Source organism: Homarus americanus, unplaced genomic scaffold (genome assembly GCF_018991925.1).
Source record: "Homarus americanus isolate GMGI-L3 unplaced genomic scaffold, GMGI_Hamer_2.0 scaffold51476, whole genome shotgun sequence".
Lineage (NCBI taxonomy): Eukaryota > Metazoa > Arthropoda > Malacostraca > Decapoda > Nephropidae > Homarus > Homarus americanus.
This window is the reverse complement of record NW_024736148.1, coordinates 4054978-4127066: the sequence shown is the minus strand read 5'-3', so window position 1 is coordinate 4127066 and position 72089 is coordinate 4054978. Positions and strand designations below refer to the sequence as shown.

At 38.9% G+C, this 72089-nt stretch overlaps 2 protein-coding genes across 5 annotated transcripts; one reads left to right on the top strand and one right to left on the bottom strand.

The window, feature by feature from the left end:
• Positions 1 to 6345: 6345 nt before the first annotated feature.
• On the top strand, positions 6346 to 23424 carry LOC121872067 (the record flags this gene model as incomplete). The annotated part of the gene is given in 6 exon segments (XM_042374748.1): positions 6346 to 6431; positions 10984 to 11095; positions 11857 to 11928; positions 15430 to 15549; positions 18793 to 18959; positions 23112 to 23424. Coding segments are annotated over 6 exon segments (658 nt in total), but the record flags the coding sequence as incomplete, so codon positions are not given.
• A 5318-nt stretch (positions 23425 to 28742) lies between these two features.
• LOC121872065 (RNA-binding protein 5-like) lies at positions 28743 to 65764 on the bottom strand. Of its 4 annotated transcripts, none has more exons than XM_042374744.1 (19): positions 65628 to 65764; positions 59989 to 60018; positions 59611 to 59745; positions 58451 to 58546; positions 53008 to 53375; positions 52546 to 52636; positions 51375 to 51444; positions 50344 to 50417; positions 48990 to 49097; positions 48750 to 48864; positions 46320 to 46543; positions 44587 to 44644; positions 43658 to 43836; positions 42713 to 43010; positions 39118 to 39350; positions 38735 to 38983; positions 37857 to 38050; positions 37473 to 37644; positions 28743 to 29766 (listed from the first exon to the last, which is right to left on the bottom strand). In XM_042374744.1, exons 2-19 carry the CDS (start codon positions 59992 to 59994, stop codon positions 29452 to 29454), a joined length of 2985 nt encoding a protein of 994 aa, XP_042230678.1. In that variant the 5' UTR covers positions 59995 to 60018; positions 65628 to 65764; the 3' UTR covers positions 28743 to 29451. The 4 variants fall into 4 exon arrangements, with proteins under 4 accessions (XP_042230678.1, XP_042230679.1, XP_042230681.1 ...); XM_042374747.1 differs by having other exon boundaries at positions 29592 to 29766; positions 37513 to 37644; XM_042374746.1 differs by having other exon boundaries at positions 29632 to 29766; positions 37401 to 37644.
• Between the last annotated feature and the right edge of the window lie 6325 nt (positions 65765 to 72089).

Below are 72089 nucleotides of genomic sequence, written 5' to 3'. Positions count from 1 at the left end.
GGAATGTGGGCCGCCACAGGCACCGCATTTTTTTACTGTGTTGGGGCAGACCGTGTAGCTGTGTCCGGGGCTGCCGCACAGGGAGCAGATGTCCCCCTGCGCGTGATGCGCGGATATATCCCTGAGTTGCCAGCGATCGCTACTCGCGCAATGACAGAGATTACAAACAACTCAACTGTTACTCAATCAAAGATGACCCTCAGTTGACAAAGGTCTGGCGAATTACTTGAGTTGATTATACACCGACTAATTCAAGATTGAGCTTCCCAGGAGAAAGTGGAATAACAACTGATTGATAACTGTCTTCACAAAGGCGGGGCAAACTAGGAGGGAAACACAAGTGTAGCGTCTACGGGGAAAAACACGTCTTCTTCTCGGGGGTTGCTAACCCACTCATGTTTTGCTGTCGTGGAGTTTAATAAGAATTATTAGTTAAATAGACTAGCAGTCAACGTGACCATGACATATGCGTACAAGTATCATGTACACCCACTAAATATTATTCGGCACCCTTACGGCGTTACAATGACACGAGTGCCGAATAATTTTTTAGTGGGTGTACAATGATAGTTCCTAAGGACAGGTACTCCCTGGCTTTTCACTCGTTTTCACAAGGTCCTACGATATCAGTATCCTTACCATCACAAGTTCCACACTTCCCCTTGCTTATTCCAAAAAGCTGTCTTGCCAAGTGACTGATCTTGGGGTTTGGATCCATTTACAATGGACAACACATATTCATTGGCAGAACATTGCTGCCTGATTGAATGCTTCACAACCACTGTACTGAGAAATGAGTTGCAGTCAAAACAAACATGACAAAAGAGTGTAAAAAAAATAAAAATTTGTGGTCACTGATTTTGTTTCAACCACAAATTATTTTTACCTCTAATCTGCCACATTTGCTTTGACTGCGACTTGTCTTAGTGAAATTGGCCAATCAGGTACCATTGTAATCTCATTGGATTCCTTTTATTTTGTCAGAAGAAAGGGGACCAGTTTAGGGTGGAGGTTGTCACTGTGGTAGTGATTACTAGGGAGATAGTTGCTGTGAGACGGTCAACACTCCCCAGCCCCGCACAGGTCAATACTCATCGTCTACAGTGACTCACTCTACACAGTACATAACCTCCACACACTTCTACATACGTTGAACTCCACATACCTACACATATATCTAAACACCTTGACACACTACTGTAGTCACCTAACGTGTCCATCACTACGCAAACGCACCTGTAACAACAATCAATGTGTGTACCAGTGGGATTTCGCCTATTGCGAGAAATGGGCAACGGTTTGGCGGCGAGCTTTGCTGGCCGGATTAGTGCCAAAAGAGCGTCATATTAGGTGTTGAATATTTAAGTAAAAACTGAAATAAATCATGAAACAATAATAATTTAAAATAGAACACTTAACACGGTGACATATTTCTATTTATTCGTCACTTTAAAATTCTTTAGTGTTAAATCATTGGTGTATTATCCAGGTTGGATGTAAGTCGCATAGACCGGACGGAGTACCTCCTCGTGTTCTGAGGGAGTGTGCTGAAGTTCTGGCCCCTGTGCCTTTGCCTCATAACCCAAACTTTTCCTTCTTCTTGGAAGCATGCCTTGGTTCAGCCCATCCCAAAGAAGGGTGACCATTCTAATCCCTCTAACTATCGCCCCATGGCCCTAACTTCATCCCTCTCTAAGATTTTCGAAACTATCTTGAACTCCCATTTTCTCCGTCACCTTGAACGCCATTACCAATCACATTTCGGGACGCTATCATTCTCCCAAATTCTAAAATAGATATGCTAGGCCTCACCATTTCCTCTAATATGTCATGGAAGCCACACATCCTCAACATTTCTAAAGCTGCCTCCCGAAAGCTGGGATTGCTGTACAGATGACGTGGCTACTTCACTCCTGAGCAGTTGCTTCGAGTATATAAGGGATGCATTCGTCCTAACTTGGAGTACTGCTCTCATAACCCCGGCTCTTCTGTCCAGCTGTTAGATAGGGTGGAATCAAAGGCAATCTCTCTTCCCTTTCTCTTCACCGCAATGTTGCTTCACTCTCTCTCTTTTACAGGTACTTTAACGGCCAACGTTCGGTGGATTTGGCATCCTGTGTACCGCCGGCAAGGCCGTGGGCTCGTAACTCACGTCTTGCCCGCAGTGCCAAGTGCCCACCGTTTCTCTGTGGATGTCGGTCACACTAGAATAACCGTTGTAGTACACCTTTCTTTCCTCACACAGCCAAACTGTGGAATGCTCTGCCTTCTTCTGTGTTTCCACACTCATATAATGTCTTACTTTAAAAAGCTGATTTTCCGGCATCTTCGTGGTGTAGATTAATATAACCTTTTCCTTTTTTATTTATTTTTATTATTTTGTTTTCGCCCCCTAGGGCCCGATGTGGGTCGATGACCTGTGGATGGGCTATTCATAAAAAAAATATATATATATATATATATATATATATATATATATATACATATATATATATATACATATATATATATATATATATATATATATATATATATATGTATATATATATATATATATATACATATATACATATATATATACATACATATATATATATATATATATATATATATATATATATATATATATATATATATATATATATATATATATATATATATATATTTTTATATATATATATATATCCTACTTTCAGCTTACACCAACCGTTCGGGCGGTTATCCGGTAAATTATCCGGTATATTTGCACTTCCACCTCCCCATCTGTTAGAAAGTTAAAAATATATTTTTCTATTGTATTTTGTGTGTTTCGACCGAATATGACCTTTATTTCAGTCGGAAATTGGCCAGGTTTTTTTTATTGAATTTTTTTCGAGAGACGTTTTTCGAAAAAAATTAATCGCTAGTCGAATAAAAAATACACCAAAACACACTACAAAAACCTAACCTAACCTAACTGACTCTCACCATATGATGGAATCACCTATTTCTTACCTTAGTTGGCCTGGAGACCTGGTTCTTGTTCGTCGTTGGATTCTGAGATTCTTACACAACGCCACATATGTTGGTCTTGGCGATATTTATATTCTGTCTTGCTCTTAGTACACTTTACTGAGGTTGGAAGAAGACCATGCGATCGAAAAAATGCTATAGTTTCTTCCGTTTTTTTCCAAAAAACTCGCAATCAGTTCCATATAATTTAAGTGACACCCATCGCAGACTTCCATGGTCGCTGAACTTGAATTTCGAAATATGAGACCCAAAATAAAAATCGTTTTTGATTGGTCCAAAAATACCGCGAATTAAACCCAAAATCATTTTAATTGGTTGCAAAAAAAAGGCTTTTGATTGATCGTGTGACGTGTACGGGAACGCATGCGAGTGATGATTTATGAAGGAGACGCAGGAGACTCGCAGTGTTGGAGGGGAGGCAGGCGGTAATGGTCTTCATTAATGAAAGAAAATAGAGAAAATTTTGGATTTGCTATCTCCGTTAATATACATTTCCGACGGTAATGTAATAGATGAAAATGATCTTATAATTAGACGTCTTATTAGAATATGATAATAGATTAGTGGTATGAAGTGGGAATGTTTAAACGCAATAATACCGTTTATCCAGTGTCAGTACAGGAGAAAATCAGGGACCGGGAAACATGTAATGTTTGGTAGGGCCACACTGGATAACACCCTTCTCACGTATGTCCGGGCCAAGGCTTGAACCCTAGACATATTAGTGAGAGTTACACGCGTTACCACTGTACCACCGGTGATACTGCATTGACTAATGTCTGGTCAAATTTGTTATCACGTATACCAATATAGTAATTCGCAGGGCCGGATTCAGGAGTGGGCAAAGTGGGCAGCTGCCCAGGGACCTCCACATGTGCGGTAGTAGCTATATCAGGGCTGGTCGACTTGAAACCACATGAATGACTCCAGTCATGTCTCACTTTTGTGCGCGTGTGTGTGTGTGTTGGGAATTTGTACACTATCAATAAAACTACAGTTAATTAAAAATTTCTCAATGTTCTAATTTCCTCAATATAACTGCATATGGCTTCAAAATTCTCCAAAGAAGTGGTCAAATTTCAAAATTTTCCTGGGGGGCTTACAGTGCCCCCCGGAGCTCCCAGATGTTTAGGCTCGCTTCACTCGCCACCCCACCCTCTTGGGTAGTTATAATGAGGGGGGCCTCCACAAAGAGGCTGCCCATGGGCCTCCACAGGTCTACATCCGGCACTGGTAATTCGTATCTTGTTCTAGCAGGGATGGTTGGTCATGCCTCTTATGCACTATTGGCAAATTCACTTTCTCTAAAATGGGTAAATATTTTTCCATTGGCTGCCCTCAAATTTTGAGACAAAAATAATTTTTTGGGGTGTGTTATGGTGTGTTTTACTCAAATCTGACCCCCATTTCTTGCGCAAATTAGCGGTTTCTGAAAAAAAAAATCATTTGTAACAGAAACCACCAATTTGCACCAAAATGGCGGTCAGGTTCGAGTAAAACACACTATAAAACATTAAAAACAAAAACAAACCTAACCTGACCTCGCTTAACCTAACCCAACCTAACCATTTTTTGGAGCTTACCTGCTACTGTGGTGGGGGATACAGCTGGGCGATCTCATATGCTTAGAAAAAATAATTCGTCTTTTCTTAAAAATAAAAAAAATCCACACGTAGGGCACAGTCTTCATGTTGGTAGGACGCCGTGATCTTGCAATATTTGGATTACTTCACTATTGTTCTGATGAACTCGCTGATTAAAGGTTAGATAATTCAAAATGGCTACTTCATAAGTTCAGCCTTCATAATGGCTGCTTCAAAATGATTGGCCAGCCAAGTCACATGACACGATACTTGAAGATCATTGGTTGTCATGTCGCAAAGAGGAGGAGAGGAGAAAAGTGAGGAGAGTAGGAGAGAAATGACTTGGGCAACATGGCGGATACAGAAATTTACGCCTAGAATTTTTTGAAATACTCCGTTAATATTGATTTGCAATATAAATGATATTGAAGCTTTATGCTTGTTATTTTAACCCCAAAATGTACCAAAACGTGTGCCAGTGTTGATCGAGTCCATCTTTGAGCTTAGACACAGTTCAATCACAGTACTTTCCAAGAGTAAGTTATGACAATTTCCTGTAGTTGTGGCTTTAGCTTGAGGCTGTGAGCTCTTGTGGAGCGGGCATCTGCTAGTTCCAGGTATGAACACTTCACTAAGTGATGTTTATTGAGGTGTTATAAACTTCAATTACATAACCCCTTGCCTGTTTATAGTATAAACTAGGCAGTTGAAGACATCCTAACCTCCCTTGGTACCCCTGTACAAGAAGTCCTTAAGTGCAGGCAGCAGTTTGGTGGTTCTCCTTTACATGTAATCAGTCAACTGGCAGTCTTTAATATATCTCGGGGACAAAACAGAATGACCAGGGCTGGATTCAGGAGTGGGCAGCTGCCCAGGGACCTCCACATTCTGGGGGCCTCCACATATTACATCTGACCTTGGACTTAAAGAAGCCTATACATGCATTCTTGGACAGAACCATTATTTGAGTAGAGGTTTATCTGATTAATAATGCAAAGAATCATCTCTCTGTAATAACTAATAATATATTCTTTTCTGTGAAGTCTCTTGAAAATTTTTGACATGTGCGGTAGTAGCTATATCAGGGCTGGTCGACTTGAAACCACATGAATGACTCCAGTCATGTCTCACTTTTGTGTGTGTGTGTGTGTGTTGGGAATTTGTACACTATCAATAAATATACAGTTAATTAAAAATTTCTCAATGGTCTAATTTCCTCAATATAACTGCATATGGCTTCAAAATTCTCCAAAGAAGTGTTCAAATTTCAAAATTTTCCCGGGGGGCTTACAGCGTCCCCCGGAACTCCCAGATGTTTAGGCTCGCTTCACTCACCACCCCACCCTCTTGGGTAGTTATAATGAGGGGGGCCTCCACAAAGAGGCTGCCCATGGGCCTCCACAGGTCTAAATCCGGCACTGAGAATGACTGTACTCTAAGTGGGAGAGCACCACACTATCGAATAGCCTTTTGAGGGAAAGACCGTCTAGGTATGTTTATGATCTTCGTTTAAACCCTACTAATTTATTTGCCTGATTTACCATTTTCTCACAATGATCCAAGAATTTCACTTTGTTGTCAACATAAACACTCAGGCCCCTTTTACACTTGGTGTCAGCAAATGATATTTTCTTATTCCGTCGGGACATGTGATATGCTTCTTTGTTTTATTGATAAGACTTAGAAGTATCATGTATCCTCATGCCACTGACATGATTTGGCACATGATCTCTCTTCCCCCCAGGTTGAGCATGTCGGGAGACAGAGCAGTGTCAGTGTGTGACCATGAGACTTTAACCTGGACTGCACTGCCTGCTGACCTCACCTGCATGGAAGGTATAGTATGGTACCATTGTCACTGGAGTCACTTTTATGCAGTACCTGGTTACTATAACCTCATACTGGGTCACACCTTGTTACAGCCCTGTTGTGCTTAGTTTCATAAAAACATAAGAATGGAGGAAACTGCAGTGGGCCTATTGGTCCATACTGGGCAGTCCCACTTACACCCAACCCCTATTGCTCATATATCCATCCAACCTATGTTTGAAGTTATCCAGCGTATTCGAGTTAATGATGATGTTTGGTAACTTGTTCCATTCATCCACTACTCTATTTCTAAACCAATGTTTACCTATTTCGCGCCTAAATCTAAATTTGTCTAATTTAAAACCATTGTTATGAGTTCGCTCCTGGTTGTTCAGGTTGTTCAGGAACATCAGTACAGTATAAGTACCCTGTACTGTACTGTACAAGTTTAGGTATGGAGTACAGGTGCAGGTATATTAATTTCTTGGTGGTGACAGTGACCATGTGTTAGGTCTTACCTTTGTATCCAGGGCACAGGGCACTATTTTTATATATGAATAGGCTTCTAACCCCTTGTGTATGGGGTCCCATCTGTGTTGAATAAAATCATCTGGCGCTAATTAAGTAAAATATTAAAAGTGGTGTATCTGTAGTGAAGGGGTTAATGACTTTAAAAAGTTATATTACAGATATCAAAGTGTATATTATTTACATTAATACCACTTTACAGATGTTATACTATATATTATATGTAGCTTCCATTTCATTATAATCATTACCAAAATATTGCAAATGATAAGGGTCATTTTTGTACAAATACTGCACAGTACTGTACATTGCTTGCATGGTCGATAGGTAAGGATGGTTCAATATAAGTGTGCAGGAAATATTTTGTCCATTGTCCAGCTGGGCTCCTAATTGCCACACTTATATATGCAGTAGTCAAGTGTTTCTTGCACATCATATGATTTTTATTTGGGTGAAAATTGGCAAATGTATTCAAAAGTTAAATTTAGAAGGAGAAAGTATCATGACAGTCATTTTGTAAAATGGAATTTTATGGTGGCAAAGTTATTGCAAAAACTAGAGTAAAAAAAATGCAAAAATTTCACTGGGATTGAAAAGTTGTTCCCCATGGAAAATAGGGGAACTTTTTATAATAACAAAATTATTAGTTTGTCTGCATGTATTTATGAAACTTGAAATTATAAGACATTTTTGCCGTTTTTAGCACTAAACTTTAACTGTAAAGTTAGGCGTCTATTTTGCATCTAAGTTGACTTGGTAGCCCACTTAATAACTGGCTGAGAAACTTGAACCAGTAACTTTTTTACTTTTTACTTTTATCCTCTTCACAACTGATCAGCTCCTTAGCCGCTTGGGCAGTCAGTCACGTCTCTGTTATGCACTGTTGGCAAATACTGGGCATACACTGGCTCCTGAATGTATCTGAACCTGCTCCAGCATTGATAAGTCTGGCCTTGAGAGAGCTCACACTCGGTACTGTTACAACACTCTGGCAGGTTGTTCCACGAGGTCACAACTCTCACCCCGAAAAAGTTTGCCCTCAAAGTTTTCTGGGCTTGCGGTTTCTTCAACCTTGAGCTGTGACCCCTTGCCGGGCAAGCATCCGCCAGCTTCAGGTAAGGACACTCGACTGAGTAGTGCCCTTGCCTGTCTGTAATATAAGATCGGCAATTGCAGGCACTCTAATGTCTCAGGGTAGCAGAGGTGCCGAAGTGCAAGCACCAGTCCGGTGACCCTCCTTTGGACATCTTCAATCTACTGACAATCCCTAGCATACCTCAGGGACCAGACTGGGTGACAGTACTCCAGGCGGGGTACTTACTTACAAGGTGCTTACCTTGCTATTGAAGATTGTTACAAGGGATGAACCGTCTAGATATCTGAACAACCTTCTTATAAGACCTAATAATTTAGTTGCGTGGTTCACTTTCTCACCTTGGCCCGAGAACTTCAGTTCATTGTCAACATACACAATTAGGTCCTTATCACATTCAGTCTCAATTAATGCAGTTTCTTCGTCCCGTTGGGATATATGATAAACTTCCTTTCTGTTGGTACGTCCCAGATGCATCCTCTTACACTTCGTGACATTGAATCTTAGCAGCCATTTCTTTGACCATTCTTGAAGCTCACAGAGATCCTTTTGCAGCTCTTCACAGTCTGATTCTTAATTTCCATAAATGACTTGGCATCATCCACAAACATTTGTATGGTGGAGTGTACAGCTTCTGGCATGTAATTTATGAAGCAAACAAACAACAGCGGGCCCAATACACGGCCCTGTGGTACCCCGCTTGTCACGGGTACACGTGACGATTTTGTGCCATTAATCACCACACACTGCTTGCGATTATTGAGAAAGTCTTTGATCCATGCTTGGACACTTCCCTGAATACCGTACCCTTCCAGTTTAATTTTCAGCCTTTCATGGCGTACACTGTTGCAGAATTTGGGTCCAAACATCCAGTACCTTGAGTACTGTAGTTGTGTTAAGCAGGAGCATCCCGGCATAAAGCCGTGTTGGCAATCCTTTACAAGGTTGTTTTGTAGTAGATGTTCCATCATGACATCTCTTATAATGCTCTCAAGTACTTTATATACTATGCTGATCAGGCTCACCGGTCTATAATTATTCATGGAGTGACGATCGCCCTTCTTAAAAATAGGACTCACATAAGCCATTTTGCAATTACTGGGGACCTTTTGATCATCCAGGCATTTACAAAACAGGATCTTCAGGGGATCAGCAAGCTCGTTGCACAACTCTCTTAGCACTCTTATAACCTCTTCTGTGAACACAATGTGGGTCAGCTCTGTGTCTAACCATCTGTCCTCAAACACAGGAAGATTGCTCACATCCCTTCTTGTGAACACGGAGGAAAAGAAACTGCTCAATGCCTCCGTTTTGTCCTGGTCAGAATCTGCGTAACTACCACCTTCAAGCCTCAGGTCCGATACTCCTACTCGCGTTTTTAATTTTGACTTTTCGTAGCGGTAAAACGCCTTTGGGTTTGACTTGCCCTCACTTACAATCAGCCTCTGGAACTCCTTTTCAGCCCTTCTTCACTCTGACTTTGCTTGGTTCCTGGATCTTACATACATCCTCCTGTCCTGCTCATCGATTGACCTAACCCACTCCTTGAAAATCTGGGTTTTCTTCTTAACTTTGTTCATGTGGAGCGGTCTCCTTGTATTCCAAGAGACACTGGTTTTGATCTTGGGTATATATTTTTCGATCAAATGATTCACTCTACTGGCTATGATAGTCAGCGTAGTGTCTGCGTTCTTATGCCTTAGTGACTCAGGCTAGTGGATACCCCTCATCTCCTCCCTCATCCCGTTAAATCTGAAGGATATTACGTGGTGGCTGGTGTGAAGGATATTACGTGGTGGCTGGTGTGAAGGATATTACGTGGTGGCTGGTGTGAAGGATATTACGTGGTGGCTGGTGTCAAGGATATTACGTTTGTTATGATGAGGTCCAGTGGCTTGGTGGGTTGCTCCTCTCTGTAATGCATCGGGCTTTTAACATGTTGGAACCATTGGGTCAGGAAGAGAGTGCTGTATTCACCCAACAGCTTCCTCCCTCTTTACATGTAACGATTTACTTCTTAATAACAACGTAACACAGTAATGGGGAGAATATAATATCTCTTCCTTTACCAACACTGTATCTGCTGAGGTGACTGTTACTGTGAATATAACAGCTACTTGTGAAACTGTCAAATATGTAACAACCTTCCTGGGTTGTCACCACTTGTAACAATCACTTGTGAAGCACTTTACCTTATATTTTAGACTTACTAAAATATAGATCAAAGTTTATTGGATCTTCTGTAGTGAAATCTAATATGTTCCTTTGTTGGTATTTATTATAAAAGGTTTCTATGTATACTTTCAAAAACGATTATCACTGTAGCTAAGAGTGTTAAATGAGGACGGAGGCTATTTTAAATAGCTCTGCTAAGTAAGTTCTGTCGATGTGAGAGTTTGAGTGAGTAGGAATAGGGACCCGTCGAAGGAGAAAGGAAATATATCCGACGTCCTCCCTCAAGGGAAGACGGAACCATTCACGATGGCTCTAATTAATGTCTTCCTCTTGTGAGTGATATCAAACTACTGCCAGCAATAGGTGGCCAGAGAGCCAGTTACTTAATCCTTAGCTCAGCACCAAGTGACACGACTTCCCGTGTCACACCTTATCACGTGCTCTGAACATGAGCCTCATAGCCAGTGGAAAGTTACAGGGGGTGATAGAGTATATAAGTCTAATGTAATTAACCCATTTATATAAATACTTCTGCCTATAAGACAGGGGCTAACACATACATACAGGTATACCTATGCAGTATACAGTACTATATTATTCAAACAGTGTTCTATAAACTTTAATGTTTGTTGCTGGCATATAAAAGGTTTGGTTTGGGCCCTGTGAATAGAAATATGGGATGTTATGAAGACTAGGGTGTTTAATCATTAGGTGTAATAAACGAGGTTCCTAATCTTCATTATATCCAAAATTATTAACAATGACTGAATTTGGTTTTGCCAGACAGGAGATGCCACTCTGATCCACCAGTCCATGTTCACACATCCAGTAATTGGGATAAATCGGAGAGGAGCGATGGAACAGTGTTGACTTATACATGTTTGTCAGGATACAAGTAAGTGTGTTATAGAAAAAGGAAGAGAAGGAGGGGGTAGGGATGGAGATAATTTGGGAGGGATGAATATAGATAAATGAGATACAGTAAACAAGCAATACCAGTCATTTAACGCATTAACAAATTATCACATTCTTTAGACACTTGCAGGCAGAAGATAACACTTCAATGCCATAACATAAACTGTAAAGAGAAAGACGAAATTCCATTGTTATCTTTTTTCATCCTTATTGCCAAAGTGTTTCTCTATTGTATTGTTACTAGGTAATGGCAGGGGATATATTGAAACATTATCAGTTTGGAGGATGCCTGACCTAACCTAACATATCTTTAATATCCAAGATGATAACATTTCAATACAGTATTACAAAGTTAACTAATTCAATCATAAAGTACTTTATATGTGATGTGATCCAAAAAATGGGCCACAAATATCAATACTGTACTTATATCTTAGGTTGAGATCCTACTTGATACTTGGAAAGAAATACAGGTAATAGAGTGCTGTATAATGAGTTATAAATTTATTTGAAGCCCAGGAGTATTGCACAAGAATAAAAAAAAATATCTTATGATTGTCTTAGCAATCAAGGATTTTGACTTAGTTTGGGCAATAGCTTAGTTACAAATGAAACATTTTTGTAATTATTTTCTAACTTTAAGTGATATAGTATTAATAAACTTTATATTATGTGTGATACAGTATCTAATACTTGCCAAATAAAATACCCGGTATTCTGAATAATTTATTCCTCCCTCAGGCCCACAGGGGAAACGAGTGCAGTGTCTACATGTAAGAGTAAGGCATGGACTAGTATCCCTGACACCTTCAAGTAAGGATGATTACCAAATTTTGGGTTAACTAATTCAAACCCTGTGTCAGGACTTGATTCCAGAAGAGTCAGGATGCAAATCCCAGGGGTAACCAATCAGCCCCCAGCAGATTAAGTCATGTTTAGCCTGTGGAAACCTTCAATATTGTCATACTACAACTGTTGTTGTCTTTTGTGGTCCGGGCCTGGAACATACATGAGAAGGGTGTTATCCAGAGTGACCCTACCTAACATCGTGGGTTTCCCCCTGTATTAACATTGGGCAATAAAGTTCACAACAGAGTAACAAAGAACAGACCAACTGCCCAAATAGCTACAGTAGTAAGCTGATAAGTGGTGAAAAACAATGTACTGTACAATATTATGCCATCATTCCTCTATCTAGAATTTGCCACTCGTCAAATAAGAGGTGAGGCTTGACCGTGAAAGCATAGAGAAATAAACCCCTGCCACTAGTGGTCACAACAACAAGCAGGGTAAACATTATAATGACTAATATTATTGCCACCAGGTCTTAATAAGCCTCATATTAACTCAAGATATATGTATCATATTGAGGAGGAATCATACACTATAATTTCTTTACATACTAAAATTATAGAACATATATACAAAGGACAAGTTAAAGAACAAATGAAAAACTGTACAGACAACCACAGCCTAAACTAACCTAAACCCTAACCTCAGCCTTATCATACATTTGAACAATACAAAAGTGTAAACCACTTATCTCCATGTAAATATATCCAGACCAACTGTACCACACTTGGACTACACCCTCACACCAGCCAGGCTCATCTGCCTCTCCCCACTTACTGGCTGAGCTGGTGGACCAGTGACCCACACAGTGCTGATACCACATCACCAATCATTGTACTATTATACCTAACTAATACACAACATAAGGCTGATTTATTTAATACACATATTATAAATTAATATGTATAATACAGTCATATTAAACAATGATTACATACAGGAACAAAGTAATATAAAATATAGCCATATCTACTGAACAAGCAGGGTAATTACACAATGGTAGTTGTCGCAGGGTTACAGTGGAGGTTTCACGGGCAAGCCGTAACTGTTAACCTGCTGTTAACTGGGTGGTTGTCTCCTAGGATTTGCATCCTATCAGTTCAGGGATGAAGTCCTAGCAAGGCATTGTTTTGTTTGCATTGATATATGCAGAAAATTTATATCTGTGGAATATTGGGTAATTATAGTGTAATTATCCCCCCTCAGCAAATAATTTAACCAAGTGATTTTTTGTAGATACGTATAACCCATGTTCATGTTTGGAAGAGTAATTCCTGAAGAAATTTCCAGCTTGCACATTACCTATAGGTTTGGTAAATATTCCAGTAGTATCAATTACCCTTACAGTATAACAAAGACAGCAATGGAACACATTACATGAGCAGTAAGTTGCATTAACATAAATAAATACAGGTTGAGTCTGCAGAGCAGCTGGCCTAATGACCTGACTGATGCTATCTTCATTATGTTAACCTATAACCCACAAACTTCTGTGTTCACACTAATCACTGGTAACTTTTTAGCTACCTGTACAATATTAATGTATACACAGACAAAATCATGTTTAGTGTTAAAATATCCTAAGACAGCAACAACTGGATGTGGCTAGATGTGTTAGTATATCATAGGTGAAATATGGTACAGTACACACTACTTAATGTTTTACCTACAGTGTTACAAGAGTAGATCAAATCAAACGTTATTGAAACCTAGCGCAAAATCATGTTTATTGTGAAAGAATTTTAGATGCAAGAGATCTGGATCTGAGCCTGTATTGACTAGCCTAGACACAGGCATGTATTGTACTAATAAGTAGGCTAGGCATCCAAACCTGAATATACAGCATCTAAATACCAAAACACAATTAGCCCCAAGGTTTTTAGATAAAGGATCCTTGACCTGTTGTACAGTACAGTATATGTATTAATAGTTCTTCAGTCACATACAGTACTGTACTATGAGGGCCTGAGCTGCCACCATTTTATGAGGGCCTGGGCTGCCACCATTTTATAAGGGCCTGTGTGTCAGTAACAATTCCTTTTACTCTCATACTTATTACCATTGGTAGCGTGACGAGAGGAGGCTCGTGGGTTTATGTAATGATAGTATCAAGTAATAGGGAAGAAATAACGGTAAATACTGTAGGTAAATAATAGACACAATATACAAATACAAAATTTATTTAAACATTAACATGGCAGTAGGAGAAAGAATATATATGTACCAACAGACGAAATCTGGTACTATGCCCTCAGGCTCAACATACTCACACCACTACTGGGTGGACATACTCAATAACACACAACTCTTATAGTCACTTATCACCATAAAGACCAGGGGCAACTGCCACTACAACACTCAGTCGTCAGGAGTGCTACTCAAGCATCCGCCATGGGGTCCTGCCACCATGGGGTACTTCCGACGAACTCTGAAGATCCCAGTGGATTAACCCCACCATACAAATAGCCCTACGGAGTTAGACACTCATCCACCAATGATGGGGGCTGGTAGTGGTGTGTGGCTTGGTGATCCGGGGTCACCTCGCAGGCCAAGCGTTAGGGCCAGACGAGCCAGCTATGGGGGCCATAGGTAGTCTGAAGTGTCTGACGGCCGGGTCTCACGAAGGTAACTGATCCTACTGGACCTCGGACATCTCCCCAGACATAAGTGGATACAACATCCACGCTACAGACACGGCCTAGGCTGCGTTAGGGACCTGTATGGGTGAAGGGCGAGCACTTACTAACAGTGACGACATCACATTTCAGGGGACGTTAAAGACGTAAATATGACTTCACTCAGAGCATATTAACTACGTTACTGTAACAATCAACTATTAATTGGGTCAAATCACTTAAAGAAGGGCGAATTACAACACAGAGTGGAATGGCCTACCTGTATGGGTGAAGGGCGAGCACTTACTAACCGTTGAAATGCCCGCGGCACCCTCACTCAAAATAGGCCAGGGAGTCCACCTACTTTTATTTCGATGAATTAATTTACTGTACACTCTGACGTTGAAACTGAGACTATGAACTCAGTTTCATTCCCTACTATTATCCTCACTAACAATGCTCTGACTGAGCTATCAAAAGCAAAATTTAACTGATTACAAAGGGTTGGATGGCAACAGGTCCCAACATACAGCGTCTTGCTACAAAATCCGCGGATTATATTCAAAGTTCCCTTAAGACAAAGACGGCCTATCGATGACGTCATCAAGGAAACAGAGAAAACGGGGGACGTTTCCACTGGGGGACTCGGAAGGTTTTGTGGACGTTTGAGCGTAATATGAATCCTTAAGGTTTTCAGGTTAGCCGTCATCACGATCATGACAGTACGTCCCTGAAGATTTATTGTATTATTTTATATGTACTATAGCTACCAAGTTTCTCAAGTGTTAGACCATATGATTCCATTTTTAGGAACACACTATGTACTCTAAAGATTTTCTTTTTTCAGGTGTGAATATAATGGGTGTTCAGAGAACCCGCCACAGGTTTCAGACTATGTTACTTTGACATGGAACTCTGAACTTCATGAAAACACCCAGGCCATCTACAGCTGCAGTGATGGCTATATGTAAGGCTTTTTATCATATTCCAATGACTACTGTATACAGTACAGTACTGTACATATACAGTACACAGCACCTGTTTTTCCATGTACAGGGTGTCTCATTGGTCATGCACCATAGGAAAATTAATGTAATTTTTTTCTTTTTCAGGTGAGGGAATCCTAACAAATCAATGAAAATTGGGTGATGACCAACTGAATGGCCACTGAGGTCTTTGGGTCTCACAGCTCAATTTTTTCTCTGAGGTCATATAAATGGTTCTTGAGGTGATCTTGAAAGATGACGTTTTTTACTTTTACTTTTATCCTCTTCACCACTGATTGGCTCGTTAGCCGCTTGGGCGGTCGGTCACATCTCTGTTATGCACTGTTGGCAAGTACTGGTCTCCTGAATGTATCAGAACCTGCTCCAGTGTTGATCAAGTCTGGCCTTGAAAGAGCTCACACTCGGTACCATCACAGCACTAGCAAATTATTCTAAGAGTTCACAATTCTCACTCCGAAAAAGTTTGCCCCAGAGGAAGAAATTAAGAAGTGTGAGTCCCGAGACCTTGGTGGCCATTTGATTGGTGCTCATCACCCAATAATTGTTGATTTGTTATGATTCTCTCACCTGAAAGAGAAAAGACCGTAAAACATTAATCTCCCTGTGGTGCATGGTTTATGAGACACCCAATACATGACAACACTGTGGCTGCAATACAATAAATATTCTGTCATGATCTGACAAAAAATTAAGACTTTGTGAACATACAGGTACTGCACTGTATAGAGTTCTTTGAAATTGCTAAGGTGGCTATTTGGAGAACAGCAGTGTGAAAGTAATTGTAGTGGGTAAAGAAATTTGACATTTTGTTTGTACACATAGGGATCTTTACAATGTACAAAAAAAAACCACTAAATGTTCTATTTACTGTACATAATTGTCATGTTTATATCACCAACTCTACTATACAATTGACAAAGTATAAGAAAATTGAATTAAATGTTTATTTTGTTCTAGTTTACAACAGTTTACAGGTACTGTAGTCTTCTCTCTTGACCCTTAAACTATCGCCATGGAAAAGTTGGGTGATTTGTGTATACAGTACATAAAAAATTGGTCTGGTGGACATTTATCTCCATGTGCAATTTTTTGGTTTTTCCAATTCTTAAGAAAGGGTAAGTTTTCTTATTAAATTATAGACAAGTACAGTGTGCAGACTAACAGAATATGAGAAACAAAACCTTTTCTTACCATACAACTTGTCTGGTGAATGTTTTTCTCCAAGCACACTTCCCTTCCTATTATCACCCCCGTAATTGTGAGATGTAGAAGTTCCACTCTCCATGCTGATAAAAGCCTACTGGATGCTGCTTACATATCCACTCTCTTAAACCTTAAACAAAACATGAGAACACCATAAGCATTTAAATGTCTCAGTGGGAAATAAGTGTGTGTTGACATTGGCCACAGTTGCCTACATCCATGTCAAGCTGCTTTCTTTCTACACTACACTGTGATAGAGCTGAACACTGTCATAGAGCTGATTAACACTGTGTCATTATGTACTGTAAGATATTGGAACTCTCTTTGTCTTAAGTTTTCTGCAGGAGCATCGAGGTGACTCGTTGCGCTGCGGTAGAGGCTCCTAAGCTAGCCACCATCTGCTTACCGCGAAGTCGAAATTGCGAATCACAAACCCGCAAATAGCAAGGGTTTATTGTATTGCTTATTCTGCATGCAAAGATACTGAATACTGACTGTATTGGTGTGTGATGAAAAACATTTATTATATTATTTGTATCATAAAATTTTTGTGTGGATAATGATCCTCATCAACAACTGTTGTTTGTAGTATATTGACAGTTATTTAATTTTTTGTCAATGCCATGTGGTATGGTCCCTTTGATCTGTAATGCCTAACTTGGGGTAGATCCACTTTGTTCTCATTTAGTGAACCAATATGTCAAGGGTTCGAGTCTCAGCTTGGACACACATGAGAAGGGCGTTATCCAGTGTGACTCTACCAATTATCACAGATTTCTCGGTCCTTGGTTCCTCCTGTACTAACACTGGATAGATCACCCAAATGGCTAGTATGCTGATAAGTGGTGAAAATTAAATTAAAAATGTATATCCAATATACACTGTACATTTATTGTAAGAAAGCAATACAATTAAAACAAATAAATGCATTTGGGTAACTCCAGTTATAATTAGGCACTTTATGAGTTACTTTTTCATGATACTGAAATTACATTACAGTACTGTACAGTATTGCGATTTATTGTAATTGGACTATCCATAGAAGTGTTAGCATGCAATTTAAGTACAGTACAGTTCACCTGGCTCATGAAAACAACATTATAGACAGTATACAGTATTTTGATTTTAACCTTCGTCATTGTTTGTCCAGAGTTGTCACTTTTATTTCCAATAAAAATGTGCTATGTGCTATTGTGACACCATTTTATTTTATTAAACTGTAAAATTCAATTATTATATTGAATACAGTACAGGATATACAGTAGTAGTTAAAAAAATCCTATTGGGATTCTTGCATATAGTACAGTACAATATATTGACTTCTACCCTCACTAAAGAGAATCTTCCCAAATTTCAACAAGCTTTTAAACTTGTGAAAGGTGGTGGTGAAATTACTGCTATCTTATCATTTGTACTATAGATCAAGAATACACTGTCACACTGACTTGGTGCCATTCAACAGATGATTATTACATTCTTTCCTCAAGTTCAGAACAAAATGCTGTGCCACTGTGCCATAGTATATTTCTGAACATTGCTCTCTATGAGCACCATACAGAAAGACTTATTCTAGTCTAGGGGTCCTCATGTTATTGCTGAAGGTTGATTGGCTATGGAGGTCCCATGTTAACTGAGGCAAAGGAATAAGGTGATGTGTAGCACATTCATGGTACAAGTTAACTGACTTGCATTCATTTACAGTGGCTGTTTCTGAGAGACTCAATTTAGGGATATGGTTGCATGGAGTAACGAATTATTCTTGGAAATCTTATGGGTTCTGATCCCATAGATCTGACTGATTGTACAGTAGCTATAACATGAATTACTCAGGACAATCTTAAAGCTATAAAATATCCAACAACTTCAACCTATTTTTCTAAAGCTGATCCCTAAACACATATTTTTGTTCTGTTGGAGACCTTAATGTGTTTGGTTAAATTTATGCACTTACTCTGTTTTTTGCTGTGATTAATGTTACTGATTTTTCACTTTTCTTTTAGGGCTGTGGGACTTATAACTGAAGCAAAGCTTGTATGCCAAAACAAGACATGGGGCTCAGTACCAAGTGATTTTAAGTGCGTCACGAATGATGGTTCTTACGTAGATGAGAAAGAAATCTTTTATGAGAGTAGCTTCTTGTTGACAGTCACCATCCCCTCAGTTGCAGGTACTGTATGTTAATGTCTTATATTCATACTAACTCCTTTATTTATCTGACTTTTTAAAACATACTGTACATTTCTAACCACACCCTGCAAAATACAGTGTACTTAGCAAATGCTGCAGCTTCTGAGAATGGGGGGGGGGCGGGTTTATTACTAAGAGTAGAGACGTTACCGAGAAAAAATTCTGGCTTGAATGTCATGTACACTAATACTGATACGTTCCTTGATAAGAGAGAGGAGTTTGAAACACTACTAAGAGTACACCAACCAGATATTGTAGGAGTTGTAGAACTGTTGTACAAGAACAGGAGAATCGACCTAGAGTAATGTGAGTTCAGTATTGTTGGATATGACTCATTTACGAACCTTTCTCAAGAAACTTACAAGAGGGGTGTGGTTATCTATGCTAGGCAAGACCTTAGAGCCAGCCAGGCGAGGGTACAGGGAGAGGATGTTTTTGAAGAGTCCAGTGGTGTAAAATAAAAATTAAAGGGAGGGGACTTACTTATTGTTGGGTGTATCTACAGATCCCCAAACTGTGGCCCACTAAATCAAAGGAACTTAAGAACCTTAATAAACAACGCGGCAATGCTCAACCCTAGCCACCTCCTTATCGTGGGGGACTTTATGGCGACATCGACTGGAGAAACGAGTCCACCCCGAATGATTTGAATAACCCTGCTACTCTTTTTGTAGAAACTCTGAGAGATAATTCTCTGTTCCAACATGTGAGAGACCCGACACATTACAGAGGGGAGCAAACACCCAAGCCACTAGACCTCATCATAACAAACGAGGAGGGTATGGTGACCAAACTGGAACACCTTACCCCAGTTGGCACCAGTCACCATATAGCGTTGTCATTCAGATTTAACTGTTACCTAGTTCAGGATAAGGCCAGGACAAGGTGCAAATAATACAAGGGAAATTACAATGGGATAAGGGAAGAGATGAGGGGTATCAACTGGCCTGACTCATTAAAGTACAAGAACGCAGACACTACGCTGACAAAATTAAGAAGAAAACCCAGAAATTGAAGACTTGGGTTGGGTCAAACGATGAGCAAGACAGGAGGATGTATGCAAGAGCCAGAAACCAAGCAAAGATAGAGTGTAGAAGGGCTGAAAAGGAGTTCCAGAGGCTGGTTGCAAGCGAGGTCAAGTCAAACCCAAAGGCGTTTTACCGCTATGCAAAGTCGAAATTGAAAACGCGAGTAGGAGTATCAGACCTGGGGCTTGTGGATGGTAGTTACGCAGATTCTGATCAGGATAAAGCTGAGGCATTGAACAGCTTCTTTTCCTCGGTGTTCACAAGAGGATGCAACTAACCTTCCTGCGTTTTAGGACAGACGGTTCGGCACAGCACTGACCCACATTGTGTTCACAGAAGACTGTCCAGGTTAAAGGTCCATAAGAGTCCCGGCCCTGACATGGTGCATCCTAGAGTGCTAAGAGAGTTGTGCAACGAGCTTGCAGAGCCCCTGAAGATCCTGTTTTGTAAATGCCTGGATGAACAAATGGTCCCCAGTGAATGGAAAGTGGCTTATGTGAGTCCTATCTTCAAGAAGGGCGATCGGCACTCCACAAACAACTATAGACCGGTGAGCCTGACCAGCATAATATGTAAAGTACTTGAGAGTATTATCAGAGATGCAGCAATGGAACATCTAATACGAAACAATCTTGTAAAGGATTGCCAACACGGTTTCATGCCGGGGCGCTCCTGTTTAACACAATTGCTCAAGGTATTGGATATTTGGACCCATATTCTGGAACAGGGTGGTAATATCGACAATATTTACCTAGATTTTGCCAAGGCTTTCGACAGTGTACCCCATGAAAGGCTGAAAATCAAACTGGAAGGGTACGGAATTCGGGGAAATGTCCTAGCATGGATAGAAGACTTTCTACATGACCGCAAGCAGTGTGTGGTGATTAATGGCACGAAATCGTCATCCGTACCTGTCACAAGTGGGGTACCAGAGGGCAGTGTATTGGGCCCACTGTTGTTTGTTTGTTTCATAAATGACATGCATGACGTTGTACACTCCTCCATACAAATGTTTGCCGATGACGCTAAGTTATTTCTGGAAATTAAGAACCAAGCGGACTGTGAAGAGCTGCAGAAGGACTTCTGTGGGCTCCAAGAATGGTCAAAGAAATGGTTGCTGAGATTCAATGTCACGAAGTGTAAGAGGATGCACCTGGGGCATACCAACGGTAAGGAGGCGTATCATATGTCCCAACGGGATGAAGAAACTGCACTAGTTGAGTGGCTGAATGCGAGAAGGACCTAGGTGTGTATGTTGACAATGAGCTGAAGTTCTCGGGCCATTGCGAGAAGAAGGTAAACCAGGCAAATAAATTATTGGGTCTTATAAGAAGGTCGTTCAGATATCTAGACGGTCTGTCCCTCGTAACGATCTTCAAGAGTGAAGTGCTTCCCCATCTGGAGTACTGTCACCCCGTCTGGTCCCCGAGATATGCTAGGGACTGTCAGTTGGTTGAAAATGTTCAAAGGAGGGCCACCAGACTGGTGCCTGCACTTCGGCACCTCAGCTACCCTGAGAGATTGGAGCGCCTGAACTTGCCTAGCTTATATTACAGACGGGCAAGGGGTGACCTAGTTGAGGTGTATAAGCATCTCAGGGGGCACTACTCAGTCGAGTGTCCTTACTTAGAGCTGGCGGACGCTCGCCCCACAAGGGGTCACAGTTCAAGATTGAAGAAGCCGCAAGTCCAGAAAACCGTGAGGGCAAACTTTTTCGGAGTGAGGGTTGTAAACTCTTGGAACAATCTACCAGAGAGTGTTGTGACAGCACCGAGTGCGAGCTCTTTCAAGACAAGACTTGACCAACACTGGAGCGGGTTCAGGTACATTCAGGAGACGGTGCATGCCCAGTATTTGCCAATAGTGCCCGGGCGGCTAGTGAGCTGATCTTTTGGTGAAGAGGATAAATAAAAAGGAAAAGTAATCAGAGACGTGACCGATCGCCCAAGCGGCTATCGAGCCGATCAGTGGCAAAGAGGATAAAAGTAAAGTAAGGTAAGAACTAAGGAGTAATGTAGATCTTTTATTATTTCTAAAAGCTGTTGTTCTGTGCAGAAACTGACTTAGTGAGTATTGTATTATACTTTAAGATTGGCTGCTGGTGCACCTAATACTGTACATTGAAATAACACTAAATCGTAAGGTCTTCCTGTACAAACCAGTCAAAAATTTTTGGCAGTCAATCAGAATTGCTCATCATATGAGTTCCATCATATATAAACCTACAAGAAGAATGAATACCTCATATAGATCTCAACATGTTAGGCCATGCTATGTGTGCAGATTATGTATTAAGACAGAGCTTTTAAGTTTTAGTTAAAATTTTGGATGTACCCTGTATATGTTCCAGATTGTATCAATGTAAGCATCCCTAATTCAGTTGACCAATGATCTGTGTTGCATAATTTAGAGAGAAGATTCACATGAAAGCTACAACTGGGTTCAACCTTTCCACCTCTCAAAGATTGAATGTATGTCTTGATTCTGTGTCAGTATCCTTCCCAGTGTGAGGGGAATATATTCAGTCATTAGTTTCTGGCACAAGATAATACCATGGTTGAGTCAAAATCATTCCCTGCAATATCTAAATTTACCTTTTTGTCCAGTTTGAATGTACAGTACTGTATATGCGTGCATGATTTTCGCTTGTTCAGGAACGTAAACCCAACGTTAAGCGAAGACTTACTGTATTTATGGTAACTATTCATTTACTGTAATTATATAGTTAGTGATGATCTATATTGAATTCATTATAGGTTGTGTAAGGCGTCTGAAAATCAGCCCCCAGGAATGCATCCTCCACTATTGGAAAATTGCTTTTTCTATACATTATGAGTTTCCACATTGTGCACCACTTCCCTTTTGTACCCTGTGGATCATGTTTATCTATTAAATTTCTTTCCTTAACCACACACTAGTCAACATGTTTACTTGGACTATGACTTAAATTTCACACCAGTACCATAGGTCATGATTTCTGTGATTTTTTTTATTTTTACTTACGAATCATTTGCCTTGGATACATAAATTACTTTGTATGTCCAGGAAAACAATCAAACAAACCTGATTTTTACAAACAGAATTATCATCTTTTCCTCTTGCAGGGCTCATCTTCGCCATCATCTGCTGTTTGTGTTGTACTCGCACTGACTCCCCACTCTGCTGTATTTGCAGTTCCAAGAGCAGACAGAGTGACTATCCTTAGCACAAGTGATCGTCAGGCAGGAGACTCTACTTGGCATAGAGATACAGCAAAGTATCTGTCAACTGAAAACCTACCGTACAAAATAAATTATTTTAGGGAAAATTTTAACATTCTAAATACAGCTCCTCCCCGACTTACGACCTACTCGACTTACGTCCACCCGCACTTACGATCTGCCTCAGTCGAACCAAAATTTGGTCAAATTACGTATTTTCGAGTCCCAAAGTCAGTACACACACAAAATTTTCATCTGTAATTCACTTTAAAATGGCTAGAAAGCTTAAAAGTGAGTGTTTTGTGGTGCTGAGAAGAGAAAGAGACACCCGTTTTCGATTTTCTATGTGTTATTTAAGCATTTCCGACTTACAACCATTTCGACTTACGACCTGGATGTCGGTCCCTAACCCCGTCGTAAGTCGGGGAGCAGCTGTATAGTACAGTACTTATAGGATAATTTTCTTTAATTTAATTTTTCACACATTGTATGGAAGTAAATGAGGAGAAATTGGATAATCAGGCAACTGGCCGAGTGATGTGTGCGTATTGGTGTGTGATGAGTATACAGCTCCTCCTTGACTTACGATGGGGTTAGGGACCCAAATCCAGGTCGTAAGTCGAATTGGTCGTAAGTCGAAAATGCTTAAATAATACATAGAAAATCTAAAATGGGTGTCTCTTTTTCTTCTCAGCATGACAAAACTCTCACTTATAAGCTTGCCAGCCATTTTAAAGTGAATTACAAACGAAAATTTTGTCAGTACACAGCGTTGGGACTCGAAAATACGTAATTTGACAAAATTTTGGGACGACTGGGGTGGTCGTAGGTCGAGGAGTAGCTGTACTTGTCTTCACATGAGTTTGAAGAATAAGTTATTTGGTGATTGTAGGAGAATGACGACACATTGAAAGCTTATCTCTAGCTTAATAAGACCGAGTGTTAGAGAATCTAATATTATAACCAAACTGACACAATCACAGTACTGTACGTACTGTGGTTTATTACATGCTTTCCTTGGAAACATGTTCTTGATGGTATCTATGTAATATCCAGGGGTGCATCTGGACCCCCCCCCCCTCTTTTCATCAGAAAATTAAAATACAGTCCGGATATTTGGATTTTCCGGATTCTCAGGCAGTACTTTTAAAATTCAAATTTAAGGAGGAATAAAGAAGAGATGAAGAGGTACATTTTGATAGTTTATTCATAAGCAAATATAGCATGCTTCATTTATCAAAACGAGCAGTTTTAAGGAAAAAGCTGTGAATTCTAGAATTTTATTCTTTTGCCTCTTTTATATCATAAATTGTAGACTTTCCAATGTCGTATGTTTCCATTAGAACAGTATTGCTCACACCATGTTCTAGTTTCTTAATTATTTCAAGTTTGTCACTCAATTTCAACGTGTTCTTCTTTCTCTTCACACAACGAAGTTTATCTACTTTAGGAGCCATTATTATGGGCTTGTACAGTACAGTACTCTGTAAATGAAAAGAGTAGGACTCAAAATTACATATATTGTCACAGTTTGATTGCTCTTTTTAAAGTGAACGACCACGTGGTCGCTTGTCGTCGCTGTGCAGCTGTGGCACTCACGCATGCGCATACACACAAAAGCCCGCTAAAAAAAAAAAAAAAATTGAATTTCCTAAAAGTCCGGATTCTCGGGTGGTCCGGATTTTTGGACTTTTACTGTATAGTTAAAAGTAATTACTATTGACCTCAGAATATCTCCCATTATCATGTGCATATGGCTTCAAAATGACCATGATATTGGTCAGATTTAAAAAAAAATTCTGCAGGGCTTACAGCGTCCCCCCAAGTGGTTGGGCTCGCTATGCTCGCCATGTTCCCCCACCCACAACTTGCCTCTTGATCCCAAACTTTTCCATTGACAGATACTGTACTGCACCCTCATTGCCTATCGTCAACATAGGAACGGGCTCTCCAACTCCTCAATACAGGGATAAGGTCTAATTGAGTACCCTTGGTATAAAAATAGACCAAGACTTGGCAAGATTATTTAGCTGTAAAAACTTGATTGATTTTGCTATAATAATTTATTCTTCATATGTATGGAATGTTCCATAATTTGGAAAATCATATACTGTACAAGTACAATACTGTATGTAGAGCATTTCTACTTGTTTTGTATTTCCATATCATTTTCAATAATTGTTTTGTACTATGATGGACAAAAGTCCCTTCCCACAGCCCTCCCTCTCTTTCCTCCTCTGGCCCCCATCTCCCGTCATACACACTACACAGTGCGCCATCTGTTGGATGATTACAGCACTTCCCTTCGTTATTCGAAACTCAGGAGATTCAGTCACATTGTGGCTGGCTGAGGGAAGGAACTTTTGTCCACCATACTGTAGTACCATTTAACCAAAAAATTCCCTCACTTTTTTATAGGTTTCTCTACACCTAATTAAGTACCACACAAATTTAGGAATGTAATAATAATGGTTAGAAACAATATAAATGGATCGTTTACACAAATTTGCAATTAGTCTTTTCATTCCTTCAAGCCAATTATTGCTATAAATGCAAGATGGCTAGAATTGAAAGGTAACACTGCTCTTCTTTTTTGGTTAACTGAGTACAATACTAGCCTTATGCTCACAGACTGGGAAGAAAGGTCAAGTCAGAGACCCAAGCACATGATCTGTTCCCTTGCTCATTTCAGTATACTGTATTTACATTACATATAGTGTAGTTAGTTTATGAAATTCCTTTTAAAGTACTCTAGTACAGTAGAACGTTGATTTAAAGTGATTAAATTTAAGATTATTGATTTAAAGCGACACCCACAATTAAGGACAATGTTTTAATTTAAAGTGAATCTTTCCTATTTTGCGAGAGTCAATCTGGCGCATCATATTTTAAAATTCGCGCCTAATGTTTCTCTGGGCACGCTACACTGTCCTAAGGGCAAAGCTGTACTGTACATGTACTCAAAATAATGTACTAAATGATCACTAAAATTTTTGTCTAGTGCAAACTATAGCATGACTAAACTCAAATTAATCACTATCTTATAAGATTTCCAGCGATGTAAATTATATCCTCCCAGGTCACTTCTGTGACATTTTAAACAAAAAACAAAAACTCAATCTAAAGGACTTAAATAAACAAATAAATACTTCACTAGACCTTCCGCCAACTGTCAAACATGTCACCCCCCCCCCCCCAAATCTTCCCAGCCAGGATTGGGTGGTTATAGGCTTACAGGTTTTATCTTATATAACATCACAGACTAAAGTTAGGAACATATAATTTGCATTGCTAGAATCCTTGCAAGACAGCGAATAATTTGAATATAAACGTCATATATTTTGCACGAGACAAAAATTTTAGCCTTGTAATAAAATTAATTCTCTCATGTCAGTTCAGTGACATTTTATAAGAGAAAAACTTAAAAGGCAATCTTAAGGACAGATAAATAAATAAGCACTAGACCTTGGCATCAACTGTCAAACATATCACCTCCCCCCCCCTCCATCTTTCCATCAGCTGATCACTAGTAAACAGACCATTTCACGTCCCATAATTTTAGCTGCATTGATTTACGAGTGTTTGTTTTAACATATTACTACAAAAAACAATGTTTTGTTTATTCTAGATGGGCTGAGGTGCATCTGGGTATAGACTGTCTTTTTAGTATTTTGTGTTTCTCTCAACCAAACTAAATTATTCCATTGAAACAACACTTCGATTTAGTGCGAATTCAGTTTAAAGCGACCTCTCTTGGAACGTATCTCGTGATATATCAACGTTCTATTGTACAGTATAACTGATAATGCAGCCATGCGAGTTGTATATCCAAACCTAGAACAGGTACATTTATGTAGATGAAAAAGCACTATTTGGTATCACAGGTGGTGTTCAAGCTCACTGTTAGTGGCACAGAGTACTGTAGTCACTTGATGAAATGGTTGAATTACCAAGTACAATTAAAGTATCTAAACAAATGCTCATTGGAATATCTGTGATCTAACATTCAGTGAACTGGGTTACTAAAAGATGACAATATTTTTGATCTAGAAAATTATTAATCTTGTTCATCCTAAAGTAATCCAAAATATATTTCGGGAGAAGCTTGAGTCTGTATCTGAAGTTGTTTGCCCTCATTAAAAATATTATTTTTTAAGTTGAACTGAGGCCATATAACTGGCAAATAGGCTTGGAAAAGCTGGTAATTGAACTCAGTCAAGACTTTTTATTTTTTATGAGGCTCCATACCAAATACTTTGATTTGTGAAGTCTATCCCAATTTCCTAAACATAAAGTTTTGTATGGATACACTATTAAGTTACACTAAATGCTTCTCCATATTCTATGGCAGGAGGCATAAAATGTTAAACTCTGATGCATGTGTCTATTTGGAGATAGAAGTTATTAAAGTAACTATGAAAATACTGTACACATCAAAGAGGTTGAGGATATGAGGGGGGTCAATACATTTGAAATAAAGTGAAAAACATTTAAGAGACCTGGAAAGTAGAAAGGATAGCAGATAATATATGACAGAGGAACAGTCACTCCTAAAACCCCAATGTTGTATTTGATATAGTTATAGGAATTAATTTCACATATTTAGAAAATTTAGAGATAAATTGGTTCACATCTACCAAATTCCAGTCTTACCTATGTAAGGTGCCTTTGTATCTAAGGCTTAGGCATTATATTAATTAAGTTCACATTTACTAGCAGAAAAAAAATAAAATAAATTATGCCCCACAATTATTTTGCTAAAATTGTGAATCACATTTGAAACCTAAACACTTCCTATGGGTTTGTCACGCTACAGTTTTCATTAAATGTTCAGGCAGAAGGTCTGAACAGGATTTGAAGAAGCTGGGGATTAAAGGGGTTGTGACTTACATTTTTTACGTCTTGTAACAAACAGTAGAGACCAAATAATATAGGATAATTTTGTTTTCCTGAACAATTTAAATCAATGGCCAAGGCATAAGCTGCATTAACTAATTTAGCCAGTAGTTGGTTCCAGAGAATTCCACAATGTATGGTTAGTGGCTAAGTTGGATAGTATCTGAAATCCAGCATCATAATTGTACAGTTCTTGCAACATGAATATTCTTGTAGTATAATATTGAATCGCTAGCATAAGATTAATGCTAAGATACACAGTGCATACATACAATAATTGTAATTTGTTAGTGTTCATGTTAATAACCGATAATAAATATTTAGGAATACTGGTCTTTTTACTTTTTCAAAATTCTAATTTCTGTTTAGTTAATAAATGTCAAACCTACTTATATAATTACTTTCAATTTCTACTACCCTGTCCTAATTGAATACCCTTCTCTACTTTATTAATTACTGAATCATTTGAGTAGATCCACCAATTACCTTTTTTATATGAAGGGATTGGCCGAGTTGTCACTCCTATAATATTTTTCTATAGGTGCTATCAAAGATTTAAAATGTCCAATGGTATAGTCCATCACACCCAGTATGCACATAAGTTCATGAACGACTATAAGGAAGATAAGAAACAAAGTGTATCCTTAAACATTTATGTAGCATCTCACAAAATATAAACAAAAATATTATAAACAAGCTACATTCATCTTTTATACAGTATATTTGACAGAGTGGACTATCCCAAGTAGAAAGTAAATTACCAAGAAACAATATCACATCAACTTAATACACAAGGAAATAGCCACATGAAGATTGGTCAGAGAAAGTATCTTACACAGACAAGAATGGCTGTCATCACCAAAAAGTTTGCATTTTTTTAAAGTTCAGCAAAAATGACAACCAGGTTCAAGTCTCGAGTAAACGATTAAATCATTATGAATACACAAATTTGTACATGGCTTTAAATCAGCCTTATTTGCACAAGTCTTGGATCTCTTTAGGGAATCAAATCATAAAAAATCACTTGCAACAAACAAGTATTAATGTATGATTTGAGATGTAGAATATTGACATTCTCCTACAACACATTACTTCAAAATGATACAACAGCCCACTTAGGTTAAATGAACCCAGACTTGAAGGAAGTACTGTAGTTAAGTTTGTCTAGGGAGACTGACCTTTCAAGTTGTCGCTAATTCTCTTCCCTCAGTGGTGAAGGGTCGCATTCAGTGAATCAACCAGTTTTTGTTGTGTTGTTTAAGTTATGGCAAGCCATTCACAATATCATTTCAGCAACCAAGTGTTATCTGTCTGATGTGTCTACAGAAGACCCACTTATTCTAAAATTTTAATTTTTCACAGACTTCTCCTGGGCATCTAATTCTTGATATCTGTGAAACATCATCTTCTTGACACATTCCTTATAACTATCTCCTACAACACTGTAGGTGCTCCCTTGTAGGCCCAAGCCAGCTGTTGCAACACGCCGTTCAGTCTCAATAATTGATGTCCGACCTTGGTTTGCTTTGCCGAGACCTTGTCCATCGGTCCAGCCCATTTTCTTCAGTAGCTTATTTCCAATGTTGTCACTGCCAATACCTTGCTTGGTTGGCTCTTCATATTTAGAGGCCGCTACTTCCTCCCTTGAGGCAATATAACGTTCCTACAAAGATAAAACACACATGTTACCATTAAGAGACTTTTAAGAAATTTTACAGAAACTTACACAAATTTTTTTTTAACCTGGAATATGTGATCTGGATGCATTTTCCTACCACAATTTCTTAATACCTGTGTACTGCTCTACTTCAGCCTCCTATATCACAACCTTTCTAAAAAATTTAATAGGCAACTACATAAGCATACCAATTTACAAAATTAATACAATTTAGAAAAACAGTGTGCTTTGAATAAAGCTAAACATACAATTGGGCAGCTAAGAATGTGTTGGCAGTTAAATGAAAAGGATTTATTACTGTGCACACAACAATTATACAAATATGAATAATAACTCAAAACAAGTTGCCCACAACATTTACAAGAATTTCCCATTTTATTCATATGGCACCGAGAAACCCTTTACAATTTAAATTATTCTCAGCTATAAAATGATTGTCTATGGATAAGCAATTTCTTTAAAAGTAATTTTGGATACATAAAACTCTTCAGGGAGACATCTATTTGGTAAATTCAGGGAACTGCTAGTTTATGTTCATTTTCTATTTCCAAAACAAACTTTTAAAGAAGAAGTGAAATTTAAATAAAGTGGTTCCCTAATTTGTCGGCGATGTTCAAGTGGAACAACGTAAACATAGAAGTTATTGTACCAAAATTTATACATACAGTACACAACCTAATAATTTCTGAACTTGAATCTGTTTAAGTTGTGTGTGCATGTCAGGGTCCTGCAAGAAAAATGCTCAAGCTAAACAAACAAACCTCCATATATGCATAGAATTTGCACAAAGAATTCATTTGAATCTGCCTAAGACAGCTTTCACGTACTGTACAAGGTTAACCTTTTTCCTAATTAAGAATAATCTTCAAATCTTTACCCTTTCAGAGGCTGTTATTATTTTCCCGTTCACTGTAGCTGGTAACTATATTTTCTTGCTCTCAAATTCGCCACAATAAGGCAACTAATTCCACCTTCTATACATCAGTTCCCCTTAACATGTAGAAGAAGCCTGAATGAGAGCATCATGTTGCCACACAAGTGCAACAAAATCCGCAATGGCTTTACTGGATAGCATCAACTCTAATGACCTGGGCCATGTGTGCTTAATGCATATCGTGAGTCAGATAAAATGCAACAGAAAATGAAAAGTGTAACTGTTCTCATGGGTTTGACAGTTATATATTTTTATCATCTGGAATAAATACTCAATTCACTGGTAGTCAAAATAATTTTGGGGGATAACTTAAAAAAATCAAGCTATATTCGGGAGTGAGTGCTATGTCTCAAACCTGTTATAGCATAAGGGTTCAATGGGAAAGTTGTAGTCAAACTTCACTACTTGCTACACCAGGGAACGATTCTGATGTGCAAATCGATCGTCGGAGCAGGGTATAGGGGCTAAAATATCTTGAGAAAGATATGAACACTTAAAAGCCCAATAATGATGCCAAAAGGTTACCACAATATCCAAATAAGCTAAAAACACTCACTGGATATGGGGCAACCATCTCCTGCTGCAAATGCCATTATAGCAATTACTTAAAAGACTAGTAAAATGCCCCAAAAATCTCGGCAATAAACTGTCATAGCGCATATAATTTCACACAAAAACCTAAGTCACCCTATCAAATCTATGCAACATTAAAATTACTAGAAATGAATAGATGGGTAGCAACACTGGCAATAGATGGGTAGCAACACTGACAATCTCCCTGAAATTCAAACTGTGATAATTTTATGTTGGGGATAACATCAGGAGTTAAAGGGTGGCATAAGACATGGGTGTATGTGTGAAAATAATTATTCGTACATTATCTATAGGAATAAAAATCAGTGCAATGCCAACTTGAAATATATACAAAAGTTCAGCAGTGATGAGGACATACATACCTCCCACACACCTGAATTTGTGCTTATTTTTAAAGGTTCAGAGTGCATAAACTGATTCTTAGACCCATACACATACTGTACTATAATTGTCTTCACACACACTCATACTATTTTCTATATACTGTATATAAAACTTACATCTCTCTCTCTCTCTCTCTCTCAAAAAAGTCTATATATTGATCATTCTTGAATAATTCACCACTAAATTAGTGCTCTTTTCCAAGCCTCTACACATTTTTCAGCACCTAAACTTTTCATAATTTCAAACCTAACGATTTAATTTCAGATCAGTAACAACACAGTACCGGGTATGTGATCTATCTATTATGGCTTCCTACTACATCCAAACCAACACATTCTTGTATCTATTTTCTAAGCAGTTTCCTTAACTTATTGTACAAAAATATCTCTGGCACCTCAACAGCATATTGTTAACACCCTAGTTTTAATATTAAACAAATCTAAAATTAAATGATAAAATTATGATGAATGAAGTGATAAGATGAATGGGGAAACACATTACTTCTAATCAACAGTTACTGTCTTCAAAACAGTCAATTCTTAGTTGTTTGTGTATGTATTGTGTTGTGTTGTTATGCTATGTATATGAAATTATCCAGTTCATGAACTGACAAATTTCATAAAACATATAAACTACCCTACTCATAATAATATTGAAAAATGGGTTGTGAGTTCTAACAAATTTCAAGGAAAATATTGACAACAGCACTGAGAGAATAAGAACAAAAGAATTTGAATAAATCCAGCTTATTACCTATAAATCTGCAAAAATGCCCTGCAAATATACTTGCAATGAAATAACCAATGAAACTGTGCTTTTCTTCAACTGTCCAGTCCTCTTTCTCCCTTTCAACACCATAAAAATACTCCATTATCTCCTAAAAGTACAATTAAAAAAAAACAATCCTTTTCTTTGTTGTAAACTTCATTCTATGCACAGAAGTGAGCATTTTAAAAGGCAAAAAGTGCAGCAGACTTCTCAGCAATTAATTTCCAGTATCAGAGTATCTTGTGATGTCAAAACTTATACAATCAGTCTGTTAAAGGAGACAAACTATTTTAAAATCATTGCATAGTTGTAATCCTTCCATTGGGGTACAATGTTTTCTACAATTCACTTACTTTATTAATAAAAAGACAATTTCTGGTCTATCACTTTCAGTATGAAGTTTTAATAGTTAAATAATTGTACACCAAAGTCTATACTGAAATAATGGCTTTCCAGGTAAAATCAAATCAGTGCAATACACACAACACTTAGAACACCTACATACATGATTAAAGTATGTTAAGATGAGGAACTGATCATAAAATTCATCATTTACCAAGCCTGGATCAGTCAACACATGCATCACCAGCAAGTCTACATGTTGAAAACACATCTCCCTCAACCTTGGTGGTTTGAATTTATGGAATTATCAGTGTAAGACCTTCCTGTCACAACCACAGCCCCTAAAACAATGTCTCAAGAGGCAACAGCTACCATTCGGCTACCTTTTTTTTAAAGTGTCTTGCTGTCACACAAGTGATTCTCATTTGGTTCACTTGTAAACCATCATTGCTAGTTTAATCCCTCAGTTCCAGCCTACCTCAATGCTACGCAGTAGCCTAATCCAGGCTTAGTTGTGAAGTGGGATTTTAGGAGGATTCCTTCATTTATAGCCTCCAAGACTTATCATAACTGCTTCCCAAAAGCATAGAAGATCTATTTAACAATAGTAAAAAGTAAAGAACGAACCTTACCAACTCCTCAAAGCCAAGCAGTTTCAAAACTCAATTCTCTTTATCATGGCAGTGAATAATTTGAAATTTTCATAGCCTGGGTTCCTCTAGTACAGTGGTTCTCAACCTGGGGGCCATGGCCCCCAAGGGAGCCATGGCAAGAATTTAGGGGAGCCACGGCGAGCTGTTATAAATTGTATGTTTCCAAATAATGTTGGGAATCTGAATTAAACAAAACCTGTATTACTTATTTTGACTTGCCAGAAGAGAATTTTCATTCATTTTTTGTCATTTTGTTTAATCATAACGACAATACAACTTTAATATTTACATACTCTGGTGCTAATTTTTTTTTACGGATTATTTAAGATTTCACAGGTCCAGTCCCTATCTGTGTGACAGGCGCTGGACCGAGCTGCTGAACTGACTTGTTCAGTATGTGTCTGTGTGTCATCCCTTTGCAAGTGGTGATAGGACCGAATGATCTCAGTCTGGCCTGGGATACCATCACGAAAAAAGTGGAGTGTATTGTCTCTGAACCATATATTGTGTTTGAGCTTGACTCGAGCATAATATACTCCGTAATTGATGTTACTTATTTTTCATAATTCATGTGGTCGCTGCTTTACGTGGGTGAAATATTTGTACACTTCCTTTATTAATTATTTCCTTATTTATTGGTGCCATTGTTGTTCGTACTAATTCTTTACTTATATAATCCTGTGCTGTGCTTCAAAGTGCTGGGAACGAAGCTATGAGGCCTAGTTAGCTGAAGCATCATCTGATGACAATCCATCCACAGTATGCGGAGAGAGACACCGATTTCTTCAGGCGCCATGAACGGAGTTTGGGAAAACAGAAACTGGACGAGAGTGGTGCCTTCCAACAACAGACCGTAGTTGAGGCATCATACGAGGTTTCCCTCGAAATAGCAAAGCAAAGGAAGCCCCATACAATTGGTGAAACTTTAAGCCATGTGCTCTAAAAATGGTCAAACGGGTTCTTGGAAAGGCAAGTGAACGTAAAATTCAACAATTTCCTTGTCAAACCATACAGTGAAACAGAGAATTAATGAAATGTCAGATGACAAAGGAAAAAGTGATACAGATCAAATTATCTTCAACTGGTATGTTTGCAATACAGCTGGATGAGTCAACGGACGTGAGTTCTTGTGCACAGCTACTCGTGTTTGTTAGGTATGTTTTCTTGTGTGACGTCAAGGAGGAATATCTGTTCTGTACACAGCTTGAGACCACCACAACAGCTGTAGATGTGATTGAAAAGCTGTCTTCTTTCTTCACAGCTAACAGGATCGATCAGCTGGGAAAATTGTTGTGGAGCCTGTACGGATGGGGCTCCGGCGATGCTGGGATCAAAACCGGGGTTTCAGAAGCGTGTCGAGGAAGTAGCTCCGAATGCCAAGGGGATCCATTGTATGATCCATCGTTTTGCACTGGCGTCTAAAACCCTCCCTGATCAACTTTGCAAGATCCTGGAGGCAGTGGTCAAATGTGTCAACTTTGTGAAAGCTTTAGATCTGAACTCTCGCTTTTTCCAGAACCTTTGTAGAGACATGGATTCAGAGCATGAAGCCCTCCTCTTTTACTCCAAAGTGCGCTGGCTTTCCAAGGACAATGTTGTGAATCGAATGTTTGAACTTCGGGGAGAGCTTAAGTTGTTCCTGGAAGTGCAAGGGAAAGATGACCTATTAAGTCACTTCAATGAGGTGTTGTGGGAGCCACATCTTGCATATTTAGCAGATATATTTGAGCAGCTAAACAGGCTGAATCTCAAGCTGCAGGGCAAGGACAGAAATGTGTTTCACCTCATGGATTGCCTTCGTGCATTTCTTGCCAAGCTCCAGAATAGGCAAAGGAAAATCAATGCAGGAAATGTTGCCATGATTGAGCATCTTTCAACTGTTCTTGATGAGAATGAAGATCATCTGCTTGACCCATCACTCAAAACTGAAATCACTCCGCACCTGAAATCCTTGGAAAGTGAGCTCAAAAAGTATTTCCCAGAATTCGAGGAGGAAGATGGGAAATTGGTGAGGAATCCTTTCTCTGGCACTCATGATATTGCTACCATTCCCAATGATGTTCAGGACAAATTTCTTGATCTCAAGAATGATTCTGCTGCCAAAGATCTCTATGAAGAAAGATCTCTGACTGTATTCTGGTGCTCAATGTATCAGTCACATCCAAAAGTTAGCAAGATCGCACTTCGAGTCCTCTTGCCTTTTTCAACTACCTATTTATGCGAATCTGGTTTCTCCACCCTTCTACATATAAAGAGTAAAAGCCGGAACCGACTGGATGTGGACCCGGACATGAGATGTGCATTGTCAGTGACACAACCTCGGATCAGTCACCTGACTGAAAGGAAACAATGTCAGCCTTCTCATCGAGCTTTGACCAAATATGCAGAGGTCATATGAACTTTTTCCCAACCAAATTCAAGTTTGCTGTGAGGCTTGTCTAGTAGTCACTCTAGTCTAGTGACGTCAATTATGTAAATCATGTAAGTCTATCAAAATATAAGATAATGATGATTGTCAACCTTGAAATAAAATAAGAGTATTCTCTTCATCTGCATTTTATTTTTCAACATTATTTGTGGGGGGGGGGGGAAATGAAGGAGGCCACGAGGATGTTGAAAATTCCTCAAGGGGGGAATGGAGTGAAAAAGGTTGAGAACTACTGCTCTAGTAGGACAGACTACCAATACCTGCCTCTACAAAAAGTAAAAAATGACATGATGAGCCCAGGTGTCCAAGAAAACCACCCCACATGGGTTACTTTAATGCCTTATGCAAACTATATAAGACAAAAGCTCTGACTGATACCCTGAAGAATGTTGATGAAATATCTGCAACCATAGATAAGAAATGCTTTAATTAAGAAAATGGGCAAAACCATTCTCCATATCTCCAGCAAAAAAAACTAATCCTGTCAGGCCAATAAGCTATTTGTTAGATACAAAGACAAGAATTCAATCCACTTTTACTAGCCCGAGATAATGGGGTCAAATAAGTTGATATTTCCAACCCTTAATAGAGCATTATGCTATAAATCCCTTACAATGATTGCTTGGGATACCACAAGAAGAAATATCTCGAGATATCTTCAAGAGCAACACAGTCAATCAACTTAAGCTTAGAAAAGGTATGAATCACACGTGGGAACTCGAAAGAGGTTTCACTGGAATGCTTTTAGATTATGTACGCAGAAGAGAAAATTAATTTCAAGACATCATAAATCTGCCCTATAATCTAATACTGTTAAAACTATCTGAAGTATGAGCAGTTGTAATGTTGCTTTTAAAAATCAGAAGAGACAACTGGGTAGAACTGTGAGATAAACCCAGTTTAGTTGCTTTTTAACTTGGCTAAATTAATGTTGCTAAGCAAACTGTTGCTAAGCAAACAACAGGTGTGTCAGATTCTTCAGCCATCATCTAAGTGGTATTTGTTGCCTTTAAAACCTCTTCTTAGGGAGGTTTTCATTGTGACAGGAAGGTTTTAAACTCATTATTCCATAACTCAAACTACCAAGGTTGAGGGACTGTGTTTTCATCCCTTAGACTTCAACTGGTACCACACAAGTCTTCCGAGTCAGGTGTCTTATTAGAAATTATCTTAAACTATAAGTAATTCAAAAGTACGAATCACTTTCTGCCTGAGGCAACATTTGCTTTTACTTCCTTGGCAGTTTAGAAACAAAGTGAACTGCAACTAGCAAGCGACAAGTACCATAACACTATCCAAAAAGCTGGAACAAGCACATCCCACACAAATATCAATTCATTCTAGATCCACAGCAAGTGTTAGCACATCCCTATAATGACAACAGCATTTTCATTCCATCCTTTCTTTATAAAGACATGTTCCACACCAACACAGCAGTTTCGTAGAGATCAGCCTATCACAATATTCCCCTTCTAGTTTCAATGCAAGTATGTTTCACATGGGATATGTTTGCTACCTTTAATTACACTGGATTTAAGAAGCCTTATTTGAGTGTGAAAGCTGGAGTTGTACGACTGCCAGTATGAACCTTAAGTTTGTTGGGTGCAGGTACACTGGGCTCCCCATACTTTTGCCGTCTCTCTTTGGCTCTGTCTCTGTACTGAGCGGACGTCAACCCTCCTGGACCACCGCCTTCTCCGCCTTTGGACTTCCTCATTGCTTCCAAGTTTGTCTTGTGAAGGTCTGACAGTTGTACATGTCTGGAAGAAAATGAGAATATAAAACATATAACTCCATCACTTGTTGAGGTACTTACACACCATTACTAAACCAGTTTCAATATTCAAAAACAACCAAATGAATATCCTAGAAGCATTCTGTATTTTTTCTTGATTTTTTTTATCAAAGCCGATTTATCTTGGGCAATTGTTTGTTAATAGAGAAGTAATATCACTTTGCATACTTATCTTACCTCCCAAGTGCTTCCTTGTTAGGGAACTGCCTCTTACAGAGAAGGCAAGCCATCTTGACATAATCTACCAGCTTGTCCTCCCATCTGTCATCACCAGCAAGGTTACCTAATCCAGCTCCACCTTCCTCCTCACTATCACTTCCTTCACCTCCATAAGCTGCTACCAGCCCTGACTTTTTCAGTCCTGCCAATACCTGCAAAAATCATTAATTGTTAGCAGCAGTGTGAAGAGAAACTCATCTAGTTCCATCTATACACTGACATATGTATTTCATTATTTTATTCACTCTTGCAAGCCCTTTTCCCATTATATTGCAGGGTGGACAGACTCAAGAGTAATGAAGACTCTCCTCTAATTTGTTGTCATTCATTCTCTGCATTGTAAAGATATACAGCAGAAAAGTTAAGACAACAATTTCAAGGAATGTGTATGCATTAACTCTGTAAAAACTTAGGACAATTATAGAATACAATTTACAATTAGGAGAAGGTAAGGATCACACCAAGAGGTAATAAAAAATAAATAAATAAGGTGCTGTTAGGAGCTGTCAGAGCAATGTCCTAGTTTGCATAGCTGTGTATATTACATGCACAAGTCTAAAATTATACATGCTAAATCACACCATATAAACCTTAGCAGGACCTAGAACCTTACTCACTGGCATATACACAATACTTTTATGACTAAAATACCCTTATGCCAAATGAAATCAAAGTTCCACAATGATGACATGTTGCAGGAATCAATTTACATTACCATTACTAATGCTTATACATAATTTGAGTGTCTTAAATGTGCAAACATCACTATGTAATTAAATTAATTCACTTTTACTTCAACAAATTATACATAATAAAAATAAAATGACAAAACTCACAGGTGGTGCTTCCTTCTTCATGTGCATGTGGAACACTTGGGCCTGCTTCTCCACCAATGATGCACGATCCCTTCGTTCCAACAAAACAGCAAAGGCAGCATCTGCAGCCCCTGTGCCGCCGCCCTCACCCTTTGCTCCTCCTGCAGGCTCGGCTGAAGCAGTTTTACTAATCACTGAGCTCTCATTACGTTTATTCTGTGCCTTGGCCCATCGCTCCATATCCTTGGCAATTTTCTTTGCTACTTTTACCTAAAAAGTAAAATCAATTATCTTGACTTAACCAGACTAATATATTCTTTAGCTCCCGTGCAAGTAATTATCACTATAAAACATTCGCCTCTATTTCTATGGTGGTTAAAAATCAGAAGCAGTGGCTGGCTAACCTTATCCTGCTTATCCTTCTCTTTCTCCTTCTTGTCACCCTTCTTGCCCACATGACCATCTTCCCCAATTGGTGCAGGAAGGTATGTTGATTTTTCAGCATCCCAGTATAAGTACTGACCACTCTCTGCATTGTAGTAATATTGGCTGCTTGCATCATAGTATAGCGTGGTTGTAGGGTCATAATAATATCCTGAGGTTTCATCATATTGGTAAGTACTTACATCTGGAGGAGCTGGAAAAGTAAAACTATTTTTACAACTCATTTCTAATTAGGTAGCTCATATTGTCATGTTTCAGTGCACTTTATATATACACTATATATTATTTAGTGTACCAGGTTGACAATCCCTTATCCGAAATCCTTGGGGCCAGAGGCATTTCAGATTTCGGAATTTTTCGGTTTTCAGATTTTTTTTTTTTTAATAAGCCCACCCGGGCATAGATCACTGACCCACATCGGGGCCTGGGGGGGAGGGGATATTATAATAATAACAATAATACTGTAATAATTATTCATAGGTTTAGGTAGCATTTCTCACTTTTGATCTTTTTTTCATTCTTGTATTTCTTTATTATTATTATTATTTTATTACAGTATATTGTTATTATTATTAATTTTATTATTATTATTATTGTTATCATTATTATTTTATTTTGGTGTACAGTATTTTAATTAAAATTTTTATTTACTATGAATAATTATTATTATTATAATTATTATTACTATTACATTTTTGCCCACCAGGCCCCGATGTGAGTCTGATTTATGCCCGGGTGGGCTAATCCCTGTTAAAAAAAAAAAAAAATTATCCAAAAAAATAACCAAAATTTCCACATAATCAGATACTTTTACAACTTGCCTCACAAATTGAAAGAAATTTGTGAATTCTACAAGATATATATTTTGATGTAAGATATTGGGAAACTTAGCAATGAGAACCTTATCACTGTCTTTCGACTAATGTACTGTATACACCAAGTCCTTGTTATCCACGAATTTGCCATCTGCCAAGTACTCACGAGGTTGATCTTGGGGCAGCATCTCGTCCTCTCGAATACATTTTAGAAACACAAAGATAGAAAGGCAATGCATTGCACAGCTCTCCTACACACTCAAGCAGCTATAATAGCACTATCTGATTTGTTCTATAAATATGATCCTCCTTTGGAATATAGCATTAAGTTCAAAATTAAAGTAGAAAAATGTTGCAACTCCTTGTGCAGAGATTTATAAAGAACCAAGAAAAAAACTCATCACCTTCCCACAACTATGATCCTAATTAAACCTTAAGAAAGTGCGACTCCTGTGTCTGAATCAGAACTCCATGAATCTCCATCATCATCTCCCACAAGCCAATATTCTACCCCTAAGCCCCTCGCCTCTCATTGATAATGAACATCAGTGTGAAGGCAGTGGGCAGTTTGTCAATAGCACACCTTGCACACAACTCTGCTGCAAGTTTACAGCACTTTACACAGTATTGTTGCTGCAAAAATTTTTCAGCCCTATTCCTCGCAGATAACAAGGGCTTGGTGTACTGTACTCAAATGTACTTTATTTTAAAATTAATATGAATACATATACTGTACAGGTTTAGGATATGCTTTGTGTAATGCACGAACAATATAATCGTTATATTTTAAGTTAAATTTCATAATTTTTTCTTGTATTATTATTATTATTCATATTATATTATAGGCACTGAAATAATTTTTTACTAAATCCCAGTTTAGGGGTCATACAATCCATATTTTCTGTATATCTAATTATTTTATAATCTTGTTTCATCTGCACCAGTGAACTCTGTAATATTTTTCACCCTGGAACCATAAAATTATCCAGGATAATTAGAATTCCCCCTACAGGAATGCATCTGTTATTGTGTAAAGTATGGGGATATTTTGAGATCATCAGACTAGTTCGGTTTTTTCCTAAAGATATGAAATCTCATAAAATCTATCTCAACAAATAATATCAAATTATCCTGAATACTGTACCACCAGCGATGGTAAATGCAATCATTAAATGAGTACACCATCACCCTCAGCTGTGAATCCGGGGATCACACCAAAGTTCATATAAGCGAGGGTCGCTTTCGATAGATAAGAAAGGCATTATATACAGTACAGGCCCCCCCCCCAAATTCGCGGGGGTTACTGTAGGTTCTCAAAATGGCCGCAAATCGCGAAATCTGTGAATAACATTTACTGATGGGAGGGGAGGGGGGGGGGCCTTTTACTTGAGTACAAAGAAATGTATATTCCTTTTGTGTTTGCCCTTAGGACAATTATTTCTTTTACCTGTATTGTATATCAGTGCGTGTGTGTATGTAGACACACACACATAAAACACATACAAATAATCAATAATGGGAAAATACTCACAAATAATCACAAATTTATTAACCTGTGACAGTCTACCCTCAAGTCCGTGCTTTATTAATAAAGTAAGAAAGCACAGACTTGGGGGTAGACTCAAATTTTTAACAAATTTGTTAATGATTATTTGTGAGCGAATTTCCCAATATTATTTTTAATTTTGTGTTTGTGTGTGTGTCTACACACACACACATTTACAATACAGGTAAAGGAAATTACCGTCTCTAGAACGAAGGGCTCCCTGTACCAGCCGCAAAAATGCCGGCAACTATAAAACTACCCACAGACATTCTTGGGTACATCCAGTGCCATCCGAGAATAATAGAGGACCGCGAAATAAAATTCCACAAATTTGGGGGGCCCCCTGTATCAAGAAATTTATGTATGCGAATTATTGCTTCTCAAACATTCGTAAAGCGAGGGATACCTGTACATCATTTACCTACACTGATTTTCTTCCATCTAGAATACTTTTGTATTCCTGAATTCTATTTCAATTTCAGTTCTGCATTCAGCTACATCCACCACCTTTTAACCTATGTGCAAGGTCGGAGTAAGAACAGGGTGACCACCCTGGCCCCAGTATTACCGGTGCCACAGTACTGTACAAGTATATTACTCCTTTATTGTTTACTTAATATTTATTGCATCAGAAATTTCATTTCCTAAGTTATAACTACATTACATATTCAAAAGATTCAGACTGTGCACTAGACGGCAGGGGTGCCGAGATCTGGCCATGGCCTGCATAAAAGAACAGTAATTGTACAAACAAACACACACTGTACGTAGGGCCGACTAAATGGCAAAAGCCATAACACATGTATCAGGGGAATATGAGATAGCTGGTGTATTTTCATCGGTTTTACCTGATTTTTGGTATGCATAGACTCCATAATGTCAAACTATGCACTGTTAATGAGTGATTTTTAGTATAGGCATTAATTTGTAATATACTGACAAGGTAAATGCTAGTGATTTTGTTTATATAGTACTAGGGTGTTTGGGCACATATGTCCATTGAATTTAATTCACTTTCCACATTGATTTTATCACTTAGTCCACTAGTGGAATATACTGCAGGATGTCAACATGACTAGCAGAAGGGGCCCATGGTCGAGGCACCACCAAGGACCCAAGTCGCTGTTAATTTGTCCCTGTATACATGTCATATCAGACACCAGTTTCTTACTTCACGCTGTGCTATAAACTTACGGTAAGTTGGATATTCTCCAGTTTGCATTTGAACACCATCACAATTTGCAGATGAAGATGAGGCCTGTGTGTATGCCTGGTCACTGGCAGTTGTTGTTGCAGTAGTAGTTGTACTGTAAGTACTCTGGACTGCAGCTGCAGCTGCAGCTGCTGCTGCTGCTGCAGCAGCACTTGTTGATGCAGTGGCTGCTGACTTCTGATGCATAGCTTGAAGAGCAGATTGAGCAACAGCTGCAGCAGCATTGACTGAATCAGATTGGTTTGAACTACCTTGCTGTTGCTGATTTTGTTGGTATGCCTGTTGGAAAACATGATCAAGGGTTACAACCTACTTCATTGACTCAACAGCAACCTTAACTTAGTCACACCATAAAGATACAATACAGTATATAAATTGAAAAACAAAATAATTTCCAGGAAAGAGCCATGGAGGATAGTAGAGGGTGATGTAGGCAGCAAGTGGAAGGAAGAATGGAGGAGGACCAAGGTAAGGGTAAAAAAAAATGGGAGGCTAGGAGGAAGAGCTAGGGAAGAGGACTGGATGGGGAATCGAGCAAATTTGGAGTAATGGTAACAATTTATGTTAGTCTAACATATCAAAATATATTTAATTTGAATGCCATTTTTTTTTCATTTACTCAATTGCCTACATGTATATATCAATATTCAAACAAGTTATCTTGAATAGTTTACTACTGCAAAGCTGTTCTTGAACTGCTCTCCCCTATCATTTCCTCTGTAAGTCTTTGCTTTCATCGACACATAAAAAAAAGGGTGAAGGAGAAAAGACAAAAAGGAGATACAGTATAATCATGAGAAAAAGATAATTTTATACTATAGCCAAATGCAATTACTGAAGAGTGACAGGCAAGGGTGCTATATGCTCCCAGTGTTTATGCTGGCATAAAAAAAGTAAAAAAGAAAAAAGGGAAATCATCATCTGACCTGTGCTTGCTGTTGGTAATACATTGTGTAATACTGCACATATGAGGCATGTTCCTCTGGAGTCTGTGCATATAAAGATGCACTATATTCAGCTAACTGCTTGATATCTGCCCCTGCTGTGTATTCTGCTGGTTGGTGGTACTGTTGCTGCTGCTGCTGCTGACTTGACCAGCTGTTACCTATGGAAGCCAAAATTACCTCAATTTCTTGAAGTGTTATATTCTCGGTGAAGTACAAAAAAAAATCCTAAATGTATGAGCTATTATTAGGTTGTACATTGCCCTTCAAACACAACTCTATTATTTATATAAAAAAAAAAGAAAAAAAAGTCTTTTCAAGCTAGGCTGTACGGTGGTTGGAATACACAATAGCGTAGTATTTCTTGTTTACCTTCAATATTTACTTTAACTGATGTGATATCCCCCATATACCTTAGTACTCAACACCATGATCTTTTATTGTCTCGCATCCTCCATGTCCATCCCCCTTTTGTGGTGCCTCCCACTCAACCCCCCTTTTCTTTCTCATCTTCCTCTCACCTGCAACCATCCACCTCTAAATTATAAACTTTACCCAAAGCACCTGAATGTCTGCACAAGTTCAGGGGTTCAAAGTTGGCAAGTGGCAGATTGTGTCCCAAAGACACATCCAAAATGTATTAACACAATACAGATTCAAAACAGTAACATGCCAACTTAGAACCTCTGACATGACCCTCAACACCACAGCTACAGTTTATGATATAGAGAAGGATAATTAATGCATGGAGAGTTCCAGACAAGAAGCAGACAAGTGATATATATATACAGTACAATATATATATATATATTGCAGTTAAAGTTTAGCAATTCTGAAATAAGTATAATGAACGCATCAAGCGACTTGTCTTGTTCTCGCCTGGAGTTTCATACATACATAAATATGCTTACCAGAACTGTTGTTACTACTTCCATTATTCTGGTTGAGTTTGCAATAGGAAATTGTCACCTGAAACAGAAGGAAATCGGGAATATTTTAAAGCCTCCCTTTCAAAATTCCAAACATAAAATTTTTCCATCAACTACTAATTATCACAGCTCAAATGATCAGCTTGTAAACTATCTCTTTAATCTATATTTTTCACTGATTCTGGTGGCTACTAAAATATATTAGTAGGGGACAAGCTAAACCACAAAGAGGGCCATTAATATAGGATCAAGGGCTCCCCGAGTGGTAAAATGCTGTAGGTTTGATGGAATGTACAGAAATCTCGCTAAAGATTACTTAGTAGTTGGGAGTCAGAACTACCAAGATGGCAGACCACGCAGCTGTAGAAAGGGGCCACATGCATTCAAGTTATATTCCTTGGTACCATTAAAATGAATTTGGGGAGGATCAAATGCGGGGAAGGAAAAGCTGCCGTGTCACAATAATTCATTCGAGCAGAAATCAGGCACCTTAAAAATTATGGAGCTGGAAAATCCTGATTATAAGATGATTACCGTCATTTTGGGACAATAAGTCGCATATCAACTATTTACGACATCTGTCATTTGAGGATTAATAGATCGTTTCCTTTTTCAACATTCAAGTTTGTAAGATACTTGAGAAGAGACTGCAACTCAGCATGAAGCATAAGTCGCATATCAACTATTTACGACATCTGTCATTTGAGGATTAATAGATCGTTTCCTTTTTCAACATTCAAGTTTGTAAGATACTTGAGAAGAGACTGCAACTCAGCATGAAGCACAGAGAGCTGCCATCAAGTAACTGCAGCTAACCCAGGCAAAGTGGAAAATGTCCACAAAAGAAAGCTGAATCTATCTTTACCACTTTACAACATTCAATTTCACTGCACTTTGATGTTATGAGTAGTTCAATGATTTACCCTTAATACAAAACTTTATATTAACATACTGGTACAATGTGAGTAAATAACATACAGTAAAAACCCCATGATTCATACTCCTCTAATTTGAAATCACTCATAATTCATAATGTTTTGTGGTTATGAAAAATACATTACAAATGTTGTAATACTTGGTAATATTTCGAAATATGAGACCTTTTTAAATATTACAATATACCTGTATAGTATTAAAATTTGATATACAGTGGGGTATGCTATAACGAATCTAATTGGTTCTAGAACCTTGTTCGTTATAGGATTAATCCGTTCCTGGCCCCCAAATACAACCACTTAACACTGAAAAATATAATATAAAATTGTAAAAATTGTAAAAAAGTGCATAAATATGCATCTAAACCCCTGAAATAAAGAATATCATTAATACTCGTAAAAAAAACAATAATTAGAAAAAAAAAAAAAAATAAATAAATAAAAAATTGGGTTGTAGGAGTTTCTGCTTTATAGCATTCTCAATTTTATAGGTAAAACCGATTTGATATCGCTGGTTACTTCAACTTTTGTTCTATTTCATGTCATTCTATTATAAGTTTTTATGCCCGCCATGGAACATTTTTTTCATTTCCTGTACACCTGACAACCTCTTCACCCCCCATACCACAGATTAATAGATTATTTGAAAGTTCTTTGTCCAAACCCAAGACACCTGAAAATATAGTGGGAATGAGAAACTTTGTACCTGGCATCCCAATTGCCCTGAAAATTTTGGCTATCAAATACCTGGAAGAAATGTATTTATAATGCATAACTAACCTGTTTGTTATCAATAGTGGGTGGGGAATGTGCTAGCTTGTTATGGAGCTGCATGGAGTCTAATACAGAGTTCAGTTCTATGTAGCAAACTCCTCGTGACGTGTTGGTCAGAGGATCCCGACCAATTCGAACAGATCGGATGGGCAAGTCACTACCAGCATGTTGGATGCCTTGCAGTACACTTTCTTCTGTACTTAAGACATCTAAGCCTCGTAGAAGCAGAGCTGGGGAGAAGAATAGTATGTGATTAGCATTACTAATCTTTGGAAAATGAGAAACAAATGAGATGAAAACCCTATAAAAGATGCAAGAATAATTGTCTGCCAAAATGGTATAGTTTACATGGAACATATAAACAACAGATTGATAGATACATTATAGCTATGGAGTAATGCTAAGTCCCTAGCCTGCATCTATAGAATATGTCCTAGTTATGACCAGTGACTGAACAGAAAAATGCTTGTGTATAAAACAGAAGAGTGAATGGTAACAGCAATCTGACCAATGAATCCATTTCATACATTCAGATAATTAATGTAAATGGTGTTAAAGCATACAATTAATGTGGGATTCCCAGGGGGTCAAGACTTACTGTGTCGATCATCATGAATTTAACTCTTGAGAGGGATTAATTTTGGTTTCTGCTGAGGTTTGATGCATCTGCTTTAACACATCTCAAGTCAAATAATGTTGAGAGATGGATCAACGGGGGGAGGGGAGGGCAGCAAAGACAAGTGCCTTCTCAGGATTGGGTGAAGTGGGTAGTGGAATACATTTACTTCTACAGTCTGAATTTAAATACTACTACACTTGCTATGTTCCAACATATGAGTCATAAGAAAAACATGCACAAACTATATAGTCTTACAATCCAACACGCATCATTTGCAACTAAGGAAGATTATTAGTGTCTGTGCTGCTTGGCATCCAAGCTAGTGAAAATGAATCCATCCAGGATATACATACAGTACAGTACTGTATATGCATAATTTCTTAAAGGGTGTATTTTTTCTTAGGTGGGGCAAAAACAGAAATAAAAGTTCTTTGATGAAAAAATTATTGATCAATTTTTCACTGTGCAAAATTTTTTCGTTTATGTTGATTTTGATATGTTTCTTTACTAATTTAGACATGCTGATTATGAATCTGCCATTGGTTTTGCCATTCTGGCAATATTTAAAATACTTAATACATATAGAGGTTGGCGTCTATTTATTGACAGCTCAACAAAAAGTCTTAAGGCTGTGTTGCTTCACAACGGGAATACACTTCCATCAATTCTGGTAGGTAATTCAGTTCACATGAAGGAAGATCTATGAAAATGTGAAGATTTTGTTAGACATGCTCGACTATACAAGAAACAATTGGGATGTATGTGGAGACTTCAAGATGGATAGTAGAGCAGATGACAAACACTATGACAGAAGAGATTGGCATGTCAGAAGCGAATTAACTCCTGGTGCACACAATGTATGTAACAATGCTCTTATTCAAAGAGAAGATATTACTGCCATCACTTCACATAAAGCTAGGGCTTGTGAAGCAGTTTAACAAAGCATTAAGCCCAGAAAGTAACGTCCTTAAACATGTCCAATTAATGTTACCAAAATTGTCTGAGGCCAAAGTCAAGGCAGATGTTGGCATATAAAGATTTAGAAGAAAAAATGTCAACTGTTGAAAAAAGTGCCTGGGAAGCATTTTGGCTTATAGTACATGGGTTTCTGGGCAACCACAAGGCTGAAAACTACAAAGAGCTGGTGGAAAATTTAATTGCATGTTATAGAGAAATTGGCTGCAGAATGTCACTGAAGTTACACTACTTGCATTCACACTTGGACTTCTTCAGACCAAACTTGGGACATGTGAGTGAAGAGCATGGTGAACGATTTCATCAAGACATACAAACTATGGAGAAGAGATATCAGGGGAGATGGGATGAAGCTATGATGGGTGACTACGTGTGGAGTTTGATTCGAGATGACCCAAAGGAACACAGAAGAAAATGCCGTTCAAGTGTTCATTTTTAACAGATTATTGTTCAATTTCATTAGTAACAAGTGTAGAAAAGTAATGTGTTGTTTGGTCATGTTTTATGCTTTTAATATAAAATAAAATTGTGTTCTCGTTTCATTTATTTCGTTAGCAAATGTGATGTATATCAACATTTCACCTTCTGATTTCTGGTTAAATTTCAGAGATGATAAAAAATCAATTGCTAATTTCTGATAAAACTATTGATGCTGTAAAAAAAACTAAAGTAAATTTTGGAATCAGCATACTCAAAAACATATATAAACAGTTAAAAATTCAGATAAACACAACTTTCCCTAAAATTTGTTGCACAGTGAATTATACCGATACTAAAGTTTTCACATAATTTGCTTCATTATCTTTAAGGAAACTCTTTTCATTTTATAATTCATAACTTACTATTGGTTGGGTATGTACAAACTTCATCACTGCCTTCCTCCCCAGCCTCAGACTCGTGGCGAGGGGCAGAGCACTTGAAGCACGAGTCTCTTCTCTTGAAATTATGAGCACCACACTGCAATAAAAAAGTAAATCATAAGTTAAATAATTAAATATTATGTCACACATTAACAATTGTTATTCATATAAATTTCATCTCTAGTAAAGTCCGAACTACATTTGATCAGGCTGTCAACATACCCTGATGCAAAACCAATCTTGTGATGCCTTGGACTGTCGTTCAGAAGATTCCTTAGGAATGGAATACTGCAAGGTTGCTCTATACACATCTTGTAGAATGAGTACACCCTGCAAGAGATGCCATTTAACGTGTTAATATTCACCCTTGAGAAAGAATTTTAGTGTCTTACATGAGCTGTTACTTTTGGACTCCAGTTCAGCCGAGAATGGGCTAGAAAAAGAGCAAGTTCTACAGGTAAGGATACATGTACAGTGATGACAACATTCAACATCCATCTATGACTAAAGTTCTCTATCATACCTGTGCAGGAGCTCTTCCCTAGGTCCCAAGAATGGCATGAACAGGCAAAAGTGACTAGGCTCAATCTACAGAGGAAGGAGTGCCAACACCCTGGCTGGAGGAGAACCTTGGTGCCGAGACTTTGTAGTTGTGGATGTTCGGGTGAGCACGTTTACTGTTGTGGTTGTAGTTGCTGATGCTGTTAAAGCAGAGGGTCCCGCAGGGTTGCCCTTATCAGGCTTGCTCCTTGGATGATATCATCTCTCATTGGGAGTAGAACAACAGTGGCTACAAGTTTCACTGACTGTCGCCAAGCATGCATCCTTCAATGTGCTCTCAGGGACTCCAGAGGTAAAGCATTTGGGACATAATATAAGACCACCTCTTGGATGCAAAGTGCTTAAACTAACTAGACAGAATAGGATGCATTGACTCATATAAAGGGTGAATGACTTAACTATCACATTAGGGTATTTATATGTTATGTAAAGCTGGAGGTGGCCTTAAGTCAGTTTATCCCTAGCCATGCTCTAAGTGTTATTAAGCCTTAGACAGCTGAGCAAAAAGCTACAGTCTTAGGTTCACTGATTCCTAAGTCAGCTTAATCTACAATTGTGATCAATCACTCATCATTCACACCATGAAAAGAGGAATACATGCTGACATAAAACACAGTATCAAGGAACAAAATGAGCAAGCGTGAATTTTGAAAAAAAAAATTAAAATAAAAAATAATCAAGAATATTACTGTGCACTCAAAGTGAAGTAAGACTGATGCTTAATATAAGGAAGTAAAGGATGAGGGGCGATACTTTCATAACGCACATGTACAATAATGGTCAAGGTCTAACATTAACAGTTCCTCATAGAAAAGTGACAAGTTATTGACTCAACATTGGAAGCAAAATTACAAGAGGAACCAAATGGCTATGATGGTATTGAGGAAGAGGTTAACCCAGTGTTACTGGCAGAGTTGGCTGGCCCATGACCCCTTGGCCGTGGCCAGGGGGTCCGGGGACCTGCCGGGGGAACTGCCTGGGGCCGGGCCGGGCCGGCGGGGATTCACCGCGATACCTGTTTGGCTTCCATCCACCGTGTGGCGTCATGTACCGTCGTAAACTCCACGAAGGCAAAGCCTCTTGATGCACCTAGACGCAAGAACACACACAAGCAAGTGTTAATTAATGATGTTCTTAAAGGAGGCGTGAGGGACACTCAACGTCGCACCCTCAAATGGCCGTGAGTTGGCCCTGTGGCCACTAACCAGCCACTTTGTGCCCACCTCGCTGGCTTTTCATGTTTTACTCATTCAATGGCCTCTATCAGGTCACAGGGTCCACTAGTACACCAACACATTTAAAACTTCTGCATTGGTGTAGAGATCAGATACTTCTACTCACTGTCTACATAGTTTTCATACAACCACATGCATCACCAAACTGGTGTAAAATATACATTCAAACAACACTTCAAGCACACATACAGACACACATACAATTCACTGCTCATGGTGATCAGGGAATCACTGGTTGTCTCCTACCGCTGCATTCCTGCATCAATCCTTCATGGGTGCAAGGAACACAATTAAGAAATATTTATACATCATATCATCATCAGTGGAATAATCAAAATATTTCTTTCCCTTATTACAGTATTTTGCTACAATATACAAAATATTACACAGCCTGAATGATACACACAAGATTAATTACATCATAATGTTGAATTTTTTTAAGGCTACCTCTATGTTTTTTCAAGTAACTCCTGAGAACATTTTAAGATCAAAATAATTACTGTATTTATGAGCAGTACTGTACTGAGTTAACACTAAAAGCCTACCCGTAATCCCACTTCAAGTACTCACAATTTCGAAGAACAAAACAAGGCTGCTGATCTGCTTAACTTGTGTAGGAACCTGGAAGAGTCTGATTTAGTGCTCAGGAAACCAGTTATATTGCTTGGGAAACCCTGTGACCTAGACCTCCATTCAGCCAGCGAGGAAAACACAGGTGGACAGGAAAGAACATGGATAACAGAAAATGGGAACTAAAACATAAAAACGTAAGGAGTCCAGGGAGGTTAGGCCCAAGGGAATGCCACTTTACCTGATTCTTTTTTCCGGACAAGTCTGATATCTTTTGGCATGAGGTTACAGGCTAAGATGTCTGCACGAATCTGAAATAGAAAATATGCAAATGGTAAATAAAAGACTACGGCAAAAAATAAGTCGTGTGAAACAAGCCTGGGGGAATATTTCTTACAAAATCAATGCACAACTTTCTTCAGAATTCCTCGGCTTATCCTTCCCTAAATTCAAACGCCACATTCTTCAGCCTTTTATTCTCCTGTGTTCATTTTCTCCTTATCCACTCCTTGCTTGGTACACATTTCTGGAAATTTTCTCCTAGGTTCTTTCTTCATTACCACCTCTCATATCTCTTCCACAATGCACATCCTCATTCAATTCTATGTTTTACCACATACAGAGACAGCACTCACATACCCCTATACTTTTATCCCTCAAAAGCTTAGCCATGTCCTTGTGATATTCCTTTCCTTTTACAACCTCATTTAACTCAAGTTCCTGATGTTCTCTTATTAATCTCTGCTTCCTACAGCTCCTCCCATTCTAATCTCTACTTCCCTATTTCTTTTGGCCAATCCTGTAAGTCCATCTCATCATTTCCAGTTTTGTATACACCAGATAGTGACCTTATCCTCCTATAATTCCTCTATACTGTATTGGTAAACCTGCCAAGAATGTATAATTCACAAGTGGACGGACTGTCGGAAGAAAGACTGAAAAAGGAGGTGGAAGGATGGGGGCAAAAGACATACAAAGAGTAATAGAGAGACATCCAGGAAGCATTAGTGTGCATGAATGAGTAAAGATCAGTGTCATGGTTATTTGGAAACATGTCAGACAGCATATACCAGATCACAGCACATCTTTTGCACCAGTAAGAATAAATGAATGGTATAGTTGAGTGGAAAAAGTCTAGGTGTACTATTTGCTTTTGTTTCTGGTCAACCTTCATTTTGTAGGAAAGAGGCTTTGGAAAGAAATTTGTGTAAGCAAATCTGATATTTACATAATATGTACCACTATAGAGAATGCGACGAGGAAGGCGGTATGTCACTCTTAATATCTGGCCACTGCAAGATAATGGTTGAGGGTGTAGGGCGAGATGGATTTATATCTCGTGCCTAGAACCTTGAGCACAACCTGGGAAATGTAGTACTGTATACACCACTATAGAGGTCGCCAACACTTACATCATTTTCTGTAATGTGCTGTGCTAAACCCCGCACCATGATTGTGTTGTTTGGAGGTTGTGATTTGTAATCTGTTCTTTCTTCATCATAACTGGAATAAAGTACAATAAGAATTAATACAACTGTCAGTGAAATAACATGCAGTGTAGAAACATCACTTTGGACTGAATGTGCACAAGGTGATTGGAACATGAAAGATATGAAATCTTTGGAAAGACATGCATAAATGTACTGTACACTAAAATAGTATTGGACAACTAAAGACATATCAATGAAGAATTGCAATGGTTAACATAAGATGCTTGTTTCTGTAGACAGATGAGAATTAAATGGATGTGTAGAAATATCCATTACCTCCTATATCAAAATTAAGGGATGGGCAAGACAGTCTAAAACAAAGAATACATTCAAGCCATACATAATATGATCTGGGACAGGAATAAACATCACCATAATACTTACTGATCTCTGTGGTGATCATAGTCCCTGTAATCCCTGTGGTCACGGTCACGACGAGGGCTGCGGTCACGGTCTTCATCCCTCCAGCGGTCACGGTCTCTATCCCTATCACGTTCTCTATCTCGGTCCCTGTCACGATCTCTGTCACGGTCCCTGTCTCGGTCCCTTCGATCTCTGTCTCTGTCTCTCCGATCACGATCGCGGTCTCTGTCCCGGTCTCTCCGGCGATCCTCTCTGTCCCGGCGTTCACGGTGGCGCGGAGGCTCTGGTTCATAAGCTGCTGCTGCAGCATAGCTGTCATATGGATCTAGAGTGCTACGGCCATGTCCACGTGCACCTCCTGGTGCAGCTGCAGAAGCTATGTATGCACCCTGTCCACACAAATAGCAAAGAATGAGAAATTCATTTAAAGTCAATTCATCAAAAAATATCAAATATTGTTTGCTGGAATAATTTGTTTCATTTAAAACTACTCTAAGTAAACAGCAGCTCTATAAATTTAAAACTACGTAAACACAGCTCTAAAGAAAAGACATTAATTTATAACTATAAAATGAAACTCAAAATGATGAATGATCATTTACAACAACTGTATTATATCTAGAGCTCAAAGTGAAGTACAGGACTGTACTGTAGATAATAATTTACAACAAAATATCAACAGCTCAATAAAAAGGATGATAATTTACTACTACACTAATGTACACAATTAATGGCTCAAAATAAAGCATCACAATTTACAACTACATTGACCAAACCACAAAATAAATAAATAAATAAATAAATATATATATATATATATACATATATATATATATATATATATATATATATATATATATATATATATATATATATATATATATATATATATATATATATATATATATATATATATATATATATATACACACACAGTTGAGTCTGGATTTATGCGGTTTTCGTTTACACGTTTTGTCATTTACGGGGTACTTTGCCAAAAGCGGGATGCTTCATTTACGCGGTAAATTTGGTCATTTACGTGGAGAGCGACTGGCGGTCCTTTCGCGCCGCGCCATTTTTGGATTCAAACCTCCCGCCATGTTGGGTAAGCGGCGCGACTAGGTTGTGCAGTGTATGTGTCTGTTGCGTTATCGGTGACGTCATATGACATATCGGACTGTGATTGGGCCACGCATCCTTACCTCCCTCCGCCACTAGCTGTGATTGGTTTAATGTAATATGACGTGCCCTGCCGCGGGAGGGATGAAGCCGCTGACCTAGCAGCGTCAGTTACGATCCTCCCAGTCACCCCGTGTATACTGTGTTCTTTTGTTCGGATAATCTCGCTAATCTCGTAAGAATGGCTTCCACTGGACCTCCACCACCACAGAAAAACCTTGCATTACCTGGACTCAGCTGCCCTAAGCCAAAGAAGATACGACGTGCCCTAAGTTACGAGGTAAAGTACAAGATAATACAAGAGTTAGAAAAAGGAACAAGACAGGTTGATCTCGTGCGCCAGCATGGTGTTAACGAATCTACGATCCGGACAATCAAGAAGGATGCAGCCAAGATAAAAGAACACATGAACATCACAAAGTCTGCAGGTGCTTCAATGTTGAAGTACTGCCAGAACAAGGCGCTTCACAAGACGGAGAATTTACTTGTGAACTACTTGATTCGTCAAGCTCAACGGAACATGGCAGTGAACACGCGGTCGGTTCAAGAGTACGCACGTGAACTGTACGTAGCAGTGGCACGTATGATGGGAATTGCAGAGCCCAAACCCTTCAATGCTTCCTCTGGTTGGCTGCAAGGGTTTAAGAAGAGGAACAAGATCACCAACATTAACATTGGTGGTGAAGGAGCCAGTGCTGACCGTGTTGCGGCTAGTGATTTTCCTCCATTCTTACGTGACGTTATGGAGGAAGGACAGTACACCGACGACCAGGTATTCAACATGGACGAATCCGGTCTGTTTTGGAAAAAGCTACCGTCCAAGACCTTCGTTGTCAAGTCTGCCAGCAAGTGTCGGGGCCGGAAGTTGCAGAAGGAGCGCATCCGGTTCCTGTAAACTCAAGTTATCGGTGATCCACACAGCCCGCAAGCCGCACGCCTACAAGAACATGGACATGACCAAGCACAATGTCCACTGGCTGACCGCACGTAAGGCGTGGATGTTCTCTGCTCTGTCCCTCTCCTGGTTTGACGACTATTTCGTTCCCGACGGCAAGAAATACTGCGAGCAACAGAATGTTCCATTCAACATTTTGTTACTCCTTGACAAAGCACCAGGACACTCGTCCCTACTGTTGGATCGTCACCCCAACGTAAAAGTGGTCTTCCTTCCTCCCAACACTACGTCGTCAATCCAGACCATGGACCAGGAGTTGATATGCAACGTTAAGGCTGCATTCTCTACAAAGAAGTTTAAGTTCCTGAACGACTGTACCAACACCAAGGATGAGTTGCGTAACCTGGGTGACACCGATAGCCAGAGCGATGAGGACGAGGAACAAGAGTTGGCGGATCAAGAAGTTCACGTCAAACAGTTTTGGAAGAAATTTAACGCCAAGAAAGCTGTTGACTTCTTGGTGGAGGCATGGGATCAGCTGTCTGTAGCAACGATTCGTCACGCATGGCGGCATGTGTTGCAAGGTATCCCGGGTGGGAGGCAGTCAACCTTTGACTGGTGAGGTTCAGTCTGTTGCAGTGGGAGTGGACCTTGCCAGAGACGCTGCGCAGAGTATTACAACTGCAGCCTTCTCCGAGACCACCAACGACGACATTATGGAGATGATCAGGGATCCTGAGGTGACTGCCGACAAGATGTTAGAAGACGATCACGTCAGTGAAGAGACAGGCAGTGTGTCATCCTGAGAAGAACACAAGTTAACGCATGGTAATGTTAAGGATGCCATCGAGTGTGTAGAGAAATTGAAGCTCCTCCTTTCCAACGACCCTGACGATAACCGCTATGAAGTCTTCCATAACCAGCTGTTGCACACTATGGAGCCGTACATCAAGGTGTATCACGACCACATCAACACTAGCCGCCAGCGTAACATCACGGACTTCTTCGCCCGCAACCCACCATCGCCAGCCCAAGCCAGTGATCGTGACAGTGATGGTGACTTTGAGGGATTTGTCAGGGAGGCCCTGAGAACTATGGTGGATAGTGATGGTGATTCACCTGAGGGCCAGTAATCTGCCCTCTGCCTCCACGGAACCAGGCGCCATTCCCGTACGCCGACCCATCCCTTCTACTAACGTAAGTTAGGGTTGCCATATCTGAACATTAAAAAAAGAGGACGCTCCCGAAGACATACTCCCCCCCCCACCCCGCCCGGCACACACAGGCTAATATACAACATACATGGTATAGAAATCTTAAAAAAAATTACCTTTGCTTAAGGCTGAACATCTTCATTACCTTAGCTGCAGTCTTCTTCCCCCACTGTGTGTGTGACTTTGTGCCCATGCATACTTTTCTGTAGATCGGATCTTTTTCAGTATTGGCTGATTGCTCTTTAGAAAGGTATAGAAGTCACTGCAAGGTGTTTCTCGGAAGTTGTACTGTACAGTCAGAATGCCTTTCATTGTTTCAACACTCAATTTGTTCCTTTCCTTTGTCCATTGACTTTGCATCAGTGAAAAAACTCTTTCTACATTTGCATTGTGACATGATATAGTAAAGAAGAATTGTGCAATTCTTAGCAATTCTGAGTGGCATTCAATGTTCTTTGATTTTTCAAAGTATCTGGTCCACTTTTTATGTGTTGGCAGATTACTAAATTCTTCATCACTCTTGTAATTTTCCACAAACTGCTTCAGGTTACTAACTTGGTCAAAACACTTCATCAACTTCTACCCCCTTATCAATCAAATATTTGACAGCTAAGTTGACAACACCTACGGGCGTACAAGCGACTTATCAGCTGACGAAAACTGAACGAGATATCTACGGTTTCCACCTTCCCCCTCACTCGCTCTCTCTCTCTTCCGTCATTACAGTTTCATATTTTTTTTACGTGGAGAAAATGATGAAGCTGAAATTCCAGACTTTTGAAGAATTTTAAAAATTCCTTCCGGATGAAGATTTCGAGACCTAAATGGAGGACATGTCCGGGAAAATACGGATGTATGGCAACCCTAACATAAGTGTTAAACCTAACCTTGATTTTTTCTAACCTAACCTAACGTAAGTGTTAACCTTGATTTTTTCTAACCTAACCTGACGTAAGTGTTAAACCTTGATTTTTCTTTTACCTGGTACAGTATATTATTCTCTTATTGATATTTCTCTTCTATATTATGTGTGTGTGCATACCATCATAAAATTATGTTATTTTTACTACAACGTAGGTATTGTGTTGGACAAAGTGGAGTTTGGGGGTGGGCCCAGACCCTATTTCAATTAATCCCATATGTTCTGTTATTTCATTTACGCGTTTCTCGTTTTACACGGTACAACACGGGTTCAACTGACCGCGTTAATGAAGACCCAATTGTGTGTGTGTATATATATATATATATATATATATATATATATATATATATATATATATATATATATATATATATATATATATATATATATATATATATATATATATATATATATATATATATATATATATATATATGTATATATATATATATATATATATATATATATATATATATATATATATATATATATGCAAGTAAATCACTGTAGGTGCGCGTGATCTAGGTATGTGCTGATAACCACAAGGAAAGAAGAAAACACGAATTACAAGAAAGCGCTTGGGAACTTCGTGTTTTCTTCTTTCCTTGTGGTTCTCAGTATATATATATATATATATATACAGGGTGTCCCATAGGTTTCCATACAACGTATCACCAACGCCATTACAAGCATAACTCCAGCTGTGCTTGAACGTGTTCTTCAGCAGTGGAGGACACGCATTGAAGAGTGTTTTCAACAGAATGGTAGTCATGTAGAGCATATTATATAAATAAAAATGGATTTTCATATAAAATTTATTTTTCCTATGTATGGAAATGTATGGGACACCCTGTATAAATATATATAAATATATATATATATATATATATATATATATATATATATATATATATATATATATATATATATATATATATATATATATATATAATACCACAAAAAATACAGTAATTTATGACGACACGATCAATACCTCAAAGAAAGGATCACAATTTTCAGGTAAAGCACCAAAAGTTCGCACACCCTACGTACTGAGAGTAGCAAACTTAACAACTTTTGAGAACTAAGAATAGCTTAATATATGGCAAGATAGATCCCAGGAACCATCAACCCAAATTATCACATACTGTATATAAAACACTTTATGATAAGACCAAGGGACCACTGACCGTACGAGACCACACTAAAAAAGGTTAAGAATATAAACTAAAATACAGTACAATCTCTACTCACCATAAAAGGAGCTGGTGCATATCCATAAGGGGTAATTTTCGTAGAGCTTCGGCCAATTCTTCCTTTTTTTCTTTTATGCGTATCATACACTTCAATCTGTTGGGAAGGTGGCGGCCATATATGAATACCAAGAGATGTGGAAATTTTCAATAACCCATTTTTAAACCTCCCGTGCTGGACTTGGTGAGTTATATTGTATTGCTGTTGGGCGTCTAACGTGCTTATCATTTAGCATATCTTTTATTCTGTCATTGCAAATTTTTTTGCAATTATTTGGTAAAAGTATACTGTAAATAACTTTATTCTCATCAAACAGTGTGGCAACTCATATGAGTTACTGTCCCTGCCTCAGTCTCAAATTGACTCCGTGCACCTTATGCACTTGCACAGGAAGACCCACATCAACTCCGTCCTCTCCATGGATCATTATACTGTACAGCCGCCACCACCATCCCTTAGCCAAGTATGAATTTACTGAACGTACGCAGAAAGACATTACATGAGGGCATCAGAAGCATAAATAAACAAGGAAAGTTTGGTAAAAGTCTCACATCACTTCTAACGTTGGTTTCGATATAACAATCACATACATGATGCGTTCGTGGGGGACAATTTTATCATTATCTGCTAGATCATGAGCTACCTCAATTTAGTCTTTTACAAAAGTTCAGTCTACTGTGTAAGGCTTTATTTTTCAAACTTATACACTATGTTCATTGTCCAAACCGTGATGCTACTGCACATGATTTTTATATTTTTTCCAACACTATGGAAATAATACCGAGACTATTAACTTATCTCTTAAAGCGTGCAAGAAAACCTAATTCATTGGGAGAGAGAAAAAAAGTAAGTATATATATATATATATATATATATATATATATATATATATATATATATATATATATATATATATATATATATATATATATATATATATATATATATATATATATATATATATATATATATAATTTTTTTTTTAATAACGGGCGGATCGTAAGAGAAGTTGACGCAGACTAGCTGATAATGCAAGCAACTGATGTACGAACTTGTGATGCTTTACCGTAAACAACCAACATGCTCAAAATAAATGATGATAATTTCAAAATCAGTTCAAGAAGTCACACCATTATCATTGATTTGGCATGGCCACTCACCTGTGTAACATACTGAGGATATTGGGCATATGCTGCAGCCTCCAGACTGCCGTATGCTGCAGCTGCAGTATACATGTGTTGTTGGGCAGCCATGGCGTTGATCATCTCTGTTAGGCCAAGCCCCTGGCCTTGTAGCTGTATATACAAAATATATCCTCTAATAGCATTCAGCCATTCATAATGAAATGAAGCAATAAATTGTGGACTTCAATATTCTCTCATATAAATGCATCTGCACTATCAAAATACAAAATTTTGATCTTATTAAGATAAGGAACCCTCACTTATTTCACCTCATGATTAAACGCCCTAACACTAAATGGAGGGGTTTGGTTAGCATTGGGTATGGGGAATATGGAGAAAAAGTAGACAACTCACCTCCATCTTCCAAAATCAATGTAGTTAGTTCTGAAATTAATAAAACAAAGCATTACTATAAATGTGGGAGTGATGTGGTAGTTTGTCCAATTAAAAGACTGAATACCTCACAGCTGTGACCATTTAAGTTTTCTACTTTTAGTAACCTCAGTGGCTTCATTCCCCTATAAATCTGGGAACCTAATGAAGCTAGAGGGTTGGGATTAAGGTTCAGTTTAACTCTTCAGTCTTACTTCTAGACTTAATAACTTTTAAAAGTGCGCAGGTTAACCAGTAACTTTAGGAAGTTTTCATATACAGGAAAGCCTTGAATAACGATGGTTCTAAAAACGATTTGTATTCAAAACATTGTTTAATTTAGAACCCAATTCAATTTACACTGATATTTTATTTGTAGTTACGACGAAAATATAATAAATAAAAAGAAATTTTCATATAAATAATAACTAAATCCCGATATGTTTTATACTACAGTATATAAAAAAATAAAAAAAAAAAAAAAAATACACGCCTTGTGAACGGAGGCTGCCGGGCTTGTGGGTAATGCCAGCTCACTAGCATAAACAGTTGCAGCTTGGCAAGCCATTTGTTTTCACACATCTGAACAGGAACAGAAGTAAAACTTTCTCAGGCTTCTTACGGCATTTTTTGCATCCCTATTCAACATGAGCAAGTGAGAAAGTGACGGTAGTGCTGGTTCAAAAGATAAGAGAAAGTGTATTAGCTAAGCCGAGAAACTACTGTAGGTGTGTTAAAACGATATGAAAAAGGTCTGTGGATATTATATGGAGCAAGCAATGAACAAATTTTCTAAAGTGGATCCATTAACAGAACGAAGCATTAAAATTAACAGGGACGTGAAAAACGCATATAACCCCGACAAATATGTATAATGAGAAAAAGAAAGCAGCTATGGCTACACTATCAACTTCAGGTTCGGCTACACCATCAAATTCAGCAGCAGCTTCACCAACAACTACAGGTTCAGGAACAGCTTCAGCAACAGCTTTGACATCTTTAAGGAAAGCTACAGCTTCAGCCAGAGTTGAACCTGATGTCATCTGAGTAAAAACTCACACAACATTGGCTGTCCTTATGTTTTCGACTTCACCACCATTGGTGAGTAGAATTTTTGTTTTACATTCATAAGTACCTGTATCAATTAAAACATACCATATGAACAGTAATAAGTTTCCCTTTCATATTCTTATGTAGAGAAATTATGCTATGTTTTCACATGTATGCACTTCATACGTGGGCATTGTGAAATCCGTCTTGCCTTTTTTCTTTACCATTAGTAATAAGCTACTTCTATTGCTCCATTTACTTACATTAAATAACATTAATTAAAACATACGTTCTTTTTTTTTTACATTAATTTTACTATGGCCACAACCAGGGTCTTATTGTCTTTAGTTTCATATGTAGAACCATCGTCACGGGTGTAAACACTAATGAAAACAATGCTGTCCCATCTCCTCTTGTGTGTTTTAATATGCTACATATTATTAATGAATTGTATTGTTCATTTGCATACATAAACATTAATACAAATTTACTCAGTAATAATCAATAAAGAATACAGTATTTTGTACATATTCTAAACAAGAAAAATGATGCTGTTTCCATGAGTACTCACATACATATGTTGTCGTTCCACTATCAGTCTCATTTTTTTCTTTACCATCGGTGGTTACTTCTATTGTACAATAAATAACACTAATTAAAACACATAATTTTTTTAATTAATTTCACTACAGCCACAACCAGGGTCTTATTTTCTCCATTTTCAGATGGATAATTGACATCATGGGTGTAAACACCGAATACAACATAAGAACATAAGAATGGAGGAAACTGCAGCGGGCCTATTGGCCCATACTGGGCAGTCCCGTTTACACCCAACCCCTATTGCTCATATAAGCATCCAACCTATAAGTGTTTCTGAAGCCAACTAGCGTATTCGAAAGTTAATGATGATATTTGTAACTTGTTCCATTCATCCACTACTCTGTTTCCCAAACCAGTGTGTTTACCTATTTCACGCCTAAATCTAAATTTGTCTAATTTAAAACCATTGTTACGAGTTCGCTCCTGGTTGGATAGTTTGAGTACCTTTGTAATGTCACCTTTGTTTAGCCCTGCCTTCCACTTATACACCTTTATCAGGTCGCCCCTCGCTCTACGTCTCTCAAGGGAGTGCAAATTAAGAAGCTTTAACCTGTCTCTATACTCAAGGTTCCTAATGCCCGGGATTAGTCTTGTCATTCTCCTCTTAATTCTTTCCATGATTCTATATCCATTCTGTAATACGGTGACGAACTGAACTGCGAATCCAGGTGTGGTCTCACAAGCAAGATACAGTTTTAGGATGATCTCTAGTCTTGTAACCAAAATTCTTTTTGTATGAACCCAAGTACTTTATTAGCCTTGTTACGAGCAAAAACACATTGTTTACTTGGTTTAAGGTTCCTACTTATCATTACTCCTAAATCTCTCTCGCAGTCGGATTTCTCTATGGCATCATTGTTCATCTGGTATCTGGTTTCCCTGTTTACATCTCCTATACTGAGTATTTTACATTTGTCGACATTGAATTTCATCTGCCATTTTTCAGACCATTCAAAAAATTTGTTTAGATCTTCCTGTAGTTTTGCCGAGTCCTCGTCAGATTTGATAACACGTCCTATTTTAGTGTCATCAGCAAATTTACTTATGTTGCTGTCTATGCCGATATCTATGTCGCGTTATGCATATAGTAAATAATAATGGTCCAAGCACGAGCCTGGGGAACCCACGGTGACGTTGTTCCAATGGGACCCCAGTGCCGCTAAAGCTCACTCGCTGTTTCCTGTCCTGTAACCACTCTAATCCATTTATGATGTCACCTTTGATGCTATGAGCTTCTACCTTTCTAATTAGTCTTTCGTGGGGGACTTTGTCGGTTGCTAAAGTCGGTAGATGGTCACATCATAATTGTGCCCCCTCGGCCCAATCACTGACATTTGGAAAACTGATGAAAAGAATGTTAATAGATTAGTTAGGCAAGAACGTCTGGCTAGAAGCTGGGAATCATTGATCAATCGGTGCTGAGAGCGAGTCGATTAAGCTTCCAGGGTTTTGCTCATTATTGATGTTAGACTGATACATGGTAGTTAGAGGATAGTATCTATCCTCTTCTTGCAAAATTGGTATTACACTGCTATCCTCCAGGATTCTGGGTACTACACCTGTTTTAAGGACATGTTAAACAACTTTGCTAAGGGCATACTAAGCTCTTCCTTACATTCCTTTAATACTCTGGCAAATATCTCATCGGGACCAGGTGACTTATTAGGCTTTAGTTTGTCTATTTGCTGACTAACATCGTTACTAGTCACTACTATCTCACTTAATTTGTTTTCTTCACTATCTCTGAATAGAGTCGGTGCCTATGTGTGACCATATTATTTTTGATTTATATTACATAAGGAGCATTCATAAACATTATTTAAAGAACATAGTTTGCAATTTTCATTTATTTTATTGTTTTGGGGAAAAGAGGGTAAAAAGCCACACAAAAGACATGAAAAGGTCACACTTGGGAACGAATCTCATTATTATCGCTTTTATTTTAACAGCAATTAATTATTTACGATACGATGATTCACCTTACACTGCAATATTGGAGGACACTTTCTACCGTTGTTATTCAAGGCTTTACTGTACTGTAATTCTGAACTACCATTGCATAGTCTTCCCACCACGCATGTGTTTTAGGCTGCTGTACCAATAAACTATTCAACGTTTAGTATATGGCTGCTGTGATATACCTCCAACTTGGCCCATCTTAAATAACCAACTCGGCCCACACATTACTAACATGTCAACTCGTACCTAATTTACTAGAGAAAATATAAATATATATATATATAAATATATATATACAAATATATATAATATATATATATATATATATATATATATATATATATATATATATATATATATATATTTATATATATATATATATATATATATATATTTATATATATATATATATATATATATATTTATATATATATATATATATATATATATATATATATATATATATATATATATATATATATATTTATATATATATATATATATATATATATATTTATATATATATATATATATATATATATATATATTTTTTTTTTTTTTTTTTTTTTCATGTTCTTTTGATGAGAGTAATTAAAATTATGTGAATATGTGCACAGAACCTAGTAAAACCTGACCTTACCAACCTTACCTTCCCTAATTTCCTAGCCACTGACCACAAGGCATAATAAAATGACAGAACTTACTTTCATATCTGGCAATATGAATGCAATTTTCTGCAGCAGTATGGCGAACTTTATGTTTTTTATCAACGCGAGAGTACGCTCAGATTGAGCAGGTAAGTTGTTGCACCGAAACAAAAAAAAGAGCGAATGACAACACACGCTGATGTGGCAGATTTTTTGGCGGAAAATATACGATAAATAACTACAGGTAATTTCTTCATGTACAAGGCATGGACATCATTTTAGTGTGATCAGTTTTTTCACCGTTCTACCCCACAATTTTGCTTATCCTTCATACCCTGCCCACTACTGTACAGGTGAGTTATGGGTGTAGATAGAAAAAAACTGAAAAATAAAAATAAAATACTTGGAATTAAAATAAAAAAATTTTATATAATTTTTATTAAGGTGAATTTTCGATCTTGCACCGGTATTTCTCTCACTGTTATTAATATATTTTTCGTAATGTTTGGACAATTCTAAGACCTATTTCTTCTGCGATATTTCTGCCAGAAATTAAGGATAACCGAGATATTAATTTTTCAATATTATTAGATTTGTTCAGTCACAAGTGTCGCCAGGTGCAAGGGTAATGTGGGAGTTTCTTATTGGCTATAGCGATAGGAGACTTATAATTGGGCAAGAGTTGTTTGTCTTAGGTCAATGAACAATGCATGGGTGTGTCGGGAGCGGAGATTTGATTTTTCAGTACCAGATTAACCAGATATGACTTAACAGGTGGAAAGAGCTGTGCCGACATTGTGATCGAGATTATTTGACGTCAATTGCAGAGTTTCATCAAAACAATAGTGTTAGGTTAGGTTAGGTTTTGTTTTGTTGGTTTTTTATTTGTGACTTACTTGAATAAAAATACATTTTCGTTAGGATTGATGAGTAGGGTGAGGGGGGGGGGTGTCTCAAAAACACTTGATTTTCAGCAGAAATGAATATCAAATTCGTTCGAAACTCATCAAACATCGGAGAAGTTACAATTATCATGGTTTGTATTCTCTTGGTTGTTAATCCACCTATAAACATGACGGTCTAATACTGAAATAAAACATCGCCAAGTCTCGTGCCCGACTTAACCAATAATCATGGACACAAGACACATATCCTATAAAAGTCTGTAAGTACTAGTGTTTCTTTTACGTTAATACTAACTTATTTTTTTAGCAACAACGCACGTTAAGATGGATCCAACCCGGGCCTCCAACAACCACTTGTCTTAATTAGAGTATATTCTCACTAACCAAACGTTCAAACCCTCACACGTATGTTCAATATATCCACAATTGTTTATTTTAAAATTATATATACACTTACCTATCCTTTGTAGCCCATGAATCACTTTAACTCGCTGTGGTATGGGCTTTATCTTCCTGCCTCACAAAATGGCGTTAGCGGTCAATAATGTTGTCTCAAGGCGTGGCGTCACCTCTCCTTCCTCTACTAGAATTATATATACTCTACTTGTCACCACGGGGGATATTTCATTTAAAAATATATGAGTTTTTATTTATGATAGATAATAAATGGAGAATATGAGTCTATTAAAACAAATATTATTATAATCAATATAAATGACGCCGCAAGGCAAGTAATCGAACACAAATATGAAAAGCACCAAGACATCGCCATATGGGATTATCTATACGTTATTTTGACTGACATAACCATAATGAAATACGGACTATTTTTTATGTACTTTTTGTCAGAATAAACATGATGTATAATGTTGCTATGCCTTGATTGTTTGCGATAAACATTAAAAAAAATGCAGTATGTGGCATATCGCAGTAGAGGCAAAGTTGATGCTAAATTCTTCTGAGTAATTATCTATAATTTTATTAAACAATAGTTGAAAATTGCATACATAGATGTCAAATGTAAAAAAAAAGACTCATAAAACAAAGAAATGAGTCAAATGCTTTATAACTTTTTGAAAAATGTAATTTAATTGGTGCAAAATATTCCTAACTGGTCAATGGCTGTAGGCCATCTACGGGGCTGTCGAGGAGGTTCCAGTTATTTCTTGTTTTAGTATAGTATTTTACATTCATGTTATTATCTAACAGCCACCTAAACAAGAGGTGGCTTGTGTCCATGCTAAGGGAAAACGACTAGTAGCCTGTGCAGGATCCCTCCAATGTTCTTCTTGATAGTCTTTATCAGGGGCTGTTTTGCAGTACGTACATTTCTTGACTGCACGCTTCTTGTCCGAGAGAAGCGACGTTGGGTGGGTCACCGCTTCTCCCTTTGAACTGGCATAAGGACTTTACTGAAAACAAGCTTTTTCATGGCTTTATCAGCTGTCCTTGGTCAAATTGACTGAATATAAGTGATTAATTACAGTATTATTATATTATGGCTGTGATAATATTTAACCAAGGTGGTGGTATTCAACCAGTTGAAAAATATTTAATCTGGGATAATGATATTTACCTACTCTACTAAATGGCCAATTGGCCATCCCAACTAGCGGTGGCTTGATACCAAGCCGATCCTGTTTTGTAAATGGCTGGATGAACAAATGGTCCCCAGTGAATGGAAAGTGGCTTATGTGAGTCCTATCTTCAAGAAGGGCGATTGTCACTCCACGAACAACTATAGACCGGTGAGCCTGACCAGCATAATATGTAAAGTGCTTGAGAGTATTATCAGAGATGCTGCAATGGAACATCTAATACGAAACAATCTTGTAAAAGATTGCCAACACGGTTTTATGCCGGGGCGCTCCTGCTTAACACAATTGCTCAAGGTATTGGATATTTGGACCCATATTCTGGAACGGGGTGGTAATGTCGACAGTATTTACCTAGATTTTGCCAAGGCTTTCGACAGTGTACCCCACGAAAGGCTGAAAATCAAACTGGAAGGGCACGGAATTCGGGGAAATGTCCTAGTGTGGATAGAAGACTTTCTACATGACCGCAAGCAGTGTGTGATGATTAATGGCACGAAATCGTCATCTGTACCTGTCACAAGTGGGGTACCACAGGGCAGTTTATTGGGCCCGCTGGTGTTTGTTTGTTTCATAAATGACATGCCTGACGTTGTACACTCCTCCATACAAATGTTTGCCAATGACGCCAAGTTATTTCGGGAAATTAAGAACCAAGCGGACTGTGAAGAGCTGCAGAAGTGTACTGCGCACATCATTGTCATTCCTAAAAACCCCATTTAATTCATATTACGCTATATAACATTCAAATCCACCGCGCTTGTAGAACCTCAGAAAACGGGAAACATTGATAAAGGATAACTCACCTACTCAATGTTACTAGACCATGTGTTGTATTGTACCCAGGTACAGTTATATCATATTAAGTGTATGTATTCATAGCATTAAGGAGAACTCAGGGTATCCATAAGATGAAAGTTAAAGTCCAGTTGAGCCGGGCTAGTGTACTGTAGGACTAAGTGTGGATCATGGTTGAAGGTCATACTATTTACGTCTGTGAGCGTGTAGCGAACATAACTTCCACAGATACCATATGAAAATGCATGAGAACAATGATCTGGAAAAGGGATAAAGGTATCAGAACTATCTGAAGTGTCGGAAGTGATCCAGAAACTATACTTGAAAGGAAATATCTTGTAGGCGTCGGTATGAACTTAATACACCTCGTATCCTCACGTGACATATATCCACGACAGGTACAGTGATCAGAGAATTTTATGTCTGTATTCAAATAGTGCAATGTGTGAGAGGAGGATCCCTCATTACAGTTTTAAGTGAAGGTGATACACCCCGCCATGAACATTCAGCCTTTGTTTCAAGGCGCGTCATGTACCCGCCTTGGGTGCCACGTGATATTATAACCCAATGAATTTACCCACGAACTAGCAAACCAAGACCTTACCTTAGTGTGTAATTTAGGATTAAAATATGTGTTTATAAGACATGAGTGACAATATACCGAAAAGTGTTCAGGTGAGAACCGTAAGAAATAAAAGTAAAAATTAAAGATTGGAAACTGTAGGCCTATGTGGTGAGGAGCGGCGGGCACTGCCCTCAGTACCCTCCGTTCTACCGTCACCTCAGGTCAGTGTCCTATCGGGCTATATCCCGCCCTATAATTAAGGCTTATATGGAAATTATTACAGTTTAAAGCTTTGCCTGATATATAAGTGTAATAGTAATATGTTAGGGGGTGTGATAACTGCCCGTCAGGCATTATTTCTCAGTACCCTCCGTTCTACCGTCACCTCAGGTTCCATGCGGTAGGAGTGCCTTGCCGCCCGGCAGCCATTATCCCTATGAGCGTCCCAACAGGTGGTGACTACTCCCAGCTATGCCAATCCACTGTGAACCTGTGGATTTCCAGCACACCACTCCAAATGAGTAGTCACAAATAAGGAGACCGTGAGAAACTCTGCGGTCGTCACTTGGAGCGACCTATATAATACCAGGCGTAGAAATAGTGCTGGTAGGTCTCTGGGCGAAGCCCTTGTCTTTACCCACCGAGGGCGGTGTGCGAACGAGGCGCCTGTTGTGTATACCTAAAAGTCACAAGGAGTCCCATACTTGCAGGTATGGAGTGTAACATGTGTGTTGAGATGGTGCTACTATGTATGATAACCGACGGTGCTATATTCCATGCAGGTGGAGCTGTCTGATGTGTTAAGGGATAGTGTAAGAAGGAATGACCGAGGTAAGGTGTTCACAGATTGTTAGGCAATAAGTAGGTGGATGACACGCCATTAATGTAAGAGTCTGGTGCCCATCTGGGTAACCAACATTTTCGTTGTTCTTCCGAGGAAGACCAATTCATTTGTATGTTTTTTACCAGTATGCTTTAAAAGGAATAAATTAATTAAGACATGTTATGGTTTCACCCTTCTTTCCCCTTATCGATCTGGTCAATGGAAAACCTAACCCAATGCCTAGTCCACTCTGCACGCTACCTAACGAGCTACCTAACGAGCTACATGCTGTCCAAAGGGGGTCTGGTAGCAGCGACCCTTAGAAATTAAGTTTAGAGTTAAGTATTTACCCTTAGTATTAGTGACCCCCAATCTGGCAGTATAGAAGTACCTCTGTGGGCTCCAGGAATGGTCGAAGAAATGGCTGCTGAGATTCAATGTCACGAAGTGTAAGAGGATGCACCTGGGGCGTACCAACGGTAAGGAGGCGTATCATATGTCCCAACGGGATGAAGAAACTGCGCTAGTTGAGACTGTGTGTGAGAAGGACCTAGGTGTGTATGTTGACAATGAGCTGAAGTTCTCCGGCCATTGTGAGAAGAAGGTAAATCAGGCAAATAAATTATTGGGTCTTATAAGAAGGTCGTTCAGATATCTAGACGGACCGTCTAGATATCTGAACGACCTTCTTCAGGAGTGAAGTGCTTCCCCATCTGGAGTACTGTCACCCCATCTGGTCCCCGAGATATGCTAGGGACTGCCAATTGGTTGAAAATGTTCAAAGGAGGGCCACCAGACTGGTGCCTGCACTTCGGCACCTCAGCTACCCTGAGAGATTGGAGCGCTTGAACTTGCCTAGTTTATACTACAGACGGGCAAGGGGTGACCTAGTTGAGGTGTATAGCATCTCAGGGGGCACTACTCAGTTGAGTGTCCTTACTTGGAGCTGGCGGACGCTCGCCCCACAAGGGGTCACAGCTCAAGATTGAAGAAGCCGCAAGTCCAGAAAACCGTGAGGGCAAACCTTTTCGGAGTGAGGGTTGTAAACTCTTGGAATAATCTACCAGAGAGTGTTGTGACGGCACCGAGTGTGAGCTCTTTCAAGACAAGACTTGACCAACACTGGAGCGGGTTCAGGTACATTCAGTGAGCGGTGCATGCCCAGTATTTGCCAACAGTGCGTGACAGAGACGTGACCGATCGCCCGGGCGGCTAGCGAGCCGATCTTTTGGTGAAGAAGATAAATGAAAAGAGACGTGACCGATCGCCCAAGCGGCTAACAAGCCGATCAGTGGCGAAGAGGATAAAAATAAAAGTAAAGGTAATGTTATGAACCCCCTCTCGCTGCTTCCCAGCCTTCACCGCTGGTTACCAGTGGACAGGTCGTATATGCAAACACAGTAGGTGTGTAGTGAATTCCTCCCCTACAAACACCGTGTGTCGCTGACTAGCCAACCCTCGAATTCCCCAGCCTGCGCCTCGTGGTCAAGGTCGGCAACCAGCGCCACCTACATAGCGGAGGTCTACCATCAAGCCACGCCTATCCCCGCTATATAAGACATCACCTTCTCACCTCGTGGTGACCTACCTCTTCTTCTAGCTACAGCCGCAGCAAGCAACACCTCCTTTGAGCACCCTCACCAACCAGCTCTCTCTACTCCATGCTCCCGAACCAGCAAACTCCTAACCACGCTGCCACTTCCCAGCACCAAGCTGCATTGTACATCCAATACAATATGTATACAGACAGCAAATTGTGAGTTTCCTTTCTCCAACCCATCCTGAGTGTGAACCAATAACCCATAACCCCACAAATGGTGACTCCCGGTGAATCACACTCACACAGGATGGAGGAGAAACGGATCACTCTCCCAGTCTTCAATCACAAAATTGAAGACTGGCTTATCCACACGGAGGCAGCTCTCATCGGCTCTACACCTACAGATGAACAAAAGTTCGTCGCCATGGTCTGTTCCCTGCCCACAGAAATCGCCACGCAAGTATCAGAGACAATCACCAACCCTCCAGCTGACAACAAATTCGCTGCCCTACAGGATGCTCTGAAGACGCGATACCAGCGGCCTCACACCACTCTCCTACAAGACTTATCCTGTCTCTCTCTCGGCAACAACACGCCTGCATGTCTCTGAGACGAGATGCGTAGACGGAACTCCGGCCACACAGACAGGCTTCCTGACACTATCCTGCGCCATCTTCACACTCAGAAGCTCCCTGCAGAAGTTCGTCTTGTCCTCTCAGTATTGGACTATTCCACGACCTCTGCCACCTACGCAGCCACGGCAGACAGGGTATTCCATGAATACACTGCTGTGCGCCATGCGTCCGCACACAACTCCGCGGCTACACTTTCACTTTCCTCCGGTCTTGTCAACCTGACCAGCACTCCCCAAACGACCGACACCTCACAAGACATGCGGGACTTGCTACTGTCCCTACACAGCAGGTTAGACACCCTAGAGCAGCTCTGCTCCTCCAGGCCTCAGCAGCACCTGTCCCTGCCCCAAGCACCACGTCCTACCGACTCCAACACACCCGTCCTGCCTCAGACGCCGCCCCCAGCCCCCAGCACAGTGTATCTACCCCCTGTTGGTACCATCAACGTTTTGGTGCTAACGCTAGATGCTGTGAGGCTCCCCTGCTACCACACGGCGAAGCGACATCGATGGAGACAGGTAGGCACCATAACCACCGCCAATATCAAGCAGCACATCACACACCTTACTTCTGACCTTGACCACTTCACTCCTGCTGCCCGTCACGACCTACTACAAACACTACGTCAGGCGGTTTCTGCATTCAAGGCTACTGCCCCACTCCAGCCTTCCCACCGCCCTGAACACATTCATCCCGCACCTCCTCAGCCAGTCTGCCCACCATTACCCCTTGCAGCACCACCTCGCCCACAACATTTCTGGGCACCGTCTTTTCTTCCTCAGGTACCCACTGCGCCTGTCTTGCACCCTGCTGCTGTCATGGACCCCCCTCCTGACGGGGCCCCTGCTCCTGACGCGGACCCAGACACCCCACCCGGCGCCACTGAGGACTGAGTACCCGCCGTGAGAGAAGCATCACATTTCTCGCCTGTAAAACCTTCTCTTATCCACAAACCTACTCCTC

Excerpts from the sequence above, each read along its gene's own strand:
- LOC121872065 (XM_042374744.1), bottom strand. Across the intron at positions 38,984-39,117 it reads AGAAGGATAAGCAGGATAAG|GTAAAAGTAGCAAAGAAAAT; the intron begins GTTAGCCAGCCA and ends TTTACTTTTTAG. Across the intron at positions 38,051-38,734 it reads TGAAGAAGGAAGCACCACCT|GTATTGGCAGGACTGAAAAA; the intron begins GTGAGTTTTGTC and ends TGATTTTTGCAG.